This window comes from Lactuca sativa, chromosome 6, assembly GCF_002870075.4.
Source record: "Lactuca sativa cultivar Salinas chromosome 6, Lsat_Salinas_v11, whole genome shotgun sequence".
Taxonomy (NCBI): Eukaryota; Viridiplantae; Streptophyta; class Magnoliopsida; order Asterales; family Asteraceae; genus Lactuca; species Lactuca sativa.
Genome location: NC_056628.2, coordinates 119157588 through 119229676, shown reverse-complemented (window position 1 = coordinate 119229676; position 72089 = coordinate 119157588). Strand labels below are relative to the sequence as shown.

The 72089-nt window shown below is 38.5% G+C and overlaps 5 protein-coding genes across 7 annotated transcripts; 3 read left to right on the top strand and 2 right to left on the bottom strand.

The window, feature by feature from the left end:
* Positions 1-25921: 25921 nt before the first annotated feature.
* LOC111897447 (protein PEROXIN-4) lies at positions 25922-27949 on the bottom strand. Of its 2 annotated transcripts, XM_023893412.3 has the most exons (7): positions 27737-27949; positions 27394-27517; positions 27146-27182; positions 26797-26916; positions 26460-26588; positions 26245-26374; positions 25922-26163 (listed from the first exon to the last, which is right to left on the bottom strand). In XM_023893412.3, exons 3-7 carry the CDS (start codon positions 27149-27151, stop codon positions 26075-26077), a joined length of 474 nt encoding a protein of 157 aa, XP_023749180.1. In that variant the 5' UTR covers positions 27152-27182; positions 27394-27517; positions 27737-27949; the 3' UTR covers positions 25922-26074. The 2 variants fall into 2 exon arrangements, with proteins under 2 accessions (XP_023749180.1, XP_023749178.1); XM_023893410.3 differs by lacking the exon at positions 27394-27517 and having other exon boundaries at positions 27737-27948.
* Positions 27950-41268: 13319 nt separating this feature from the next.
* On the top strand, positions 41269-43007 carry LOC111897446 (uncharacterized). Its single transcript, XM_042896122.1, has 2 exons — positions 41269-42924; positions 42981-43007. Exons 1-2 carry the CDS (start codon positions 41269-41271, stop codon positions 43005-43007), a joined length of 1683 nt encoding a protein of 560 aa, XP_042752056.1.
* A 2956-nt stretch (positions 43008-45963) lies between these two features.
* LOC122194600 (autonomous transposable element EN-1 mosaic protein) lies at positions 45964-47759 on the top strand. The gene is made up of 7 exons (XM_042895582.2): positions 45964-46109; positions 46184-46291; positions 46399-46582; positions 46698-46829; positions 46908-47045; positions 47118-47339; positions 47577-47759. Exons 1-7 carry the CDS (start codon positions 45964-45966, stop codon positions 47721-47723), a joined length of 1077 nt encoding a protein of 358 aa, XP_042751516.2. The 3' UTR covers positions 47724-47759.
* Positions 47760-48244: 485 nt separating this feature from the next.
* On the top strand, positions 48245-53848 carry LOC111897445 (subtilisin-like protease SBT4.15). The gene is made up of 11 exons (XM_023893408.2): positions 48245-48352; positions 48421-48564; positions 49612-49706; positions 49777-49874; positions 49960-50106; positions 50180-50285; positions 51375-51879; positions 51988-52085; positions 52397-52618; positions 52720-52831; positions 52899-53848. The coding sequence occupies exons 1-11, from the start codon at positions 48245-48247 to the stop codon at positions 53685-53687; spliced, it is 2424 nt and encodes an 807-aa protein (XP_023749176.2). The 3' UTR covers positions 53688-53848.
* Positions 53849-55834: 1986 nt separating this feature from the next.
* LOC111897448 (uncharacterized) lies at positions 55835-61115 on the bottom strand. Of its 2 annotated transcripts, none has more exons than XM_023893413.3 (6): positions 60415-61085; positions 59742-59876; positions 58809-58886; positions 58620-58685; positions 56601-56666; positions 55835-56380 (listed from the first exon to the last, which is right to left on the bottom strand). In XM_023893413.3, the coding sequence occupies exons 1-6, from the start codon at positions 60607-60609 to the stop codon at positions 55994-55996; spliced, it is 927 nt and encodes a 308-aa protein (XP_023749181.1). In that variant the 5' UTR covers positions 60610-61085; the 3' UTR covers positions 55835-55993. The 2 variants fall into 2 exon arrangements, with proteins under 2 accessions (XP_023749181.1, XP_023749182.1); XM_023893414.3 differs by lacking the exons at positions 55835-56380; positions 56601-56666 and adding exons at positions 57139-57376; positions 57486-57580 and having other exon boundaries at positions 60415-61115.
* Positions 61116-72089: the final 10974 nt, after the last annotated feature.

The following is a 72089-nucleotide window of genomic DNA, read 5'->3' as shown; positions in this document are numbered from 1 at the left end:
GGAAGATACTAATACGTTTACTAGAATGCGGAATCATACCACGAGTCAGTTCATTCATGAGTCTATACATGCTAGATAGAGAGAGAACACACATTACAGCTAGCACACACAGTACATTACTATACATGCTAGATAGAGAGAGAACATATGTTACAGCTGGCACACGAAGAACATTACAGTACACTACTATACTATTACATGATTATGCTTACATGAGTACGTTTACATAGATACGTTTACATGAGTGCATTTACATATACGATAATAGGACAGACATAACTAGGTGCTATAGCATGGAACAATTTCAGTATCTAACTATACCAATGAATCGCAACGCATTGTGATAGTTATATTGGGTATACGTGATCATAGTAATGTGGATGTTCACGGCTTGAAAATATGTAGGGGTCGTGTATGGGTCCCAAAATCTCTTTGACAGGGGAGCGTCTAGCCTGGGATCTAGCCATCACATTATGCCTTATCCCTCAAATAAGGCAATATTAGTACAAAAGTAGTCACTTATTACAAATACTACAGTACTTACGAGATTACAATAGGTTCAAGGTAGTTAGTACGGTTGTAGTTATTTGATACTACACCATAGTACTATTTCATTTTCCCATTACATTCACTTTGTGAACATTCACACGATGCACGGTAATGTTGAAGCTATATTTTGAATAATGATAGTCGGATTTGGGAAAATACACACTCTTACAGTTGACACACACACATATACTAGATGCCTTGGTAGAAGGATACTTTTAGTAGGAAACATATGGTTTTCTTGGATGTTCAAAACGTTTTCATACTTACAGTTCATATATATACAAATACTTACAGTTCATATACATACAAATACTTACATTTCATATACATACAAATACTTACATACAAATTAAGACACTAAAATACTTATGATCTCACCAGCTTTAAAGTTGATACTCTCTTTCAAAATAACTTGTATCCTCAGGTCAACAGTAGACAGGTACTGATGCAAGGTTTAGAGAAGATGGTGCTCGTTCAAGACTCGTCTTTCATTTTGATTTATACTTTTGTGTTTATCATAATTTGACAGAACACACTTGTATTAAAATTATATTATTAATGCAATGGATGATGTTGTTGCTTGTTTACTACTTTTCATTGTTGTGATACTGTACATGATGTCCTCCGCCCCAAAACGTTTCCGCCGTTCATGGTATTGGGGTGTGACAGATTGGTATCAGAGCATTGTTTATAGTGAATTAAGTATATCAACCCATAAAAGATATACAGACTATAAATACAATTAGATTAAAATACTCTGGACAAGAGTTTATACTTTAAGTAGTAAAATATTTAATTAAGTATACGTGCCTGCATTCATACTAAAATCAGTATCACTAGGACAGTACAAAAGAATTACGATTGTTGGGCAACACAGGTGGACTTAGAGACATATAGTCAAAACTGGGAAGATATAGCCTGATCAACTATATTATCCAAGGGTTGACTAGCATGTGCCTAAGTGTAGTTGTGTGGTTGCAACAAGTCCAAAATCTTACCAACAATACCACAATGAGAACAATAGAACATAAACCTAAAATACTATAGGGGTATTTGGTGTTACTATAAGTACTTCATACTTGAGAACTAAACGGGATCTTCATTACTAAGTTGATAGTTGCTAAGTGGATACACTAAGGCTATATGTAACTAGGATGTTATAAACTTAGAATCTGTGAAAATTTTGCTTTACCCCTATTCTTCGTAAATTTGGAGTTAAGGTCACTTATTCGAAGGCCTATCCTGTTTCGATTACATATAACTGGTATGCACTTCACAAATAGTGATGTAACTAATGAAGATTTTCTAAATAATTATCTAGATAGTTCGTCTAATAAATATTTTCTTACCCCAATTCTCGCGTAGATAACATGGTTGGACTCCATCCCCACGGCAATCCGTACCTTCCGAACGAAGTCATTGCTGGATGGTTTGGAGAAGAACCAGAGAATGATCATCCGATCCCTTTGAATGATCACCATGGTGAAGACCTTTCGGATGATGCTAACTCCGAACCCGAGGTTTAGAACCTACCCCAGGCAGCTCCCGTTCCAAATCCTAACCCTCGTCCGCCTTTTCATGGCCCGACGCCTCAGTGGGTGGAATGCTTGGAAACATGGAGCCAAGGACAAGATCAGCCCATGCCATTTAATGGTGACCAAAGCTTTTATGACCTGAGCAATGGGGGCTCAGCAGCCAGAATCTTGCCAATCCTGGTCCGTAGAGTGGCTCGAAATGAGATTCAAGGCAGGACAGACCTACATCATATCACAAAAGTCGTCGCCAATGCGAGAATGCATACCCTCCGCACCATTCGTCTGGAAGATGCTCGTGAGAGATCTGAGAGAGACCATGAAACCCTGCTGCAAGCACTGGCTGAATCATGAGCCGAAGTCGTAGAACTCCGAGTACGCCAGAGGGTGTACGAAAGACACCTGGTTGATGTGGAACGCCAACTGGATGAACTGAGAGTTCACCAGAGGGATGACCGTCGCCAATAGTAGATGCCTTACTTTATTTTCCTAGTTAAAAGGAATCGTTTTCTGTCTATGCCCGATGTGGCATTTTCTATGAAACTATCTTGTACTGTAAGTCCTTTAGTTAGGCCTCTATGCTGTCAAGGATTATCTACTCAGGATATGATGTAAGACCTGTTACAAGGTCATTTTTCCCGAACTTTTACGTCATGAATATCAAAGATATTGACAGTCGGCTAACTTCTGTGTCATTCTTTACTCAAATATTCTCATCATACTTTCATTGGAGTCTATCTGAAACATGCTTTAGCCAAGATATTGGACTATAGTAATTTAACTCCGGAGACATTTCCAAGTCTCTTTTAGTGGTTGGATCATGTTATTCACCAACCAACGATACCTCGGCTTGAACGACAAACGTCTTGAGACCATTCTACGAACTTATTTCCACTCATTACGAGGACTGGATCATAGGGATGTAGGTCAAACCTTCGCGAACATACTTCCAATCCGTACTAGGACTGCATCATAGGGATGTAGGTCAAACTTTCGAGAACATACTCTTACTCTTTGCTTGAGCAATCAAAGTGAATCTAGGATTGACCATAATCGCTCACAAAATCCTTATCTTTCGTGTTAACAGAATCATGTCGTCATCCGGAAACAATCAGCCGAACAACGAAACCCCTGCCTTTCCTATGGACGCCGCTACCTTCCAAGCCGCAGTTACAGCTGCCGTGGTGGCTGCCTTGACAGCTGTCCTTGCAAACCGTAACGCTATCAACGCAAGCAATGCCGACGATGGGGTTGAAAATCCCGATCGTAGTATCAATCCAGTAAGCCAACAAACGATAACAGTCGCAGACTCACGAAGCCATAACTCAGAATTCAAGAAACGGAAGCGCCAAGCTCAAAAAGGGACACAAGCAATATAAGGGAACGCTTCTGAAGTGTAGCAGGTGTAACTATCATCATAATGGAGCCTGCCGGGTATTGCAATGTATCAATTGCAACAGACTGGGACACATTGCCCGTTTCTGTGGAACCACCGCCACTAGAGCCAGCCAGGGTTGCTATTATTGTGGTGAGTTTGGGCACTATAAAAGAAATTTCCTGAAATGGGAGATCAAGGAAAGAACCCGCGTCCCCATAACTCCTACTCGACGCTTCACTTCCACCACCAATATTGGTGCTGTCCAGATATGTCACCAATGTAGTGAAATTGGACACCCCGAGAAGGATTGCCCGATAGCGAAGAACTCTGGCGCAGACGGGAAGATTCTCAGGATCACAGCTACAGGAGAACCTACTCCGGACCCACATAAAAGTAATTAAGGCGTTTTGTTGTAACAGACTTATAAACCATCCAAAACTAGTGCAACTATAGTCTTATCTTTTGCGAGATCTCGTCGGTATAGGGATGCTCGTGTTGCGTATACTTGTCTTTTGTAGTATACCTTGTTCGCAGCAATAGTCTTGTAGTAAGTCTAAAGTATTGTAACTCTGTTGATGGTTGCACGGTTGTGTTTTATCTATAACGCCTTATGTTCAAATCTAATGTCTTTAAGTTTCCTAGTGATTCCGACATTTCCATACGATTAGATTCAATTTGATCCGCACTATACCAGCTTCATACGTACATCTCTTTCTTCGAGGTCGCCTTTCCAACGAAGCCGTCATATCAGAACACCAAAGTACTCATGCATGGAGTACCTCATAGTTCTTTTCCTTTTCGAAGAAATCCCCGAAGTACCACTCGTACAGTATGTCAAGTTCAATCCAAAGATCCATACATTTGATCTATCATTGAAGAATGTATACATAGGGGTGATATATAATCAAGGTTCTACAGGTTTAGAATTGATGATTCCACTTTAACTTCTTTTCCTCATAGGGATAAGAGCTTAAAGAAGAATCAGTTATTCGACTACCTTTTCAATCTTAATTATATACGACTCGTATACACGATAATTTGATTGGTGAACCATGTATGACTTATAAATGTGAACTTCAGGACGGAGACATCCCAAGACTACGAGTAATCACATCGTCATGCGAACAAACTTAGAACCCAGCATGACTTCTGTAAACAGATCGCTCTACGGTCTAACGCCCATGGAGATACAAGAACCGTCCGGACAGTTTAAAGGCTACTCAGCACTAGAATAAAAAGACCAAGCTTCTCATCCTAGAAAACTTTGGTCTTATTCGTCAAGAAGATAGACGAATTGCTTCGTAAGTCCCCCATCTTCAGAGAACTCGTCAAGATTTCCATTAGAAATTGTTATCTCTTCCTCGCATAGGTGAATTGGTTGAGCAAACGCAAGGAACGAAATACCTTTCAGAAATGGACCGAGATCCGAATACCAGCAGTTTCGAGTGTTAGGGAAGGATGTCCCGAAGACTACCTTCCAAACACGATGCGGCCACTTCGAGTCCATGGTAATACCCCTCGGATAGGACCAATACGCCCGTAGTATTCATAAGTTTAATGAATAGGGTACGCCATTCTTACTTGGATCAGCTCGTCATTCTCTTGGTAATGACTTACTTATCTACCCTCGTAGTAAGAAGGAACTCATGGAAACATTACCCTCAGAGAAACTTTTCGTGAAGTTCTCTAAACACGAGTTTTGGAATTGGAGAGTCAAATTCCTAAGACACACTATTAGTGATGTGGAAATTCTTGAGTACTCTGTTAATTTATCAAAACCGTTGAGAAATTGTCGGCACCGAAGACGCCGACAGAAATTCGCCAAATTCTAGGGCTTGCAGACCTAATATTGTGGTCCATTCAGAACTCCTCGCGAATTATGGAAACCCTTACGACTTTGACCCAGCAGAGGGTGGCCCTTGACTAGGAAGATAAGCAAGAAACCTTGAAATTCAATGTGAGAGACCAATTTCTTTAGGAAACCTCACTCTGGGAATGGCTTAATACGCTTCGTAACGTGTGGAAAGCTAAATCCAAGATAGTCAGGACCTCCTAGATTCTTACCGGAATCGGTCCTGTACCTCATAGACTAGACCTAGTCCGCGGGCTTAGTAACGTACATTCTACCCTTCACGTCTCGCACTTGTAAAAAGTATCGATCTGACGAGACTCTTGAAATCCCACTCGAAGAGATCGAGTCCCACAAGAGCCTCACCTACGTTGTGACACCGTGAATTTTCAAAATAATTTTTCGCAATTATAAAAACATTTCTCACTTCATTTCATAAAACATTAAGTTTAAAATTCCAATTCGTATCATACAAATCCCAAGATCACAAAAACATATATATCAAAAGTCCCCTGCGTGTGTACAGATCAAGCCGGCGCCTTCCCACGGTCATCGCTAGTACCTGAAACAACAACACTAACACTGTAAGCGCGAAGCTTAGTGAGTTCCCCAAAATACCACACATAGAACACATATTAGCCACTCGAGGCTATAACTCTATGGGTCCGTGCACCCAAACTTCGTGAACCCTCAGGTTCTAACTCTAGGAACCTTCCGGTTCCAACTCTGTAAACATGCACAGCATAATCACATAGAAATAATGCAGTATAACATATAGCTTACATAACATACAAATACTCTGTCACATAACTCATGTTACCTACTCAAGGAAAAGTATAGTGAGAAGACTCACCTCGCGTATCTCGGTATCTCACGAATCCTGGAAATCCCTCTGCTCGATCCTCCGAGCTCTAATCCTCCTACACCATCATATGTCTCTAATTAACACTTTTTATCTCTAAGGTTGACTATCCCTAAGAAGTCAATATAGGTCAACTCTGGTCAACGGTCAACTGTCAACTTTGACCGGACTCGGCGAGTGCACAAGGGCAACTCGGCGAGTCTAGACGTTTTCACCAACTCTCTAGGATTCCCTTCTTACACGTCGAGTACTCCCCCTGACTCGACGAGTTCCACCTGGAAGAATCGCGGGGCCACCCCGACTCAACTCGCCGAGTCTCAAGAACGACTCGGCGAGTCCCAGCTCGACTCAGTCCACCTGTCAACCCTCTCTAACTCACCCTGACTCACTGAGTCAACCTATGACTCGACTGGACCACTCACTGAGCGAACTCAAGGCAATCTTCAAGCTACTCGCCGAGTCTGCTCATCGGACTCAGCAAGTCCATGCCATGCAATCACTCAAACTCGCTTCTAAGGTCAGATCTGCTCCAACAATTCATAGATCTGGCCTTCCTAGATTGATTCATCACGTAAAGCCCCTAACTTGGTGTCCATAACACACCCCATGGCTCATAAGCAGCATTTTGACCTAAGGCATAAGGATTCCAATCCAAAACCTCCATTGATTCCCAAAAAGCTTGGGCAAAGGGACACTCTGGACCTCCAAGGGTCCAGATCTATGGTCTAAATCACTTAAGGGACCAAGGGAGCACAAGATCTAGCCACAAAAGGGTTCAATAAACCCCAAATCAATGTAAACATCAACATAGAAGAGGATAGCTCGAAGGTATTACCACAATAGTGATGCTCTGGACTCCAAACCCTCAGAAGATGGCTCCTCTTGCTTTCCCCTTAGCTGATTTTCCCTTTCCTTGCAAAATGACACCTCCAAGATCAATAATGGCCTCCTACTTTGCTCCAAACGCTCACACTCGATTAGGGTTTCACTCAAGGGACTGGTGAGCACAAATGACAGCCATAAGGCCCTTTAAATAGGTCCCAAACCCGAGAAATTAGGGTTTCATTAAACAGCGCGGACTCACCGAGTCCATATCCTGGACTCGCCGAGTCCAGGCGAATCTCGCGTCCAGAATCGCGACCCTACTCGGCGAGTCTGAGCTCCAACTCGCCGAGTCCTCTCTCAAAACACCAAAATCATAAACAATAAAGATACCTGGAAATCCGGGCTGTTACAATTCTCCCCCACTAGAACTAGACTTCGCCCTCGAAGTCTCGCTCTGAAAATAGCTCCGGATGCTGCTCCCGCATCTCGCGCTCCGGCTCCCAGTTCATCTCCGATCCCTTCCGGTGTTGCCACTGAACCAACACCAGAGGTACCTCCTTGTTCCTCAGAACCTTGATCTTCCGATCTCTGATGGCCACTGGTCTCTCGGCATAATTTAGGCTCGCATCCACTTGAATATCCTCTAATGGAACCACTGCCGACTCATCGGCTATACACTTCCTCAATTGCGACACATGAAAAGTGTCGTGATCTGCCCCAACTCTGTTGGCATCTCCAAACGATAGGCTACCCGGCCTACCCTCGCAATCACACGAAATGGACCAATATACCAGGGCCCCAACTTGCCCCTCTTCCTGAATCGAATCACTCCTTTCCAAGGAGAGACCTTCAGGAGAACGAAGTCGCAGACCTGAAACTCAAGCTCGGACCGGCGTCTTTCTGCATAACTCTTCTGTCGGCTCTGGGCGGTCAATAACCTCTGTCTGACCTGCTGAATCTGCTCTGTCGTCTGAAGCACGATCTCTGTACTGCCCATCACTCTCTGCCCAACCTCTCCCCAACAAATGGGGGTCCGACACCTCCTACCATACAACAGCTCAAAGGGTGGCATACCAATGCTCGAATGATGGCTGTTGTTGTAGGAAAACTCTGCCAAGGGTAAATACGCATCCCAGCTACCCCCAAAATCCAACACACATGCACGGAGCATGTCCTCAAGCGTATGAATCGTCCGCTCACTCTGACCGTCTGTCTGGGGATGATATGCGGTACTAAAATGCAATCTAGTACCCAACTCCTCATGAAATTTCTTCCAGAATCTGGAAGTGAAACGCACATCACGGTCCGAAACAATCGAGATCGGCACCCCATGCCGAGATACCACTTCTCTCACATATATCTCCGCCAACTTCTCCGCTGAAGAACTCTCACTGATGGCAAGGAAGTGAGCGCTCTTCGTCAACCTGTCCACAATCACCCAAATTGCATCAACTCCTCTGGCAGTCCTCGGCAATTTGGTGATGAAATCCATGGTGATCTGTTCCCACTTCCACTCGGGAACCTCCAATGGCTGCAACTTGCCATGCGGTCTCTGGTGCTCGGCCTTAACCCTGCGGCAGGTCAAGCACCTCTCAACAAACCATGCGACGTCCCTCTTCATACAGGGCCACCAATACTCTTTCCTCAAATCCAAATACATCTTCGTAGCCCCCGGATGGATCAAAATTTTCGACCGATGAGCCTCTTCCATCAAAGTAGTATGCGTACCGCCCACAAACGGTACCCAAATCCGACCCTGAAAAGTCATAAGCCCTCGACCATCCGTAACAAACTCTGAAACCAAACCAACGACCCGTTCCCTCTTCTGCATCCCCGATTGCATAGCCTCGGCCTGTGCCCCACGAATGGCATCCAGTACCGGAGCTATCACGGTCAATCTCAAACATACATCTCGCAGTGGAGTGCTCTCCGCCCTGCGGCTCAACGCATCGGCTACCACATTAGCCTTGCCTGGGTGGTACAGGATCTCATAATCATAATCCTTGACCACATCCAACCACCTCCTCTGTCGCATATTTAGGTTGGGCTGATCCATCAAGTACTTCAAACTCTTATGGTCCGTGTATATCGTACACCGAACCCCATACAAGTAGTGACGCCAAATCTTGAGGGCGAACACTACTGCCCCAGCTCTAGATCATGCGTGGGATATCTCGTCTCATGAGGCTTCAGCTGCCTCGATGCATATGCTATCACATGACCCCTCTGCATCAACACCGTACCCAGCCCCAAAATCGATGCATCACAATATACTAAAAAATCCTCCATCCCTTCCGGGAGAGCTAATATCAGGGCTTCGCACAACCTTTGGCGAAGTGTCTCAAAGGAGGTTTGCTGCTCGGGACCCCATGAGAATGCAACACCCTTCCGGGTCAATCTGGTGAGTGGCACTGCGATCTTGGAGAAATCCTTGATAAATCTCCGATAATACCCTGTCAACCCAAGGAAACTCCTGATCTCAGATGGTGACTTCGGCACCTCCCAACTCATCACCGCCTCAACCTTGGCCGGATCGACCAAAATCCCTTCCTGGTTAACAAGATGTCCTAGCACCTGGACCTCCCGCAACCAGAAATCACACTTGGAGAACTTTGCATAAAGCTTCTCTGATCTCAAAACCCCGAGGACCTCCCTCAAATGCTCCTCATGTTGTTCTCTAGATCTCGAATATACTAGAATGTCATCGATAAATACAATCACCGACCGATCCAACATCGGCCTGCATACCTTGTTCATGAGATCCATGAACACCGTCGGGGCATTGGTGAGCCCAAAAGGCATCACCACAAACTCATAATGCCCATATCGCGTCCTGAACGCTGTCTTCTGGACGTCCTCATCCCGCACTCTCACCTGATGATATCCCGACCTCAAATCGATCTTGGAGAACCAAGATGCTCCCTGAAACTGATCGAATAAATCGTCGATCCTCGGTAATGGGTAACGGTTCTTAACCGTCAGCTTGTTCAACTCCCGGTAGTCAATGCACATCCGGTGTGAACCATCCTTCTTCTTAACGAACAGGATAGGCGCTCCCCACGGTGAGCTGCTCGGCCGAATAAACCCCTTCCCCAGCAGCTCCTGAAGCTGCGAGGATAATTCTTGCATCTCTTGAGGTGCAAGACGATAAGGCACCTTAGCGATAGGTGCGGCCCCCGGAACCAAATCAATACTGAACTCCACTTGCCTCACAGGAGGCACACCCGGTAACTCCTCGGGAAAAACATCTGGAAACTCACGCACCACCGGAACCTCCTCAACTGAACTCGGTCTCTCGGAAGCCACCCGCGTATCCATCACATACGCCACAAAACCCTTACAGCCCTGCTGTAGACACTGCCTCGCCCTAACGGCCGAACAAAAAGTTGATCTTGAACGAGTACCCTCACCGTATACTGAAAGAACTCCCCCACTAGGGTCTCGTATGGTCACCAGCTGATGCTCACAGTCGATAACTGCGCCGAATCGGCTCAACCAGTCCATGCCCACAATGACACAGACATCACCCATCGCAATAGGAATCAGATCAATCAGAAACTCAACCCCGAAAATCTCTAATACACATCCCCGGAGAACCTCCGTGGCACAAATCACTCTATTGTCAGCTATGGAAACTCTCAGAGGCCGACTCAATGCCTCACGACTAACACTGATATGCTGACTAAAGGCCAAAGATACAAAAGACCGACTCGCACCCGAGTCAAATAACACTAAAGCAGGTACAGAGTTCACAAGGAAAGTACCTACGCATAACATAATATAAGCATAATATCTCAACATCAAAATAAATACATGAAAGGAAACATACCAGCCACAACATCGGGCGCAGCGCGGACCTCCTCCGCAGTCAGCTGGAAACCTCTCCCTCGAGCTCTCGGCGCCTCGGCCTTCACAGGCCGACTCTCTGTAGCTCTGATGGCGGCAGGAGCAAATCCCTGAGATGCTCCACGTAACTGCGGACACTCGGCCTTCCGGTGTCCGGTCTGGTTGTAGTGAAAATACACTGCAAACCCCTTGGGGCAGTCCTTGGCCATATGCCCCTCCTTGCCACATTTGTAGCAAGATCCCGCTCGGCAGACTCCATCATGACCCTTGCCGCACTTCCCGCAAGTGCGGCTCTTCTTGCTCACTGGTTTGGGATCAGCGGGCTTGGCCCGCTTGGCTGCCGGCTGAGACTGTGCCGGTCGCCGATCCATCCCCTGAGACTCCGCCTCCTCCCTGGCCTGAGTCTCAAGCTCAATCTCCCTCTTCCGGGTATTTGCCTGAAGCTCAGCAAATGTCCGGTACGAGGAGTTCGCAGCGAACTCCCGAATATCCCGCCTCAAAATGCTTAAGTAGCGGCTCATACGTGCCTGCTCAGTGGACACGTGCTCAGGGTAGAACATCGCCCTCTCATGGAACATCCTCGTGATCGCTGTAACTGACTCAGTACCCTGCTTGAGGGTCAGAAACTCCTGTGCCAAACGCTCCCTCTCCACCTGGGGAACGTACTCATCCCGGAACATGGTAGTGAACCTCTACCAGGTCACTGCAGAAAGCTCAGCAGGCGTATAATGCACCGTCACAAACTTCCACCAGTCCTTCGCTCCCAAGTGAAGCTGGTTCAGCGCGAACCGAACCTTCAAATGCTCAGGAGAAGAGCAAGTGAAGAAACACCCCTCAATATCAGATATCCACCTCATAGCTGCCACCGGATCCTGAGTCCCATCAAACTCTGGTGGTTTGGTGTTGCTGAACTCCCGAAACAGCAACGCATCACCACCCTGCGGCCTCGCAGCAGCAATCGCTGCGGTAGCCACTACAAAAGCAGCCTCAGAAAGAGCGACATAACGCTCATCAAATGTCTCAATCAGTGTGGTCTTTATAGACCCAAACATCTCCGGTATCTCTGCCCTGATGGCCGCAACCACCTCCTCCTGGATGATCCGGCGGATCTCCTCCTCACTGGTACCACTGTTCTCGGGCATCAAACGTGTCCTCACCATGATCTACCTCTGAAATACAACGTACGATAAATTAGAATCCACATAGCATACTCACACTCGCCAACTCCTCCCTCCTTGATTCTTGGTATTCCAAAGATTCTTACTTGGGCTGCACACCGCTCCGGTGCTTCCAGTAGTACGGGCCCAATACTACTGTCCGCACCGCACCAGAATACACTCCAAGTCCTCCTCTTCGGATCCCAAGTCTCAAGTACTCTATCATGCGTAGACCACTCTCTAATAGATCTCTCATAAGCCCCTCGCTGCTACCTACTCACTCTCAAGCATCTCATAACAGCTCACCTCTCCCTAGGCTAAGGCATCACAAATCAGGTCATTCTAGTCATAATAGCAATACCTAGCCTACTCTAGCATGCAGATACATCATATGAATATCAATATCACATAATATAAAGGTATTTTGGGAAATCACCGTTCGGGCGCTGACTGATCGTACACACATCTCTTGCTCTGCGTTTTTTCAAAAATCTTTTACTCTTTTTGAAAATACATCACAAATCCTCAGTTTGAGTTCAAATACGCCCGAAGGTGTACTCGAATCCCTCAAACCAAGGCTCTGATACCAACTTGTAACACCGTGAATTTTCAAAATAATTATTAGCAATTATAAAAACATTTCTCACTTCATTTCATAAAACATTAAGTTTAAAATTCCAATTCGTATCATACAAATCCCAAGATCACATAAATATATATCAAAAGTCCCCTACGTGTGTACAGATCAAGCCGGCGCCTTCCCACGGTCATCGCTAGTACCTGAAACAACAACACTAACACTGTAAGCGCGAAGCTTAGTGAGTTCCCCAAAATACCACACATAGAACACATATTAGCCACTCGAGGCTATAACTCTATGGGTCCGTGCACCCAAACTCCGTGAACCCTCAGGTTCTAACTCTAGGAACCTTCCGGTTCCAGCTCTGTAAACATGCACAGCATAATCACATAGAAATAATGCAGTACAACATATAGCATACATAACATACAAATACTCTGTCACATAACTCTGGTTACCTACTCAAGGTAAAGTATAGTGAGAAGACTCACCTCGCGTATCTCGGTATCTCACGAATCCTAGAAATCCCTCGTGCTCGATCCTCCGAGCTCTAATCCTCCTATAACATCATATGTCTCTAATTAAAACTTTTTATCTCTAAGGTTGACTATCCCTAAGAAGTCAACACAGGTCAACTCTGGTCAACGGTCAACTGTCAACTTTGACCGGACTCGGCGAGTGCACAAGAGCAACTCGGCGAGTCTAGACGTTTTCACCAACTCTCTAGGATTCCCTTCTTACACGTCGAGTACTCCCCCTGACTCGACGAGTTCCACCTGGAAGAATTGCGGGGCCACCCCGACTCAACTCGCCGAGTCTCAAGAACGACTCGGCGAGTCCCAGCTCGACTCAGTCCACCTGTCAACCCTCTCTAACTCACCCTGACTCACTGAGTCAACCTATGACTCGACTGGACCACTCACTGAGCGAACTCAAGGCAATCTTCAAGCTACTCGCCGAGTCTGCTCATCGGACTCAGCAAGTCCATGCCATGCAATCACTCAAACTCGCTTCTAAGGTCAGATCTGCTCCAACAATTCATAGATCTGGCCTTCCTAGATTGATTCATCACGTAAAGCCCCTAACTTGGTGTCCATAACACACCCTATGGCTCATAAGCAGCATTTTGACCTAAGGCATAAGGATTTCAATCCAAAACCTCCATTGATTCCCAAAAAGCTTGGGCAAAGGGACACTCTGGACCTCCAAGGGTCCAGATCTATGGTCTAAATCGCTTAAGGGACCAAGGGAGCACAAGATCTAGCCACAAAAGGGTTCAATAAACCCCAAATCAATGTAAACATCAACATAGAAGAGGATAGCTCGAAGGTATTACCACAATAGTGATGCTCTGGACTCCAAACCCTCAGAAGATGGCTCCTCTTGCTTTCCCCTTAGCTGATTTTCCCTTTCCTTGCAAAATGACACCTCCAAGATCAATAATGGCCTCCTACTTTGCTCCAAACGCTCACACTCGATTAGGGTTTCACTCAAGGGACTGGTGAGCACAAATGACGGCCATAAGGCCCTTTAAATAGGTCCCAAACCCGAGAAATTAGGGTTTCATTAAACAACGCGGACTCGCCGAGTCCATATCCTGGACTCGCCGAGTCCAGGCGAATCCCGCGTCCAGAATCGCGACCCTACTCGGCGAGTATGAGCTCCAACTCGCCGAGTACCCTCTCAAAACACCAAAATCATAAACAACAAAGATACCTGGAAATCCGGGTTGTTACATATGTGGAAGAACTGTAGTGACCTTGGACCGAGAGGTCATGCAAACGATTCATAGTTGTTTTCCCTTTAAGTGAAGGTTCGCTGTGATGCCAACCAGGGACCCGAATTCACTTGGGAGGGCGAGAATTGATCGATTAGGAAGTATCCCCACTTCTTGGCTTGATAATTCATGCCTACTTCCTTACCTAAATTCTAATTTCGGGACGAAATTCCTTCTAACGGGGGGATGATGTGACAACCCGAAATCTTCATTCAGTAAAACCCTAGAGTCAATCATTTCAAATTATAAGTCAAGTTCACTTTTATTTGTTTTTAGAAAATTTAAAGTTCGTTTGATTATTTTAATAATTAATCTTTAAACGAACGGGTGAAAGGAAATGTCGTCTTAGGTCTTGAAATTTCAAAACCGCAAGTATCACATAGTTAATAAATTCACGGCCAAACTTTTATGTTTGGGCCAAAAATTTCTCCAAAACCTAAAACTTATGCCTTAAGCATGAGTTTACTCCCCAAAGTGCCTCATTTCTTTCTTGCAATCTCAAGAGCAAACTCCAAAACTCTCTCAAGTATCATCCAAGTTTTTATTCAACATCTTCAATCTAGTAAGTGTTTCTAGCCCTTTCAAGTTAGTATACCACTTAATCTAGTGATTGTACATCTTTTCATCCATCCATTTATGTGTTTTGACTAGATTTCCAAAACACCAAGAACACACACTAGTGTTCTTGGGCCCTTAGCACCTTTTCGAGCTTCTAACTTGTAAGTGCTTCTATCCTAGAGTCTTACAAGCTTTGTTACACATTATTACATCAAGTAAATGTCCCAAGAACACCAAGAACAAGGTGTTCACGGTTTTGGGAGGCTCCCAAAACCGTAAACACCAAGTAAGGTGCCCAAAGGGTGCCTTAGGGTGCCTAGATGCTTCACAATGCCTTAGAGACTTGTCTAGATCCTTCCTTGATGAGTTTAGCACACAAAAAGCACAAGAATCACTCATTTATATGTGTTTACGGTTTGGGGATCTCCCAAAACCGTAAACACCCAAAAGAGTGTATAAATGTCCCATACTCCTTCCTTTTGCCTAGAATCTAACCTAGGTTATTACCTTGAAGTGTTTAGGACTTGAAAACATCATAAAACCATGTTCCATAAGATTTTATGGTAGTAAACGCATGGAGAAATGGTCCATGGACCGTAAACTCCATTTAAAAGTGTATTGATGCCACAAAACACTTCCTAAGGCTTAAACATGAAGTAGGAATGCTTGGATTGACTTAGAAGGATTCAAACAACAAATAGTCACAGAGAGGGTGAGCTTACGACTGTAAACCCAAGGGTTTACGACCATAAACCCTCTTGGTTATGACCACAAAACCGTAAACTCCCTCATGGGTTTTCCTTGAACCCCAAACACATTAGCCTTTCCCTACAACACTTAGATGCAATCCTTGAGACTTATAACACTTATGCAAAGTGTTTATCATGCCTTAGGATGTCTTACCTTTGTTTATTAGTTGTTTAGAGACTAATTGGGTACACATATGTGATATTATATGTTATCTAGGATCATAGAGTGTGTACAAGTCTTCACTTGACACCTAGCATCCTATTTCAGTCTGTTCATCCCAACCACTTGCTACAGTTGAGTTCATACCCCTTAATCAATGTTTTAAATGTTTTTTATGGGGGGAGATACAAGTAGAATCATGCTAGTTATTATATCAATCACATGTGATTAATAAGCATCATTCAAATGATTTACTACTCATTAGCTGTTTTACCAAACAGTTCTCTTTAAATGATTTTCATAAATGTTTTATCTGTTTAAAACTCCTTATTAAATTGTTCATTATACATGGTATGTTTCATTTCAAACTCATTTACAATTGTGTTTCAAACAAATCTTTCTTTATACTTAAACTGTTTTATCAAACAAATACTTTCAACCCGTTTTATAGGCTGACATCAAGTCGACCTTTTCTTAGATAGTAATCATGTTCAAAGGTGTTAGGAAACTTATTTTATGCTTTTATATTGTCAATTGCATGCCTATGTATGTATAGTTATATAAGAAATGTTTAAAGGACTTAGGAAGGCTAGCCGCTTTATTTCCTTTTCCCCGTTGGGATGTGGTCTGGTAAGGTACCGGATATCCGTCCGAAGGTCGTTTAAATATTAGTTATGTATCATGTGTACATATATAGTCATAAAGGTTCTTCCAGTCAGTTCAATACCCTTGGGTAGCAAGGGTATACTTCCATGTTCATACGTACCAGTTATATTACTAGTAAGCTACCATATGGGTAGTTTAGGAAGATACTAATACGTTTACTAGAATGCGGAATCATACCACGAGTCAGTTCATTCATGAGTCTATACATGCTAGATAGAGAGAGAACACACATTACAGCTAGCACACAAAGTACGTTACTATACATGCTAGATAGAGAGAGAACACACGTTACAGCTGGCACACGCAGAACATTACAGTACACTACTATACTATTACATGAGTACGTTTACATAGATACGTTTACATGAGTGCGTTTACATATACGATAATAGGACAGACATAACTAGGTGTTATAGCATGGAACGATTTCAGGATCTAACTATACCAATGAATCGCAACGCATTGTGATAGTTATATTGGGTATACGTGATCATAGTAATGTGGATGTTCACGGCTTGAAAATATGCAGGGGTCGTGTATGGGTCCCAAAATCTCTTTGACAGGGGAGCGTCTAGCCTGGGATCTAGCCATCACATTATGCCTTATCCCTCAAATAAGGCAATATTAGTACAAATACTACAATACTTACGAGATTACAATAGGTTCAAGGTAGTTAGTACGGTTGTGGTTATTTGATACTACACCATAGTACTATTTCATTTTCCCATTACATTCACTTCGTGAACATTCACACGATGCACGGTAATGTTGAAGCTATATTTTGAATAATGATAGTCGGATTTGGGAAAATACACACTCTTACAAGAGACACAGACACAGATACTAGATGCCTTGGTAGAAGGATACTTTTAGTAGGAAACATATGGTTTTCTAGAATGTTCAAAACGTTTTCATACTTACAGTTCATATACATACAAATACTTGCAGTTCATATACATACAAATACTTACATCCAAATTAAGACATTAAAATACTTATGATCTCACCAGCTTTAAAGTTGATACTCTCTTTTAAAATACCTTGTATCCTTAGGTCAACAGTAGACAGGTACTGATGCAAGGTTTAGAGAAGATGGTGCTCGTTCAAGACTCATCTTTCATTTTGATTTATACTTTAGTGTTTATCATAATTTGACAGAACACACTTGTATTAAAATTATATTATTAATGCAATGGATGATGTTGTTGCTTGTTTACTACTTTTCATTGTTGTGATACTGTACATGATATCCTCCGCCCCAGAACGTTTCCGCCGTTCATGGTTTTGGGGTGTGACAATCTTCTCCATGTTTTAGTCTTCTTACTTCATTTTAGCAACTGCACATTCTTGCAAATGTCAGTTCTTAATCCTTAGTAAAATACTCAAGGTTTAAAAGTAATGTTTTGATGGCATTATAAATCCATATATTTGATTGAATACCAAACATGGAATAACTAGTTATCTTTTGATCCAATGGAAAGTAGCACGGTTTCGTGATCCATGATCGACTTTAACTTCTCCATGTTTCAGTCCTTTCACCTCAAATATACATTTGGGCAATTTTGCTTTCGTAGTCCTTTTCTTGTTATGGAAACGGGCAGCTATCAGAACATGTCTTAGAATAAGCCTTTCTTTGTCCTAGGTATTAGGGCCTAGACTAGGTATACTAATCGCCTTTTAAACCATGGGCAATTAGCTTTCTTCTCCTTGACACTTCTATTCATGATAGTAAAAGTATGAGTTTCTAGGATTGGCCATGCTAGTTCCAAAAGGAAACCTCAACATGCTAAACAACTCCTTAATGGAAATTCCAACTTGTTCATATCAAAATAAGAATGAACTGATCATATGTACATGTTAGCTAGTCGACTAACCATAGTCAACTCCTAACTCGAGGAAATTCCATTTTTACTTCAATGTGTCAATTTACAACGTACATTTGATAATTGCTCTTTCTAATAATGTTTGAAGTAACCTAGGAAGAGCTTTAACAAAGGCATGATCTTTCCTTTCATTTAAGAGAAATATTCCCAAACTACAAAATTGACAGGATTGATCATCCTCATAGCTAATCCTTTCAAAGGTTTTATAGCAGTAGATTTTAGTGGATAAGGTTTTCGACATCATTCAATAAAATTCCATTATAGTTTGTTTTACTTATCCTTAGAAAATAATCACCCTAAATTATTTTAGAAGGCTAGGATCCATATTTGGCTCCATGATGTGTAAAGGGATGTCGTAAACACACCATAAAGTTATTTAGGTAGTCAAAGCCCTTTGCCAATTTCGATCACCACGATATTCCTAGATCATTGAGATTCATTGACTATCAATGGCATGTTAATCTCGGATTATGTTCATCTTAAATTCAATGACAGGGTCACCGCGGATCACTGAACATATAGTGAATCGACCATAAAAAATCGCGTGGTCCCCAGCTCAATTTACGCTTGAGATTCGCGATTTCCACATCATTCTCTACATATACTCTCAAATTGACGTGTCGGTTGACCACGCGAGCTCCATCAACAAGTTATAAAGAGAATGTGCAACTTTTATGGATAACATAAGATTCACATTAAATAGATTGAGAATTAACCTTGTAAAATCGCATGGTCCCCGGCTCAAGTTACGCTTGAGATTCGCAAGTTCCATATCATTCTCGACTATATTCTAGATTGATGTGTTGGTTAACCATACGAGCTCCACCAACAAAATATAAAGAGAATGTGCAATTTTCATGGATAATATAAACTCACATTCTATTAATAAAACAGGATTTTGTTTTAAACTTGTATTTAGAATACTTTTAGATTGACCATTATCACTATCAAACTCTTTCGGTAACTCCATTCTCAAAATGCAATAGGGCGGTGACGGTGGTAAGCGCGAAGCATATTAAAAACCGACCTCATTAGGAATCGAAGAGACCTCCGTAAACCCCTACATTAGAATGGGTGAGCCTTGTCACGGTAAGATTGACCATGTCAATATTTAAACATGCGAGGGTGCATGTTGTAACTTTCTTATACATATAATAATCACAATTCTAATATATAAGGGGTAAATTTAAAACTCTTTAAATTTAGTTGTCTATTATTAATTCTAATTAATTGCGAGGACGCAAGCTAACAATTAATAAATCACGAGGGGGCAATATTCAAATTTATAAATCTCTATTACAAATAATATTAAAATATTTAAAACGATTAAATAATAATAAATATTCAAATTTAAAATATGATTAAATAATATTTATCCATAAATATTCAAATTTAAATAAACACATTTAAATAATATTTAATTTTTCCAGATTTAATCCAATTAGGTATTTATCCATGCAAGATAAAGCTTGAATTCGAAAAATAAGCAAGATTAAAAATTGTATAATCCTGATCTACTGAGTTCACGTCGTGAGCTACTGGTTCACGTCGTGAACCCAGATTAGGGTTTCATCACATTACGAATTTTCCAATTAAACTTTCATCATTCATTTCCAAAACAATATTTTCAGAAAACATGGATGTAGGGTGAAGGTAACCATAAACCAATGGCTCTGATACCACTGTTGGGTTTTCTACGCATCAAATACACTCTAAAACTAGGCAGCGGAAAAATCGAAACAACGATATACCTAAGTGTACATGCATCCTATGGATCTATGGCTTCATGCTAATTACATTAACCCTAGAAAACTAAAACATAAGTAAGAAAACATACCTCTTATGTAGCCCTTGATATCCATGCTTAAGATCTTGAACCTCCATAAGTTGCTTGGATGAAAGGACCCAAACCAGAATCCCTCTAATGGTATCACACCCAATGACACCAAAGAGTGGAATAAAAATAACTAGGAGAAGGGTCAATTTCACAAACCCAAAGGGGTTAGAAATCGCCCCTAAAAGGGGGAGGAAGAAAGGTTGGCAAAACTTCAAGCCAAGGTGCAAGGAGGAATGAAATCCCTAAGGCCCTATTTATAGCCTTGGATGCCTCCTAGGGTTTAGTACTCCTTCCCATATGGGATGGAGGCCTAACCACGAAATTTCACTCCTTTCCCATGTGGGATGGATTGATTTTCATCCAACCCTAATTCCATAAGGGTTCTGGAACATTCCTGATTAACCAACTATCGATTAATGAACATTCAACCCTTTAATTAATTAAACTGTTAATTAATTCCCAAAATATATTTCCAGTTAGTTTCTAATTAGTTATTAACCATAATAATTAATAAACTAATTTCTTCTTTATTTATTCTACTCAATTTGGGTCTTGAGGGCAACCCAAAAGGACCCTGCTATTATTAAAAATATTACCAATAATTAATGACCTTTGACATTATTCCAGCATGAGCAACATGAGGAGCACTTGCGAGAGGTGTTGGACACCGTGAGGAGGGAGAGGCTTTACACGAAGTTCTCGTAGTGCGAGTTCTGGTTGTGCGAAGTGTACTTTCCGGGGCACCTTGTCAACCAGAATGGTATTTTGGTCGATCCTGCCAAAGTGGAGGCTGTGATGAGCTGTGAGGTTTAGAGGTCTCCATCTGAGATTCGGAACTTCCTTAGACTAGCTGGATACTATCGGAGATTTATTCAGGATTTCTCCAAGATAGCAGTACCCCTGACCCGATTGACGAAGAAGACTGTTGTTTTCCATTTGGGGCCTGAGTAGCAGGCGGCGTTTGAGACTTTGAGGCAGAAGTTATGCGTGGCGCCGATTTTTACTCTACAAGAGGGTGTCTAGGATTTCATAGTTTATTGTGACGCGTCTATTTTGGGCTTGGGCGGCCTTGATGCAGAGGGGGCGCTTCATCGCTTATGCCTCGAGGAAGCTAAAGCCTCACGAGGTGAATAACCCGACACATGATTTAGAGTTGGGGGTAGTGGTTTTTTCCCTCAAGATTCGGCAACACTACTTCTATGGGGTCCATTTTACTATTTACACGGATCACAAGAGTCTGAGGTATTTGATGGATCAGCCAAATCTTAACATGAGGTTGCGTCGGTGGCAGGACGTGGTGAAGGACTATGATTTCGAGATCCTTTTCCACCCAGGGAAGGCCAATGTAGTGGCCGATGCTCTTAGCTGCAAGGCAGTCGCGACTCCGGTCAGGGATATCTATCTGAGGATAACAGTGGTGACTCCGCATCTAGAGCGGATTCGGGAGGCCCGGTTAGAGGCTATGAAGGAAGAGCACCAGAAGAGTGAGCGCATCGTGGGTCAAATTTTCTCCTTCGATTATGATAGTCGAGATTTATTGACATTTCAGCAGAGAGTGTGGGTCCCATACTCATGCGGCGTGTGCCAAATCCTGATGGAGGAGGGGCACAAATACAGATTTTTCATCCATCCCGGGGCAACGAATATGTATAGAGATATTCATCCTGATTATTGGTGGCCCTGCATGAAGCGGGATGTATCTTGGTATGTCGAGAGGTGCTTGACCTACAGGAAGGTCAAGGCTGAGCACCAAAGGCCTCGCGGCAAGATGCAGCCGTTAAACATCCCAATGTGGAAATGAGAGGAGATTACCATGGACTTCATCACAAATTTGCCACGGACAACACGAGGATTCGATGCGATATGGCTCATCGTGGATCGATTGACCAAGAGTGCCCATTTCATTTCGATCTAGGAGAGTAATTATGCTGAGAAGCTGGCAGATATCTATATTAGGGAGGTTGTGTCTCGGCACGGGGTGCCGGTTTCTATGATTTCTGACAGAGATGTGCGGTTCACTTCCAGATTCTAGAAGAAATTTCATGACGAGTTGGGTACTCGTATGCGCTTCAACACGGCCTTTCACCCGCAAATGGATGGTCAAAGCGAGCAGACCATCCAGACACTGGAGGATATGCTGCGGGCATGCGTTCTGGATTTTGGTGGTAGTTGGGATACATACCTCCCATTGGGCGAGTTTTCATATAACAATAGCTACCACGCCAGCATCGACTAGCCTCCCTTTGAGATGCTTTATAGGAGGAAGTGCATAACCCCGATATGTTGGGGTGATGTCGGTCAACGAGTCATGGGGAGTACCAAGGTGGTATTCAAGACGATTGAGATGATTTAGCAGGTCTGTAGTAGACTCTAGACGACTCAAAGTCGGCAGAAGAGCTACGCCAATAGACATCGATCTGACCTAGAGTTCCAAGTCAGGGATATGGTCCTCCTGAAGGTGTCACCTTGGAAAGGTGTCACCTTGGAAAGGTGTCATTCTTTTCCGGAAGCGGGGCAAGTTGGGCCCCCAGATATATCGAACCCTTTAGGTTTATAGCCCGGGTGGGCAAGGTGGCGTACCGACTAGATCTTCCAGAGGAGCTCAAGCAAATCCATAATACTTTCCATGTCTCGCAACTGCGGAAGTGCTTAGTTGATGATTCCGCGGTGATTCCTTTGGGGGTACATTCAGGTGGATGACCGCCTAAACTACATCGAGAGGCCAGTAGTAGTTCTTGACAGGAAGACGAAGGATCTGAGGAACAAAAGGGTCGAGCTGATGAAGGTGCAGTGGCAGCACCGTAAGGGCTCAGAATGGGTGTGGGAGGCAGATGACGAGATTAGGGAGAATTACCCGGAGCTTTTTACAGCAGCAGCAGAAGACTTTAAGGACGAAGTCTAATTCAAGTGGGGGAGATTTGTAATGCTCGAGTTGCCAGGTATCTTCTTTTGTTGCTTTCAAAAAAAATGAATGAATAATATTAATATATGGAAAGGGTCGTACATTGGGCATATATAGTGTACGCACGGCGTACATGGTTGCGGCGCGAATCGGGGGAAGCCCCTACGTACGCTGGGCGTACCCATGCATACGTTGGCGTAGTCTGGCCAGAAGCAAACCCTAAATTTTAGGGTTTGCACCCTATATAAAGGCCTTATGTCCCTCCTAACCCTCATTCTCTCAGCCTCCATCACCCTTGGAGTTTAGAATTGAACCCTAGACCTCTTGCATGTATTTTGAGCTTATTTCGTGGATTTTTGGTGTTATTTGGTGGTGTTAAAGAAGAAGGAGTTTGGAGAAGAAGCAAGGACGTGAAGAGGGCTTGTAGATCTAGAAGTTTGGCATCATTTCTAACCTATTTTAGGTATAAAGCTTAAACCTTGACCATTGCATGCTTAGATCCAGTTTTTGGGTCTTTATGTTACATTTTGATCCCATATTTGAGGTTCTTTGAGTAAATGAGTTTTCAGTCCATATGAGGCTCTTGGAGGTGTTTGGAGCCATAAAAATCGGACCTTGATGGTTTAGCCTCAACCATTCAAGTGCTAGATAGAAACTAAGTGAGCTTATGGACTTAATTTGTGTCTTAATCCCCATCCATGCATACAAAAGCATAAAGTTTATAACTTTATGGTTTAGGACGTTTTTAGGGTCGTGGATCTATGTTTTGGACGTTAAGACTTAATGGAATAAGTCACAAGAAAGTTCTTAGGATGGCTAGCCAGTACGTTGGGCGTACTCCTTGGTGCATTGTGCATACTGGGTCAACCTCCCGTATCTGGTCAAGGCCAGCGTACATGCTGAGCATGTCGCACGTATGCATACAGTGGATCAAAAGTGGTTTTTGGGCTATAGGATATTGGGCCTGGAATTGTTGGTCCTCAAGCCCACCTATAGACTAAGGCCTCTTGGCCTAGGCCTAGGATTTTTTATGGTATTAGGCCTTATTGGGCCTTAAAGCTTAGTTGGTTTGACTTGGACTTTTTATTTTGAAAATTGGGCCTTAGGAGGAAGAGGCCCAATAGGGCAAAGATTAGGAAACCTTTGCCTTATGATATGAATCAGGGTTTGGACCTTGGGGCCAGGTTTAGATCCAACGACTAATTAGGAAGTTTGTTGTGCTATAGAGAGAGGAGTCTCGATTCATCACAAAGTATGATTTGACATTTACCGTTGAGGTGAATCTCCCTTTGTGAATGTTACGGGTCGAAGGCACCAAGGTCAGCCCTTTATTTATTGCAGAGTATGATGGTTGTATGTGTGTTAATTATCATTGTTCACGTATTGCTTAATGGTCATGTGATATATGTATGTTATTATGTGGTAGTGGTAGGGGTGAAATAGACCCCGTAACCGGTTGAAATAGACCGGAGGGTAGGTCGGGCACCCAGATATGCCTGGCAAGGTAGGTCGAGCACCCAGATATGCCTGGCAGGGTAGGTCGAGCACCCAGATATGCTCGACAGGGTAGGTCGGGCACCCATATATGGTGTTGTATGTGGTATGGTGTGGGAAACTCACTAAGCTTTGTGCTTACATTTTCCGTTTGTGTTTCAAGTACTTCCAGCTCGAAGGGGAAGGGGTCGGCTTGATCACGTCACATCGCACTATGATTTTCCACAGTAGAGATTTTGGGATTTATGCTCTGATAATGTTTTTCTACGAATTTCCTTGATTATACACTATAAATATTTTGTGTTCTCATGGTTTTGGAATCAATGATGTTTTGTGTTTGGTAAACTTAAAAATGAAATTTTTAGACATATTTTCATTTTTAGACGTATTTTCAGGATGTTACAGATGACAAAGGTTGAGGTTGTGGAGGTTGTTGATCTTGTGAAGATTGAAATTATTACAATTGTTGGAATTGTGGAATTAATTTGGTGTTTGGTAAGGGTTGGTTGGTGGAAGTAATCTTATTTGAATGGTTGTTAGAATATGTTAGGATTGTAGCATGTTAATGAACTATCTGGTTGGTGATTCGTAATGTGGGTATTGAGGAGGAGTTGTGCAAAAGACGTATGAGCCAATGGGGTGAATCGAAAGTGGATGTGTTTGGGGGTATGTGAAGTGTTTAGGATGTTGATCTATTTTTTGAGGTTCGGCGAATAAGAAATAGTTAGTAGTTTATAAAAACGAATTTTTAGTTGTAATGTGAAAAGGTGTATAATATAGGTCAGTAAAATTGGTTATTTAAAAAATGTTTAAAAAGGTCAATCAGTCCTATGTCCGTCAATCTCTCTCCGTTGTGGTCCATAGCCAAGGCCAGTTTTCATGTATTTCACCTCATCTAAGGATGAGTATACCCAACAGCCTTACATGCGAAACGGGTTAAAAAAATATTCCAATACCTTTTTTTAATAGGCCATTTTAATGTTTAGAGATTTAAAATACCAAAAAAAAAAATTAACGCCCAAATAAAATCAAAACAAATAGTTTGTTGGTCTACAATAATATAAGATCACTATTTTGCAAATGATTATGTTATAAGTTTTGTGAAAGCGATCAAATGCCTACACCACTCGACATTTGGTCATTTTTGTGACTAGTCCTAGTCCAATTTTTCACCACATGCAGTTTTTGTTGCAAAAATTCAACGTCTTGAATAAAATTTTGTGATTCTCGATTAGTTTTACATTTCTTCTTTTCTTTTTGATTCGTTATTGCTTGGTTTTTCATACCTCATGTAGAGAAAATTTGACCTACAAGAAATACTACAATTATTGTATTACATTCATTCATACAAAGCTCAAGTAATATGAGAGTCCACACACACACAAACATACATATATGGTGAAAATGAAATAGAAGGATTATTTATTTGTTTGTTGACATATGCATGATGAATAATGACGATAATATTCTTCAACCTTTCTTGGGCATGGCTGCAAGCCTAGTATACATCTTAGCCATCGACTGGAATCCTCTAACATCACCCGATCGAAGAAGATTCCCTGAAATAAAAAAATCAAATATGATAGATATTGTTAGGGGTATAAAGGTAAATCCAATAAAATCAAAGAAAGAAAGTAAACCTGAATCACAATTGAGTGGGCTATCGGGTTCTGGATGGGCCATTAAAGCAATTATTGCCCTGCATACAGATTGGAGTGTCCATGCTGGACTCCAAGCATTCTTCAGAATATCCAGGCAAATCTCTCCTGTCTAATACAATACAATCATAATAAGTAAATCATTGCATTTTAAAAAAAAAAAAAAAAAAAAAACATATGAAAGAGAAAATCCATACCTTAAAATGAACATTTGGGTGAAATATTTTAGTTAAAAACCTCACTTGGGGAGGCTGCAAAGGATATTGCTCAGGAACAGAAAACGCAAGCTGAAAAACTCCACCCTCATAAGGAGTTTCTGATGGTCCCTGCATAAAAAATAAAAAATAATAAAAATTATTTATTAGCGTATAAATTTTCTTCTTTTTATCATTAAAACCAAATGAAGCATTACATTTACATTCTTTTAACCATAACAGCAACATACATGTCATTCTAATGTAAGTATGTTGGTATTATGGCTAATAAATATATAGGTGTGTGTGTGTGTGTGTTTTCCATGAATGTTAAACATACCTTGATAAGTGCAGTCCATTTAAATATATTGGAATCATCGCAAACAAGTTGGATATCTGGATCAGCTACTTTCTCCCTTTGCACCTCCTTGTATTCCTTAAAAAGTCTTGCTCTTGATGCCTGAATATATAAAAAGGTTACATTACTTGTTACTTTTCAAAAAATAAAACTGGCTTTGAAATTTAAATAGAGCAAAACTAAATTAAATATCTCTATAACTATGTTATCAAAGTATACTATGAATTTTAGCACAAAAATAACTGATAAGAGCAGTAGAGCACCAAAACAGGAATTGAAATTATTCAGAAATAGAAATATAACTTATCCGCTTAACTACAAAAAAGCTAACCTGCATTTTCTTGTATTGTATTATTTATTCCAAACCTCTGCAAATTTACAAGGAGACACCATTAATTGCTAAAACAAAAAAGCCATCTAGAAATTCAATGAACACAAGCAAAGCATTCAATAAGATATACATTAAGTCGAAAAACTTATAAGGTCATGAAAATTTGGGAATTTTTTGGGGCAATTTAGAACCCTAGAAGAAAACCCCAAAACGGATTGCTAGAATCCAAATACCTTTTTCTTGTGTACCTGAGAGAAACGAAAGCGGGGAAAATAGGTTATTGATACGATGTGCAATGTGATCTACGTTGAAAGCCCCCCTTTTTTTTAACGAATTTGAGGTAAGACCTTTGAGATTTCACCTTTACAACATCTATACGTTCCCACCATTCAATACAGGCAAAATCATTTCACAGAAAATAGGTTTCCACCATTAAAACACGATATTAAACAACAAAATCGTTCAACAAACCTAATCCAGCAAAAATCGAAAGAAGCACACCATTTGGCAAAAAATAAGAAAACAGAGAAGAGAGATCGTGATCGTGTTCGTGTTCGAGATCAAGATTATTAGAACAGAGACGATGAGTACCTGAGATTGTCCGAGGATATGAGACGGCGAGAAGGTGATGTAACGACCTAGGACGACGGCGCCGATACGATGGGACGGTGATCTAAGATGGAGGAGATGACACGATGAAGAATATGAGACGATCAATCCATCAAGTGAAAAACAGAAGAGAGGGTTAAAGAAGAGTTATGGCAGTAAAAAGGAGTCCGAATACATAAACCTTCGAGAACATCATAGGCCAAAATGAAAAACAAACATTTTTATTTTGTGTTTTTTATATATATAAAAGTTCGTAATGGACCCACTATAAAAAATTTCTTCATGCGAGTATGTAAAAAAGATAAAATAATTTAGAAAAGCATGAAAACATATATAAAACAATAAAGATGTAAAAAAATTGTAAGCTTTATAAAAAACAAAGTAAAGTAAAGATTTGGCTAAAATAGTTAAAATAAAATAAAAATAAATAAAAACATAACCGGTGTTAGAAGGATCTTCATAGTCATAGCAATTATGTAAATGGCAAGGTTGTTTTAGGTTACATGTAAAATATGTTTTAAGTATAATCTTTCTATCTCTTCTAATAAAATAGTCGAATTTTTTTTTGCTTTTCATTTTCTAATAAATTTTTTTCTACTATCTCTTTTAATAAAATAGCCCAAATTTTTTTGCTTGTCATTTTCTAATAATTTTTTTCTACTCTCAAAAAATACACATGTAATTTTTTTTATTAGTTTATTAGATTTAAATAAAATTATGTTTACTAGTATCATGGAAACAAATATATAAGTTTCTTTAAATCAATATTATTAGTTCAATACACATAAATTATATCTTAAAAAGCTAGCAAGAAATTCAGAAATCTTCTATATGTTTATTTGTTCCTTCTTTAGTCAGGACTATATATTCTCCAATTTCTACTATGGCTTTTGGAAACCAAATCAAAGATTCATTTTGATACTGCTTATTGATCAATTTTTCCTCTTTTATCAGTGGGGAAGAAGATGTTGGTGATTTAATATCATCAATATTGTTTAAGTGTAATAGGATTAAATGTGTTGACCAAAAATGATCTGTTGAATATTGGACAAGTTAGGATGGTGTAGGAGTACACACTTGTTCAAATTTTTTAAAATTCAAAGTACACTGTTATTTAGGGGCGAAGCCCCTCAACAAACCGTAACATCCAAAAATACGACCCAAAAATTTTTGTTTAAATAATACTAAAAATCATATGTTGGCTAATATATCATAAAACCATACGTCCAATATCTCAAAACATAATATAAAATGTCGTGAATAAACTGAATCAAAACTGCGTCATATCCAAACTAAGAATCTGAACAAACTCCCAGGACAAAAACTAAAGTTGTGGTGTGTGCGATGTCATCATCCCGAGCTCTTCCCTTTACTTGCGGAAGTACCTGAAACCAAAACTGAAACTGTAAGCACAAAGCTTAGTGAGCTCCCCCAAACTGCCACATACCATACAAACATATAAACAACTACTGGGCCCCGCCCACTGCATCGGACCGAAGTCCGGAACTAACCAGGGCCCCGCCCTCTGCATCGGACTGAAGTCCGGAACTAACTGCATCGGACCGAAGCCCAGAACTAACTGTATCGGACCGAAGTCCGGAACTAACTGCATCGGACCGAAGTTCGAAACTACTAAACACAACATAGCATACACATATCAACTAGCATAACAACATAGACTGCATACTGAGTCGGGTCGTACCCGAAACACATAACACACAAAACCTGTCTAGGCCACGAAGGCATCAGACCGAAGTCCGGAAACTGCATCAGACCGAAGTCCGGAACTAACCAGGGCCCTGCCCTCTGCATCGGACCGAAGTCCGGAACTAACTGCATAGGACCAAAGCCCGGAACTAACTGCATCGTACCGAAGTCCGGAACTAACTGCATCGAACCGAAGTCTGGAACTACTGAACACAGCATAGCATACACATATCAACTAGCATAACAACATAGACTGCATACTGAGTCGGGCCGTACCCGAAACACATAACACGCAAAACTTGTCTGAGCCACGAAGGCATCAAACATACTAACTACTGCATCAGACCGAAGTCCGGAAACTATTGTTAACTAAACAGGCCGACATTGTGGCCTAGACCCGTTCCTACTGGAAGGAAACTCACCTCTTACGTTGGCTGGTAAATGAACTGCTTTGAAAACTGTCTGATGCTGCTCTGGTAAATGAATTGTTTCCCTTCTTCTCCTTTGGATCTAGCCTTCCTCTTCTCTTCCAATCTTCACTCAGAATTGAGGACGTTACAACTCTCCCCCACTTGTCTCAGACTTCGTCCTCGAAGTCTGATGCTGCTGCTAGATCTGCGAACAACTTTGGGTAGTGTTCCCTCATTTCCTCCTCTGCCTCCCACGTCCACTCAGACCTTTTCCGATGTTGCCACTGCACCTTCACCAACTGAACCACCTTGTTCCTCAAGGTGTTCGTCTTCCGATCCATGATCATTATGGGTCTCTCAATATAATTCAGGCTATTATCAACCTGAATGTCCTCCAAGGGTACTACTGCTGTCTCATCCACCAAGCACTTCCTCAACTGAGAAACATGGAAAGTGTTGTGGATCTGGCTGAGCTCTGCCGGAAGATCCAACCGATAAGCAACCCGACCCACCCGGGCCAAAACCCTAAAAGGACCGATGAACCTGGGGCCTAACTTGCCCCTCTTCCGAAACCTGATAACACCCCTCCAGGGTGATGCCTTCAGGAGGACCATATCGCCCACCTGGAACTCCAAGTCTGAACGCCTCCTATTGGCGTAACTCTTTTGTCGACTCTGCGTAGTCTACAGTCTGCTACGAACCTGCTGGATCAACTCTGTCGTCTTGAGCACCACTTCGGTGCTCCTAATGACTCACTGACCGACCTCGCCCCAACAAATCGGGGTCCTGCACTTCCTCCCATAGAGCATCTCAAAAGGAGGTCGATCAATATTCGCATAGTAACTGTTGTTATACGAAAATTCCGCTAACGGAAGATATGTATCCCAACTGCCACCAAAGTCTAGAACACATGCCCGCAGCATGTACTCGAGAGTCTGAATCGTTCTCTCGCTCTACCCGTCCGTCTGAGGATGGAAAGCGGTGCTAAAATGGAGACGAGTACCCATCTCGTCCTGAAACCACTTCTAGAATCTGGAAGTAAAACGGACATCTCGGTCTGACACCACTGAAACAGGCACTCCATGCCATGCCACCACCTCTCTCACATAAATATCGGCTAGCTTCTCGGCCCATATACTCTCCTAGATTGGTATAAAATGAGCACTCTTCATCAACCGATCCACTATAATCCATATAGAATCCACTCCATGCGTAGTCCTGGGAAGCTTAGTGATGAAATCCATGGTGATATCCTCCCATTTCCACATTGGAATGTCTAGCGGTTGCATCTTGCCGTGGGGCCTCTGGTGCTCTACCTTGACCTTCCTGCAGATCAGGCATCTTTCTACGTACCAGACGACATCCCGCTTCATGCAAGGCCACCAATAGTCGGGTCGAAGATCTCTATACATCTTCGTTGCCCCTGGATAGATGGAAAATCGAGACTTATGAGCCTCATCCATCAACACTTGCCATACTCCGCCCTAGTACGACACCCAAACTCTCCCATTAAGGGTCAACAATCATCTACTATCATAGTCAAAAGAAGCTACTCGGCCCACGATCCTCTCACACTTTTGCCTCTCCTCCTTGAGGCCCTCTACCTGCGCCTCCTTGATTTGCTCCAATAATGGAGTAATCACCGTCATCCTCAAACAAATGTCTCTGATCGGGGCTGCTACTGCCTTGTGGCTCAGGGCGTCGGCCACTACATTGGCCTTCCCTGGGTGATAAAGGATCTCACAGTCATAATCCTTCAACACATCTAACCATCGCCTCTGCCTCATGTTTGGATTCGGCTGATCCATGAGGCACCTCAAGCTCTTGTGATCTGTGTAAATGGTACACCGGACCCCATAAAGGTAATGTCTCCAAATCTTGAGGGCAAAAACCACTGCCCCAGCTCTAAATCATGCATAGGATAGTTAGCCTCGTGAGGCTTCAACTGTCTCGAGGCGTAAGCTATCACACGACCTCGCTGCATCAACACTGCTCCCATACCTGTGATCGAGGCATCACAGTAGACTACGAAATCCTCTACTACCTTTGGCAGGGTAAGGATCGGTGCCTCGCAAAATCTCTTCCTGAGGGTCTCAAACGCTACCTGCTACTCAGGCCCCCAACAAAACGCCACCGACTTCTTGGTCAGTCGGGTGAGCGGTACTGCTATCTTGGAGAAATCCTGGATGAATCTCCTGTAATAGCCAAACCTAGGAAGATCCGAATCTCGGATGGAGACTTCGGGACTTCCCACTGCATCACGACCTTTATCTTTGCCCGAACCCCCTGTACCCGAAGCCGCCTCCGGCTTCCTCTTCCTCTCCATCTCAAGGTCAATCTCTCGCTCTCGAGCCCTAGCAATCATGTCATCCAGCGTTTTACAGCTGGATCGGCTCACAAACTGGCGGATATCACTCTGCAGCATCTCATGATAACGGGCCTTCTTCATTTCCTCATCAGTTGCGTACTGAGGAACGAGAAATGCCCTCTCTCTGAACTTGGAGGTAATTTCCGCCACTGTCTCTGTAGTCTGGGTCAAATCCTAAAACTCCCGTGCCAACTGTTGCACCTCAATAACTGGTGCGAACTCAGAACTGAACCTGGTAGAAAAGTTTGCCCAGGTCATGGCATCCAAAGTTGCGTCATCCCCGATGGCATGACCAACCTCCTCCCACCAATCTCGTTCCCTATCCTTCATAAGATAGGATGCCAATCTGACCTTGTCCCCCTCGGGACACCTGCTCGTGCGGAATGCGTTGGCCACATCCACCAACCATCTAGTACTCGCTATGGGGTCCCGCGCCCCATGGTAATCTGGAGCTCCACATGCCCTAAACTCCCTGAACGTAAGCGTGCGCGACCCCATCATGGCCACCACCTCGGAACGGAAGGTGCCCAACCTCTCATCCATCAGCTCTAGGATACCCTCCTTGATCGAACCGAAAATCACAGGAGTCTGCTCAAATATGATATGAGTAATCTCTGAAGAGAGAAACTCCCTGGTCTGCTCATCTAGTTGCTCACCTCCCGAGCCCGATCCCTCTCCGACACCTGAACCGCCGGCTGCTGGCCTAGGTCGTAAAACCACCATTCTGAAAACACATCAACACAAACATCAGAAACACTGATATATCTCGAGGGATCACTACTACTACAGGCCTTCCGGCCTCATCTTGGCCTTCCTTGATTCAAGTACGGATCTTCTGCTTCCAATAGTATGGTCCCCTACTACCTTCCATATCTATCCGTACTTTCCTCAAGGACTGCTTCGACTCCACCAAACCACTACTACTGCTGCTGATCTCTACTACTCTCATCCTAGGCTTGCCCTAGGGAAGCCTTTGACTCAACCCTACCAGTCCTCAGCTGCTGAAGGCCTCCTTGTGATGCTAATTAGTCATTACCTGGATACCATCACATGTGGCGAGGCTCAGATAATCCTTCGAGTAAAGAACTCGTCCCCGAAACGGTTAGACTCAAAAAAGAGCTGCACAGCAGGGCCAAATCCAACACTCTGAGATTATTCAACCCTGTTCACATGTGATGTGGCGTATTCACCTAATGACTAACTCCCGTCACTCAGAGTCCCACAAAGCACAAAGCAAGTAGCATTCGGACACGGAAACTACTCAAGCAATTCTGTCCTCATAATGAGAAACTGTAATAGTATACAATGCTAAGCTTATGCTATCAGGCATAACCTAAACAGGCTATCCTACTGCTGACTACTCAATGCTAGCATGCAATTCTTACAAAGCTGAAACACATAAAGCAGGCACATAAGGCATCCTCCTAGATCCTTAGTCCTATACTAGCATGTTGTTCTACTGAAACTGGAATTCAAACATAAACTGAAACATACTGTTATATGGGTAATTTGGGAGTACTTACTTGTCACACCCCAAAACCAAGAACGGCAGAAACGTTCCGGGGTGGAGGACGTCATGTGAAGTATCATAACAGTGTGAAGTAGTAAACAAGCAACAACATCATCCATTGCATTAAAAGTAAAGTTTTAATACATGTGTGTTCTTTCATAATATACAACAATAAAATGAATAATCAAAATAAAACGAGTCTTGTCTGTACTCCGTCTTCTCAAAACCTGGCCATCGTACCTGTCTAACCGGTGACCTGAGAATACAAGTTATTTTGAAAGCGAGTATCAGCCTAAAGCTGGTGAATTCATAAGTATTTAAGTGTCATTGTCTTGTTTTTTAAAGCTGTTATGAATGCCATGTAAATCTTTAAATGAAACAGTTGATATAAGTATGAAAAACCCTAGAAAATCCCATGTTTCCTACTAGTATGAAATGTAGTCTTCTACCAAGACCCAAATGTTTTGTTATGACAATGTAGTCTTCTACCAAGACCCGAATGTTTTGCTATGATAATGATAGTTTTTCCTTCTTTCTGACTATTACAAACAGTACTTAGTCTAACTCATCGTTTATGTGAATGTATCACAAAATAAAGTAAATAGGAAAAGAATATAATAGTCTTCTACCAAGACCCGAATGTTTTGCTATGATAATGATAGTTTTTCCTTCTTTTTGACTATTACAAACAGTACTTAGTCTAACTCATCGTTTATGTGAATGTGTCACAAAATAAAGTAATAGGAAAAATATAATCATGTAAGCGTTATCCTTTTGTATTAGGATAACACGACATCGCGATTTGCGAAATGTATAACCTTTGAACATCCGTAGATTGTTCAATTGTCCTCTGTAGCTACAGCAGGGGGAGGAAGGGTTAGTCCCGTAATCGATGTTCCTAATATAAGTATTAACCGTAGGCATCTGTAGATGTTCATCGACCTCTATAGCGAACAGTAGGCCCAAGGAATGGTTAGTCCCGTAAAAGTATTCTAATAAGAATCAACAGTAGGCATCCGTAGATGTTCATCAACCACTGGTGCTAACAGTTGGGCTTCGGAATGGTAAGTCCCGTCTAGATATCCCGTTGAACTGGGATAGGCAGGATAATTTACACAGAAGGTACTAATAAATCATCCTAATGAATCGAGGTACACGTATCCATGTAAATGTATACAGGAAAATGTATCTACGTAAAAGTACTCATGTAATGTATTCATGTAAGGTGCTCATGTAATGTATTCATGTAAGGTACTCATGTAATGTATTCATGTAAGGTACTCATGTAATGTATTCATGTAAGGTACTCATGTAATGTATTCATGTAAGGTACTCATGTAATGTATAGTGTAGACTCATGAATGAACTGACTCTAATGTAATTCCTTGTAATAGGAATAATGTTATGTATCTCCTAACTATCCCTATAATAGTTAACTGGAAGGTAATTGATTGTCCAAACAGGTTTATACACCCTTGCTACACAAAAGTGTGGGAAACCAAATGAAGGATGAAAACTATAACATCAATACATATAAAAGAACATAAGTGTATAGATATAGTTTTGTTCAAGAAGGTAAAAATGGTTTTGTAAGATATCTATGAGTTTTGAACAATAATTAACAATGACTTGATGTCATTTTAATAAAAATTTCAAATGTAATACTTTTGATAACAAGGTATTTTTAATACAGAAAACCATTTCATGCATCACATTTTGAAGTATGTGAAATCTACTGGATGAAAACACAGTTATAAAAACATATGAGTGATTTAATAACATAATGTTTTCTACTTGTATTCCCCCCCCCCCATTATAGCATTTAAAATCATTTAAAACATTGATTAAGGGGTATGAACTCACCTGTAGATGGTGGTTTGGATGTACTGAATGATGTAGGGTAGCTAGGTGACAAGTGAAGACTTGTTCACACTCAATGATCCTAGTTAACATATAATCACACATATATGTATCCAATTAGACTTTAAACCACTAATTGACAAAGTTAAGACATCCTAAGGCATGTAAAACACATTATTTAGGTGCTACAAGTCATAAGGATTGCATCTAAGTGCTAAAGGACCTTGCTATAGTGTTTGGGGTTCAAGGGTAAACTCCCTTGGAGTTTACGGTTTTCATGACTTTTACCTAATGAGTTTACGGTCGTAAACTCCTATTTTTTTTACCATAAGTTGTTTTGAGGTTTTGCAAGTCCTTTGAAGCATTTCTACTTGGTGGTTTGGCCTTTGGAAGAGATTAGGGCATCATTACACTCCTTTGAGGAGTTTACGGCCTCATGGTCATTTCTCTTTGGGTTTACTACCTTAAACTCATGAGTTTACTACCTTAAACTCATAAGTTTGGTATTTGGGGGTTTTCAAGTCCTTAGCTCAATCATGGCAATAGCCTAGGTTTGATTTAGACATAAGCAATTACCATTGGACTTTTATGGGACTTTTATGCACTTTTTGGGGTGTTTACGGTTTTGGGAGATCCCCAAACCGTAAACACATAAAAATGGAAGTATTTGGTGCTTTTTGTGTGATAAACTCATCAAGGATGAAGCTAGACAAGTCCCTAAGGCATGGTGAAGCATCTAGGCACCACTTTGCACCATAAATGGTGTTTACGGTTTTGGGAGCCTCCCAAAATCGTGAACACCTTTAACTTGGTGTTCTTGGGACATTTCTTTGATGTTAATGTGTAATACAAGCTTAAGAAGACTCAAGGATGGAAGTACTTACTATAAGGAAGCTTGGATTTAGCTAAAAGTCCAAGAACACTTAGTGTGTGTTCTTGGTGTTCTTGGTGTTTTTGAAAATCTAATCAAAACACAAAAATGAATGGATGAATAGATGCACAAACACTAGATTAAGTGTTTAATCAACTTGAAATGGATAGAACACTTACAACTTGGAAGATCTTGAATTATTTCTAGTTTGCTACTTGAGAGGTTTTCTTGAGTTTAATCTTTTGGAGTTTACTCTTTTGGGGAGTAAACACATTATAACTAGACTTAGGGAGTAAACTCATGGATAAGCATGAGTTTACAGATTTTGGGATGATTTTTCGACCCAAACGAAATAGTTTGGCCGGGAACTTCTAAGACGCGAGGTGTTTGCGGTTTTTAAATTTCAAAACCCGAGACGACACTTTTTTACACCCGTTCGTTTAAAGAATAATATTAAAATAATCAAACGAACTCTAAATTTGTTAAACTAAGCAATAATGACATTAACTTATAATAAGAAGTGATTGACTTCTATGGTTTGACCGAATGAAAATTTCGGGTTGTCACATTACTTGAGCTCGGCTGATCGCATGCACCACACCCTTTTCTCTTTTCAAAGTTCTTTTCTTTCTAAAATTCTTTTTACTTTTCTAAAACTCTTTTCTTTTGAAAAACATTTTACCACTTCCTTAGTTTGAGTTCAGACATACCCGAGAGTGTGCCCGAATCCCTCAAACCAAGGCTCTGATACCAACTTGTAACATCCAAAAATACGACCCAAAATTTTTTGTTTAAATAATACTAAAAATCATATGCTGGCTGATATATCATAAAACCATACGTCCAATAATTCAAAACATAATATAAAATGTCATGAATAAACTGTATCAAAACTGCGTCATATCCAAACTAAGAATCTGAACAAACTCCCAGGACAAAAACTGAAGTTGTGGTGTGTGCGATGCCATCATCCCGAACTCTTCCCTTTACTTGCGGAAGTACCTGAAACCAAAATTGAAACTGTAAGCACAAAGCTTAGTGAGCTCCCCCAAACTACCACACACCATACAAACCTATAAACAACTACTGGGCCCCGCCCACTGCATCGGACCGAAGTCCGGAAACTGCATCAGACCGAAGTCCGGAACTAACCAGGGCCCTGCCCTCTGCATCGGACCGAAGTCCGGAACTAACTGCATAGGACCAAAGCCCGGAACTAACTGCATCGTACCGAAGTCCGGAACTAACTGCATCGAACCGAAGTCTGGAACTACTGAACACAGCATAGCATACACATATCAACTAGCATAACAACATAGACTGCATACTGAGTCGGGCCGTACCCGAAACACATAACACGCAAAACTTGTCTGAGCCACGAAGGCATCAAACATACTAACTACTGCATCAGACCGAAGTCCGGAAACTATTTTTAACTAAACAGACTGGTATTGTGGCCTTAGACCTGTTCCTACTGGAAGGAAACTCACCTCGTACGCTGGCTGGTAAATGAACTGCTCTGAAAACTGTCTGCTGCTGCTCCGGTATCTCCCCGGCTCAAATGACTCTGAAATGGATGCAAGATCTTGTTTCCCTTCTTCTCCTTTGGATCTAGCCTTCCTCTTCTCTTCCAATCTTCACTCAGAATTGAGGACGTTATACACACGGGGGTCCGGGGGCAGCGCCCCTAGGAGCGGGGTCCAAGGGGCAGCAGCCCCTGACTGGCGGGGTCCAAGGGGTAGTTTTGATGACAGTTTGTAATTGTTTTGTGATAGTTTTCAGACAGGAATCATATGATCGTTTTTTTGTCATTTTCTGATACATCTTCTTGAAGAACATTTTCACATACATTCTCTGATTTCGTTCTCTGAATTTCATCCAATTGAGTGTTCGATCTGTACCATCGAAATACTTTAATTTGATAGCGAGTCACGACTTTCAGAGAATCCAAGCAATCTGTTCATCCCCTATTTCTAACAGAAGAAACATGTGTGAAGATGTATCTGGACAAATTTCTATTCACTTTCCTCTTCGTAGCAGACAATAAGAAATCAATTAAAGTTGGCAACATTTGGATTCTTTTGTTTGTGACCTATGAAGGTTTCATCCTACCATGTTCATTCAATTAAAGTTAAAATAGCTTCATAAAATTACAAAATTACCACTATGATAAGAGGGGTTTTGGGTCGAAGATGATGAATCCGTTTAGTCAAACATCTACATATAGTAGGAATGTCAATTTGTGTTGCAACAGGGTTAGACAAAACCCTTGTGTCATCCTTTTTATTACTTTTAAAATACAAAAAAGCGTAATTCTACTTAAAAGTTTCAAGAATGTTTCATTACTCATATCTTACCATAGAATAAAGGATTAAACCCTAAAACATATTATCACAATTCAAAATACTTTTTTCGTGTGTACCCAATAAAAATGAAATCGGGGGAAATAGGTTCTAGCTCATATGTGCAGTATGATCTATGGAAGCCCCTTATTTTTAAAGAATTTAAGGCAAGACCTTTGAGATTTCACTTTTACCACATTTATATGTTCCCACCATTCACTGTAGTGACATAAGAACATGGTTTGGCATGCAGAATTAAAGATTGCTCAATGAACATGGTGATTTGGGTGTTCAAGAGATGTATTTAATATGTATGGTGTTACAAAAAGGGACATAGATCTACATCTACATAAATAACACACACTTACACACTCACTTTTACACCTCTCAAGCACACCTCTACAAGTGGACTAAACCCACCTTATATAGAGGTGTTTACATGTCTCTCTCTCACTCTCTCTAACTAATGGGTCAAAAGGCTAATGCACCACATGCAAGTGGGTTTTACAAAAGTCAACACATTACAAAGTCAAACATGAATAACTTTGCACCCAACATTCTCCCCCTCAAAGTTAGGAATTGATGACCCACGAGCAACTATGCGAGATCCGAGCCTCAAAGGTGACACGTGTCAAAACAAACTTTATTCTTCAATTCTTCCATGATTCTTCAATTTGGGCTCTAGGATGTGAGACCATACAACCCGAGCATCAACGAATGATCACGAGCTTCTCAAACTCCAAATTGATCACCAAAAGTTGAGCATAAAAATACACCCCAAAAATCTTCAATAAAACCAACCCCATTTCGAAAATAAATCACTTCCGAACTTCCAATTGCATCATTTTGTAAGCTTCAAAAATTCAAGATCACTTCGGTCTTCAAATCTGCGTAATATGAGAAATTCAAGTTCGAATTTCCATATAAATTTCTCCACCTTTGTATAATCGAAATTTGATTATAAAACCTTCAAGGAAAGAGAATGTGCTCTATTCAGAATTTTTCGTGTCAAAACTCCCCCTTAACATGTGGCATAAATTTTGTGCTTTAATCCGGAAAACCCAAAAAGTATTCAATTTTAGCTTCGTTTATGGACCGCCTTTGACAAAATTTCTCAAAAATGGGTAGAAATTGTCAATTTCAAAATTCTACAGTGACCCGGTGCGCCCAAAACAGCCAAAAATGCAAAACTCTCCCCCTTTTCCAAAGCTGGGTAAAAAGTGTCAATTTGCATAAACTGCAGGGGCTTAAAATGCATATTCTTCAAATTCTCAACAAAAACAGTCCATTTTCGAATTTGGGCAAAGACTGCTAAACATTCGAAATTATAGGGACTACATACGAAACTTTTCCATTTGTCTTCAAAACTAACGAAGCTTTTATCCCTTCGTACGAAAATTTGGAAAAAGTGTTAACTTCAATGCATCTATTTTAATCCCCCAAAATATTTCATGCATTTGTAACCATCGTCAAGAACATCAGCATCACTCCTTGTTCGAAAGCAGAATCTTGGTTCTCTCAGTTTTCTTCTCATTTTCATTCTCCCCTTTTCAGGGTTTAATGAACTCCTCCACCTTCCAATTATATATCAATGGAAAAAGTTAAATTTTTATTTTTCTTATAAGAGTGTACACTAGTATGGATGTATAGGTGGTCTATAATGGATGGTTTGGTGGGCATGATTCATGAATGCATATATGGATTTATGTGAACTCCTCCAGACTCCTATAATTCCTATTAGAAAGAGCAAGTAAAATAAGGTTTCTTTTTCTTCATTTTTAGTTGGAGTTTCCATTGTGAATGGACAACAAAGATGTACTGTTGTGTTTGTATTTACAACTGCTAATCCGATCTTAAACAATAGTGTCACTTATAGTGTTTAAAACCTCAAAGGTTTAGGGGCCTGCTCCATAGGAATTGCAATTACATTGAATAACATTTTTGTGGTTGTGGATATTTTTCAATATATTCAATGAATTATTTGATTTTTTTTATTAGATCCCTAAACGAACCGAACATAAACGAACAAAGACATTTTTTTTATTATAAGACTAAAATTGTTGATTGTTTCGATTTTAGATTATATGTTAGATTAAATGGCATGTTATATTTCTATCATGTTTAGTTTGGAGTTCTAACAATTGTATATTAGTAGTTGTAGATTGAAATGTTGTCTAACAGAGAATGGATGTACACGAAGAGACTTGATAGTAATCGTTTGTTTAATACCCAATGGCCACATTATGTCAATTTTTTTTTGGATTTTGCTTACTCGAACGCAACAAACATCCAACGTATTATTAGGGATGGGGTGGAAGTTTTAGAAATTAGATGTCCATGTGCGAACTGCAAAAATATTTATTACCTCTCTCGAGAATTGGTATTTAACCATCTTATTAGCCGAGGATTCATGAATAGTTATTCACTATGGTATTTACATGGAGAAATGTATTCATTACAAGAGGTTGGTCAATGTTCAAACCTAATACCACTTCAACACATGGGTCAAAGTTCAAATCCTGAAACGACTCAACACATCAATGGCGGTTTTGATGATTATCGTAGATACGAGGAGATGGTTATCGAAAGCATGCACCAACCCGAAGCTTCTTATTATCAACAAACACCACAACACCCAAATCTTGAAGCCCAAAATTTTTATAAAATTTTGAAACAAGCGAGTGAGCCTTTATGGGACGGGTGTACAAAATCTTCCACACTCTCTGCCACCACTAGATTATTGGACTGGAAATCACAATCTAATATTTCAGACACGTCATTTGATAGATTACTTTCGGTAGTTAAAGACATTCTACCAATTGGCGAGAAGCTTCCTAATAGCTTCTACGAGACCAAGAAAATGTTGAAGCCACTAAAATTGCCTTCACAACGAATTCATGTATGTATAAACCATTGCATGCAATTCAGGGGTCTGTTTGTTGAGCTGGATCATTGTGTAGTATGTGGCGAAAATAGATACAAAGACAAAGGGAGGAAGGTTCCTAATTTGGTCTTGACTTACATGCCGATTGGACCGAGACTTCAAAGGCTGTTCTATTCAAGGAAGACAGCCAAACATTTAACTTGGCATTCAGATCATCCAGTAGATCCAGAAAAGATGATACATCCCAGTGAAGGTAAAGCATGGAATCATTTTGATAGAACCTTTCCTGATTTTGCAAAAGAGACGCGCAACATTCGTCTCGGGTTGTGCACCGATGGGTTTAGTCCTAATAATTCAAACACAACTCCCTATTCATGTTGGTCGGTGTTTATCACTGTTTACAACCTACCCCCTTGGTTGGCTTTTAAACATCAGTACATACAACTTCCGTTGATCATTCCCGGGAAGAAGAGCCCCAGACAGAATTTGGGTGTTTTTTTACAACCTTTGATCGACGAGTTGAAGATGTTGTTCACAGATGGCATTGAAACATATGATGCCTATCGAATGACCAATTTTCAGATGAAGGTGTTACTTTTATGGACAATTAGTGACTTTCCTGCTTATGCAATGCTATCCGGATGGAGCACGCATGGTACTTTAGCTTACCCTTATTGCATGCACCAAACAGAATCATTCCGACTTTCCAATGGACAAAAACTGTGTTGGTTTGACTGTCATAGAAAACATCTACCCGAAAGACACATATTCCGAAATGATACAATTAATTTTTTAAAAGGCAAGAAAGTGAAGGGTCATGAAGTGCCTGTTCCGTACCCAACCGGAGAATATATTTGGGAGAAAATCCAACATTTCCCTACTGTATACAACGGTACTCCTTATGGTCTAAATTATATAAAACCTCATGGTTTTGGTATTACACACAACTGGGTAAAAAAGAGCATCTTTTGGGAGCTTCCATATTGGCGTCACCTGTTGATCCGACACAACCTCGATTTGATGCATATCGAGAAGAATTTTTTTGAAAATATGTTTCAGACTTCAATGGGCACCCCAAAGTCCAAAGACAATATAAAGGCAAGAGAGGATATTGAGATGCTTTGTGACCGACCTATACTAAACCCCATCAAGGAAAACAATAGGAAGACTTGGAAGAAGCCTGGAGATTACACATTGAAAAAGGAAGATGTTAAAAAAGTATGTGTTTGGTTGAAAAATCTCAAATTTCCTGACGGGTATGCATCTAATATCAGGAACTGCGTAAACATCAAAGATTATAGTTTTTATGGTTTCAAAAGCCACGACTGTCACGTCTTTATGCAACGGTTGCTTCCCCTAACCGTAAGAGGGTTTGTTTCAACAAAAATATACGAGGTCATATCGGAGATATCTATGTACTTTCGAGTATTATGCTCGAAAACGTTGCATGTTTGCGACTTGTTCGATATGAAACGTAGTATTATTCAAACCATGTGCAAGTTTGAGCAAATATTCCCTCCTGGCTTCTTTGATTCCATGGAACACTTGGTCATACATTTAGGTGCTGTTTGATTTTCTGAAGCAAAAATTCATGAAGTCTGCGGACCACCTCTGCAACCCTCTGCAGTAGAAGAGGTGAACCAAACGGCTGCAGACTATAATTAAAAGCGTGTTTGTTTTTTTAACAGCTGCATACTGCTGCAGATATTAAAAAATTAAAATAAACTAATTTTATAAACCGAAAATAGCTTTTTAATACGTAAAATTTAATAATGTATAACATTTCGGTAAAAATTAATGATATTTCAGTAAAAAAGAATGATATTTCAACAAAAAATAAAGATATTTTCAGTAAAAAATAATGATATTTCATCAAGAAATTATTATTATTGAATATAAAAAAAATGAAAAATAAATTCAATAAGAATAAATGAAAAAAAAGGGAAAAAAAATATGAAATAAAATTTTAATAACATATAATCAAAATTTCAGCAATAAAATAAGAAGAAGAAGAGGTTGGAAGAGGTTGGAAGAGGCAGTACAAGTGCTGCGCCAAACAGAGCACGCGCAGAGGTTTTTGACTCAGAAGGCTTCTAAAAAACAAACAGCTGCGAGATTAAAAGTGCTGCGCGTGTGCTGCGCCGCGCAGCAGTAAGAGGTTTGAAGAGGTTTTTTGCAAAAAACAAACAGCACCTTAGCAGATGAAGCTATTGTTGGTGGTCCGGTACAATACAGATGGATGTATCAATACGAGAGGTAATCACCCTATTTTAGTATTATATATCCAACATTTTTAAAGTTATTTGTGGTATTCCTAAAATATCATTCATACTTTTTAAATATAGGAAACTGGGCATAATTAGAAGAAGAATCAGGAACAAGGTAAGGGTTGAGGTTTCAATCGTCAATGAACATCTAGTGAATGAACTTGCTACCTATTGTTCTTTATATTTTTACCCGACGATTGAGACATGCCATAATCGAGAGGCATGAAATTTCACACCGCAAAGTCATAGGTTTTCGAGTGGAGAAGCTCCACTTAGCATCTTTGTCGTTCCATCAAGAAGATTATATGAAAAAAGTGGAAAACGAAAACCCTTGAGTGATAAAGACCTTCACAAGGCGCACACCTACATATTACTTAATTGTAAAGAAGTTAACCCTTAAATCCTCGAGTTTGATGAGCTGGTCATGACAACGAATCCAAATGAATCCGTTTCAGATTTAAGAGATAAATTCTTTGCTGAATGGTTTGAAGACAGAGTAAGTAGAACCAATTCTTTAGTACTAATTATTATTTACGCATCATCAACCAACACAATGTGTGTATTTTTTTCATTTTAGGTAATGAATAAGACACCCGATGGAAGTGCTAAACACTTAGAAGTTATAGCTGAGAAACCATCGAGACATGCTCATTTTCATAATGGGTATTTTGTAAATGGTTATAAGTTCCACACTCAACAATACGGTGAGGGTCGTGTGACGGATAACTTTGGAGTATGTGTGAGAGGGGAGACTTATAATGATGAACATGAGTCAGACTACTACAGCATATTGCAAGAGATCTTAGAGGTTAAGTATTATAGTAGCGGGCTCTTGACTATTGTTCTGTTTAATTGTATTTGGTTTGATAATAAAGATGGTGTAATAGTCAACAAAAACAAGTTGATTGATGTCAAAACCAACTCTCGACTTCAAACTGACGACCCATTTTGTTTGGCATCAGAAGCAGAACAAGTCTTTTATACACCATACCCTTCAATGGCAAATGAGACGAAAGATAAGTGGGCGGTTATCAAAACAAAACCAAGAGGGGTATTTGAAGTCACCGAAGCTGAAATGGAAGCAGAAGAAATCTTTCAGGGTGAAGAACAGTTTGAGTCACCTGTTACTGTAACTCGTGCAGAACGATTGTGCCTAGCCTCAACTATAAATACATATAAGCAAATATCTGATGAAGAGAATGAGGGATCTAGGGAGGAAGACGAAGAAGAGGAAGGTTCTGAAGACGAAGATTATGGAAACGAGTTGTTTATTCAGAAGAAGAATTTGAAGATGAAGATAATGGGGACGTATATTAGGAGCATTATCTTTTGTTTATGTTAGGAGCATTGTATTTGTTGATGTTAGGAGCATTGTCCTTTTTAAACCTTATAATGAAACATTGTTTTTGTAATGAGTTTGGTATGGACATCTCGTTGTTTTAAACACTTGTTTTGTCTTGACTTATGAATCTTATATTATATATCTGACCATTCTTGTTCTATTAAATGCAACATGTCGGGTAATGGATAGAATGATAAAGGCCGGAAGAACAACCCTTCTTCTGGCAGTACGGGGAGTAGGGGGAGGGCATCCCCTAATTCTACTGACGAGCCACGTCATACGACGTTGCTCACACCGATCGACATGCCTATGATCACTGGAGTCGCAGGCTCCAATAGTCAAGGTGCCATTGCTCCGCAAACCAACATGGTTGATCCTCTAGCAGACTTATCTAGGGTTATGCGCCAGGCTCAACAGATGGGCTATGTGTCCCAGCCCTAACCCCAACCCCAACAGATGAGTCATCGATTACATCCCTCACAGATAGGCTATAGGCCCTGACCTCCACTTATACAGACAGACTATGGGTTCCAGCCCTCACCCCCACCCCTCCACCCACAAAGGGGTTGTCAGACCTCACCTACAGTATTGAGAACCCATGGTGGTGATGGGTTTCAGGATTATTTTTTTGAGGGTGGAGGCATAGAGATGTCGACGCCAGATACACCGGTCATGCCACACACACCACTGACGCCACATGGCTCCGCCTCCAGAGATATTTCAGGCGATCATGGCTCTAATGATGGTGATTTTGATGACTCATCGTTGCCCATTATCCACAAAGAAGGGGATAAGTTAGTGTTTTCATCTTTTAAATATTTAATTTTTAATGTTGTAATTACACTTATATATATGTTTTTTTTTGTAGGTTTGGTGACCATTCTATCCACAACGCGGTTATAGATCTCTTTTGGCAGAGTATGGATGATGCGTGGCCTACATATAAGAGCATCACGGAAAAGACTCGTAAACAGATGTTTGCGCGTTTTAGGGTAGTATATTAAATATTTATTATTGTATCTTAAACTCATTTCTTTTTACTTTCTATTTTTAAGTATACTTTTTTTTATAGACAAAATATAGGTGGTACACAACGGAGAATGAGGCGATATATACAACATTCAATAATGTCCTCAAGGAAAGATACAAGGACCGGATGAGGGATTTGAGGAAGTTATCTGCTAGAATGGCACGACGTGATGGGTTACCATTTAAAAAAGATTTTTCTAAATACTTTCCAGAGATATATCAATACCGTCCCCAGATGGTACCAGAGTCTGTGTGGCCACGCTTGTGTGATGTAAGAGATACAATATATTATTGTTTTATTTTGTTGATTTTTATTACTTATTATATTATTAAATATATATTTCTTTTAACAGCGTTGGAGCACAGAGAAATGGAAAAAGTTGTCAGATGCTGCTCAGACGAACCGGAACACCCCTGATTCCACTGGGAAGACATCAAGGCATACGGCTGGTAGCATAGCACATGCCAAGCACCGTCGTAGATTGGTTGGTATCATAATTGTAAAATTTATTATTCTTGTTTTTAACACTGACTGCATCAATTATACTTTGTCTTTTATGTAGAAAGCACAGCTGGGTAAAGATCCCGAATTTTGTGATCTATACGTGAAGACACATGGCACCAGTGAGTCGAAGAAAAGATATTTCAAGGGAGAAAGTGAAAATATAGAATATTGCTCTAAAACAGCCAAAGATGCAAAAGTACATTATTTTTTTATATTGACTATCTCAATTTTTTGTATATGACAAGGGTGTTGTTTTGGTAAATTGTAGGATGCATATCTAGAGGGGTTAGTGATGAAATATGGAGAAGACCCAGCAAACCATAGGCACGATGCGCAGGTATGGGTTGAAAGCCAAATTCGGAGAACAGGAGGAAAAAAGAAGGGTCATATCTATGGTATAGGGGCATTGGATGCCAATGTTGTGGTTTCTAGGATAACATCTTCCGAATCTACTCGGTCCACCCAATCCAACAACAACACACAAGAAGAGGTATGTTGTTATTATAGATAAAATTGATTAAAAACAAAAGTACATTGTTATTATGGTTTAAAAGTTAGGTGGTTTGTTGTGCTTATGGATTACATTGATAATAAACAAAAGTTCATTGTTATTATGGTTTACAAGTTAAGTAGTATTTTGTTATTATGGATACAATTGATTAAAAACAAAAGTACATTGCTATTTTGTTATAATAAATTAAAGTACATTGTTATTATCATTTTTTAGGTTGATAGGTTACGTGAAGAAGTTTCTAACATGCGACAATTGCAAGAACAAATGGTACAACAAATGGAAAGGATGGTGAGGATGATGAATGGTACAACAAATCAAGCCAATGATCCCCCTCATACTCCACCCGAGGATGGTGTATAAGTTATGCATGTTGGTATTTGGAATGAATGTTTGTTAATTTTTAGTTGGTACGAATGTTGTGACAATGGAACAAATGAATGTGTCCACTTATTTTGCAAACTTGGTGTATTTGGAACACTTTTTGTGTACTTTGAAACCTTAATTGTAGTGTTATTATGTTTGTGTTTACTTATCTTGCATGTTTGACAAAAAAAAAAAAAAACTGGAAATATTTTATATTTAAATTTAATAATTAAATAAAATGACTATTACCGACGGAAATGTCGTCGGTAAGCACGCCCGTCGGTAAATAAGTCCATACCAGTCAAAAGGGAATTCCGTAGGTAACCCGTTACAATTCTGTCGGTATTTTTTTCCGTAGGTATTCCGTCGGTACTATATTCCGTAGGTATTCCGTTGCAATGTCGTCGCAAATGACTTCCGTCGGTAATCTGTAGGTAAGTGTCCGTCATCGATATTTCGTCGCAATTCGGTCGCAATTTCTCGCCGTAGGTATTCCGTCGGTAATTTACCTACGGAATATGGCCGTCGGAATTCCATCGGAAATCTGTTGCAATTCCGTCGCTAAAAATTACCCACGAGCAATTATGCTACGACACCCATTTCGTCACAATTCCGTAGGTAAACCGGTATACCTACGGATCTTGCTGTAGGTATTTTCGTTTTTTCTAGTAGTGTTTGGATATGGATTTGTTAGCGGGATTCAACATGCATGGCAACCACCGATGGGGTATATGTAATTTCAGAGTTGATCGGTGGTTCTCCTATGATATTCTTCCAGGATTCAATGACAATTTGGGTTTTTCACGCAATGAAGAAGGGGATCACACTGCTTGCTCTTGTGGGAACGACTGTCATATCAGCTCACAATACAAAGCATCATTCTCTCTCTCTCTCTCTCTCTCTCTCTCTCACACACACACACACACACACACACACGCACAGAAACTCTACAGAAATGCTGTTGCTTATAATAACCATCAGAAATGGTGTTCATAGGGAATTGGCGTAAATACATTTTCATTGAGGAAGAACATGTATCTACCATAATAAATGAAAATGATTTTGCCACATGTCCTCTTCTCATTCATTTAGACACATGGCATTTTCTAGAAATTTTAAAATTTTTTATTTTCCACTTGTCATTTTATTGTATTTTTGATTTTATTAAATTAAAATCTACATTTAATATATAAGGTAATATATATGTAATGTATCTAATGCATTAAAGTCTCATTAATTTTAATAATTCAAAAAATTTCTTATTTTTCTTATAAATTTAAAGTTTTCAAATTGTTAAAATTTTATATTTAATTTTTTTTAAATAAACCCATGTAATACATGGGTCTCACACCTAGTCCGCTAATAAGTGGTAGTAGCCACTCTAAAGATCCACATTTAAAGCCTTGTAATACTCAGTCTTCTCCTAATTGGAGTTAAACATGGAGGCATTTCAGTTGTATGAAAGGCAACACATACTCGATATTTGTGCATATATATACGCTACCCAAACTAAAGTTCAAATTTCATCAAGTTAGAGAACTAAAGACAGAGAGAACAACAAATCAATGGGAAGATCCAAAATATTTCATATCTTAATCTTCTTCTATATATGTCTTGTCGCCATAGCCCTTCCTCATCCATCTGATCAAAATGAAAGAAAGGTATACTAAATTTCAACACCCTAAAGCCCTTTCCGTTTCTTTATTCAGACATATCCATCCGACTGCATGCACTGATTCTTAAGTTTTTAAGCAAGTCACAGCGACTCAAGAAACATTCTTCATTACATCGTGCTTTTGATTTTTTTTTGTTATCTATATTGGAAAAATGCATGAACTTGATGCGTTGTGTTGTCATAATTCATAATTCATAAATGTTGTTGTAGCCATACATAGTATACATGGGAGCTTCTCCTGTAACGAGGACAATGACATCTATCGTTGATCATCACCATAGTCTTCTTTCAGAGACCATTGGAGAGTAAGTTCCTAGTTATTATTATTTAATACAAGTATTTTTGTTACAATGAAATTCCCGTTTTAATTTGCAGTGAAATATTAGCAAGAGATTCCAAGTTGCATAGTTATGGAAGGAGCTTTAATGGATTTGTGGCAAATCTACTACCTCATGAAGCAAATCTACTCTCACGTAAATCACTCATCACAATCAAAATATGCCTCTTAGAGAAGATTATAAATATGGTGTTTTTCTAAGGGTTTTGATTGTGTTGCAGAGAAAGAAGGAGTCTTATCAGTGTTCCCAAACACCATACGACCGCTTCACACAACCAGATCATGGGATTTTATCGGATTGCCACTAAGGAGTACACAAAGAAACATAACAGCCGAAAGCGATCTAATTATTGGCGTTCTTGATACAGGTGATGATTCTTTGTAATAAAAAGAATCCTTTTATATAAAAGGAATCTTGATTGAGTGACTTATTTTATTCAGGGATTTGGCCGGAATCCCCTAGCTTCAATGACAAAGGCTACGGTCCTCCTCCTACAAAATGGAGGGGTAAATGCTTCTTGGGTGGCAATTTTACTGGTTGCAACAAGTATAACTTCTTTCACTGGTTCTATTATAATTAACACCTATACTTTGTTTTCTCTCTTGCCATATTATACTTATTTTTTTTCTTACTTATTAGGTATTATAATTTTAAATAAATTTACTATCCTTTCATTTTTTTTTTCTAATTATACTTGCTAATAAATTTACCAAATGATATTATGGGGGTTTTGAGATTGCTTATTTATTAATTTATTATCAATCATCATTTGTATCGTTAATAGATAGTTTTTAAGATTTTGGACGGAGTGAACTAAAAAAAGTAACTTATTAATTTGAGTAAATTAGACGAATGGTCCCTATGTTTTGGGATAATTTGTACGTTTGGTTCCTAACTTAACATTTTAATTCGAAATATCCTTATAATTTGTTTTTGTTGCACGCTTGATCCCTGTTTACTTAAAAAGACTAATTTTTCATTAATTTTTTAATTTATCTAAATAAGATGAGGTAGTTAATGTAATGTAAAGTGAGGCGAAAATGACATTGAGGTTGTGTTTATTTAAATAAATTAAAAATCAATGGTAAAATAGTCTTTTTAGGTAAGATATGGACCAAACGAGTAAAAAAAACAAATAATAAAAAATTTTGGGAGTTAAAAAAAAAAAATTAGAAATCAAACATTCAAATTACTCAAAACCATAAGCCCCATTCTACTAATTTACTCTATTAATTTAAATAAGCGTATTGTGATAATTTAATTGTTTTCTTTTAACTTAATTGAAAATGTTAATAAATTATTTGAAAGTGATTGTTATAAAACTGCAAACCAATTAACCATTTTATTATTATTTTAACAATAAAAAAGAATATGGATCTTACATCGTTTATATCTATAAACAAATTTTGCTAAACTATGGAATCTTTTTACCATTGTTACGATATTAATTAATCAAAACAATTTTTTTCTAAACCCCATTTTGCTTTTGATTTCATAAATTATAATACTATAATAAAAATTTTGAAATAAAATTCTGTAAAGAAAAATAAACAAAAATAAATTGTTATTTTTAAGTTTTAACATATAACCTTCATTTTAACTTGGATGTATATTTTTTTTTTGAAAATTCAACAGTAAATTGATAGGCGCACAATATTCCTACATCGCAAGTAAGCACGACCCGAAACTATCACCGGTGGATAACGAAGGCCATGGAACGCACACAGCTTCCACGGCGGCGGGTGTTCCGGTGAGGGGTGCAAGCGTGTACGGTATTGCGAGAGGCACAGCTCGAGGTGGGGTGCCCTCGGCTCGCATAGCAGCTTACAAAGTATGTTGGGGCGGTGGTTGTTCGGATATGGATCTGTTAGCCGGATTCGACATGGCAATCGCCGATGGGGTGGATGTAATTTCAGTGTCCATTGGTGGATCACCTAAGAAATTCTTCCAGGATTCAATGGCGATTGGGGCTTTTCACGCAATGAAGAAGGGGATTTTCACCGCTTGCTCCGGTGGTAACGACGGTCCATATCAGCTCACAGTACAAAACACAGCGCCGTGGATAACAACCGTAGCTGCTTCAAGTACCGATCGGCAGTTTGTGGCTGATGTTAAGTTGGGAAACGGTGAAAACATCATGGTTACTCTCTCTCTCTCTCTCTCTCTCTCTCACACACACACACACACACATAAATTCAACAGAAATGCTACTATTGCTTATAATAACATTCGGAAATGGTGTTTATAGGGAATTTCTGTAAATACATTTTCATTGAGGAAGAAGATGTATCCGTTAATAAGTGGTGCCCTTGCAGCCAACACCACCGAATCATACAGAAACGCAAGGTATCTGCATTTTGTTTTGGGCTAAATGCTTGAAATAACAACCTACTTTCCTATATTTATGTACTTAAATTTCTTTCTATTATAATACTGTTATTTCAAAAAAAAAAAAAAAAAAAAAAAAAAAAACTTATTGAGCCCTTGTGATTTGAAAAAATATACTTAATTATAGCATTATAGTTTCAACTTTTCCTTATTACCACATTATACATTGAGTACAATGCTATTATAGAAAAAAAAAATCTAAGTAGAATGTTTGTGGATTGCATGAATGATTATGTATACTTATGTTTAAAATATGGGATCATTTGTAGTGCTTGCGACTATGGATCTTTATCAGATGAAATGATAAAGGGTAAAATCGTCTTTTGTTTGGGGAAAGGCGAGCAAGATCACACACTTTATGACAAACATGTGGCGGGTTTAATTGTGTCCCGAGAGACACATTACGATACACCTTCTTCTTTTGTGATCCCTGGAACTTCAGTAAATCTCATGGAGGGAAAAAACATTGATTCCTACATCAACTCCACCACGTAAAAAATATTAACATACTTTCATTTCATTATGTTATAGCATCATACATTCATTTTTTTACAATTTCACAATATACTTTTTAAAATTTTATATATCACAGAATGTCGGTTGCAATAATACAAAAATCAAGAGCCATTAAGATTGCTAATGCACCATTCATTGCATCTTTCTCTTCAAGAGGACCACAAGTGATAACTCCCAACATTCTTAAGGTCTCTTTCTCTCTCTCTCTAAAACTACAATGTTGTAATCACAAATAATAAAAATTGATGTACACAGCCTGATATTGCTGCACCTGGATTGGGGATATTGGCTGCATATTCAAGACTAGCAAGCATGACAGGTGATAGAAATTATGACAGACGATATGTGGATTTCAAGATAGCTTCCGGAACATCAATGGCGGCTCCTCATGTGGCGGCAGCAGCCGCCTATGTCAAATCATTTCACCCGACTTGGTCCCCTGCTGCAATCAAATCAGCTCTCATGACAACAGCAACACCAATGAAGATGAACAAAGAAGACATGGAATTGGCATATGGATCGGGTCTAATAAACCTTAAAAAAGCAAGAGACCCGGGTCTTGTATACGACATCAACACAAGTGGCTACATTCGATACTTATGTACTACTGGCTACAACACCACAACTCTTGGCATACTCATTGGTGGAAACCAACAATATGATTGCAAGAATTTTAAACCAACCAAAGGTGCAGATGGACTAAACTACCCCTCCATCCATTTGCAACTTGAAACGAATGTCACCACGTTTTCAGGAGTCTTTAAGCGGATTGTGAAGAATGTAGGGACACAGGAATCGACGTATAAAGCGGAAGTGGTGAGTCAACCGGGACTCACGGTTAGGGTTGACCCGAGTACTTTGACTTTTCAAAAATTGAATGAGAAAAAGTCGTTTACGGTTTATGTGGAAGGGTTGTTTCTTCAACCGAAAGTGCATTTGGTGTCGGGAGCGATTGAATGGAAGGATGCTAAGCATTCGGTAGTGAGTCCGGTAGTTGTATATAGGTATTCGCCTCCACTATGGATGGATGAAAAGAAGGTGTAGGGGCTAATTTCACTTTGTTTTTTCTAATTTGGAACAATTTTGAGTGATGAATTTGGGATGTGGTACTTAGTTTTTAGTGTTTAATTTCAGAATGGGTTAAATGCTAGAGATAGCAATGTACTTTTATTCATCTGTTTCCGTTAAAGCACTTGACTTGACTACTTTCATTTGTTTCTATTGTTGAATTGTGTTTTGTAAAATCTACTCGGTTATAGCAATGTCATCTGAATACAAAGTCAATCTCATTGCTATAATTGTAATGATTTTATAAAGTACTAATGTCCTTCTAAGAAAAAGATTGAAACTATAAGTACAAAGTTTTAATTGAGAGAGATTTTTACACATGAAAACGTAAACAACTAGTTAAACCCATAATAACCTTTTTAATCCTTCCTTGCAATATTTCTATCTATTGGTCCATAAAAGTTTATATTATTAAGTCTTAATTCACATTTTGACCAAATTCATTATTTAATCTTATTAAATTATGGTTTCTGCCATAATAATAATAATAATAATATTATTATTATTATTATTATTATTATTATTTTTTATTTAATTAAATAATTAATTTATTTTAACAAAATTTTAATTTATTCCTAATGAAGTTGTTACACAAGTACACACGGGGTGACCGCTTGTTTTTCTTTTTCCTTTTGTTTTTTTAAAAAAATCCAGTAATATGTGGATAAATTGCTGCTCCATGGAATAAATGATGTCAAATGTTTTTTATTCAGTAAACTATTGGAGAAAAGCAATTGATTCATATTAGGATTCATCTACTTTTAATAGCTGAAAATTTTCGGTGGAAGTTTTTACGGTCTAAAAATTATCGGTCGCTAAAATTGTTATATACAGATTTAACATATTTTCATTTAATTATTTTATATATATAAACTAAGAAATCTCAAATGAACACTCGGATATGTGCCTGTGAGGGAATGAGGGTATGTATGGGTCCACACATACATCCCTACGTCTCCCCATTAAATTTTTTTAGCAACACCCTAAAATTACACGATGTAGTACAAAATAAGCACTACCCCTTGAAAGGAAAAGTGTGTGCAATAATCACGTCTCATGATCATATCATAACTAGATCTAATTCATACTTCATACTCAATTCCAAAATAAAATTAATACATATGAAAATATGTCATGTCCACTTAACCAAACAGAAGAAAAGAAAAAAAAAAAAAAAAAAAAAAAAAAAAAAAAACAACAACAAACAAAATAGTGTTCTTACTTCTGCATCTACTTGGATCTTCACTTCGGCTTTAGCAATCATTCACTGTTACAAAAAAAAAGTATTATAACTTTTGTCTGAAAAATAAATGATCTATGAGCTTACTACATTACAAACCCACCATAAAGTAGAAAGCTATAACCATAATGATTTGTTTAATATCGCATCCTACTTTCATTCTTCCTATTAGAGCATAAAATTTTGAAAAATCTACAGATATCCATTGCTATGATTGGGTAGATTTTTAAAAGCATAATGTCCTAGTTAATATGAAAAATTGAAAGTATGATGTTGTAATTGGTATATTTTCATCGTTTTAATAAGCACAATGCTGTAATCGAATTAAATAAAAGTAGGATGTTATGCTTAACAAATATATGAAAGTACATTACTATTTCTTGCATTTATCCCTAAACCAATAAGAAATTCAAATCTTGCAACTATTGAAATTGGTCAACTCTAAAATCAACTTTATAACACCCGATATCATAAAAAGAAATTTTCAAACGACAAACTGTCATATGTATGTTTATATGTGGAATTTTGGAATTCTAAATGACTAAATCAAGATCACAATTAGGTCCATCTTTAGGCAGGTCTATTACCCAAACATCAAAACCACAATTAAAAAGGATGAAAAAAATTCTGTTAATACCTATCATGGTTGGAAAAGAGCTTTGGAACACTCCAGCTTTAACTGCACACATCAGCATATCTTAAACCTTTAAGCTTTTTCTAGAGGCAAAAACAAAGAGAAACAGGCACCATAATCCAACAACTAGTAAGTAACACAATCAAAAAATTTAATAAAAAGAAAGAATAATAAAAAAAAAACCCGAAACCTAACAAATTACCAAAATCAACAAAACCATCATTTTTCGATTCACCGTCTAAGACTTACCAAAAAAGTATCTTTGCAGACGGTCTATACACAAACTGGGAGTTTCGATTCCAATGTGGATCGACACTGGGCTTTATGTCACATGTCAAGAGTTTGTTGGAAGAATAACCCTTTTTACAGAACTATCAGTATTTCATTCAAATTGTTTGTTAACTTCACTTAACGCATCCTTCGTTGTCGGCAAAAAAGAGACTTTTCCATTTTGAGGTTTTTTCTCCTCTTCCTGGCCTCAGCTGCAGCAGCCATGTCACATACTGTTTTAACTGAACAAACACCTGGAACTTGATGATTTTTATGCACAATTTGCTTGCTATCAGAAAGTAGATTGCCCGGGGAAGAAGAAGACTCTACTGGTTTTTCATTTAGATTAAAATGGGGATGGTTTTGATTATTATTTTGGAGAAAAGGAAAAAGCCAAGGGTAAGGGAGTACAATCATTGGAGGCCATGTGAAAGGGGGAAATGATGACTGATTACACATCATAATCGGAGAATTTGTTGATGAAGAACAGTAAGTATGTCCATACATCTTCGTTATCTTGATCATCTACAAGAAGAGACACGTATTAGATGTAGTACTTGGTGTAAATTTTAGGGGTTAATTGCAAGAAATAGCAACATACTTTTGTTTATTTGTTTATTATAAAATTCTACAAAAAAATCATAAGTACAATGTTTTAATTGAAAAAAAGTTTCGATAATAAACATAAATATGAAAGTAGGTTGATGTTTCTTGCATTTAACCGTAATCTTAATCATATTTTTACCTTTGCTTTTAAGCATTCGTTTGTAACCTTCAAAATGTCCAACTCTTTTGAAGCCATCTCCTTTTTCTAATAACAAAAGGGAGGTAAATTTTAGATTTGTACACTCCAAGCTTTTGGGAATACAAATTTACGCTGCTAAAAAAGACATATTTTGTTCGTAAAATATCATCCAAGATATGAAATTGGGAAAATCCAAAACAGTATGAAATACTTTCATTAGGTGATCTAACCACAAAAGTATATACAATTTTGGGGGTGTTTGGGATTGCTTATTAGTAATAAACATCTTTAGTTGTTTGGATGAAATAAAAAAAAAATGTGCCTAAATAATAAGTTTTTGATAATTTGTTTTCTTCTAACTTATTGAAACTGTTATTATAAATGAAAAACATTTTACCATTTTACCCCTATTTGAATCATAAAAAATCCTATATATATTGCAAAAACCTACTTTTCTCTTTTCATCATCAATAATATATATATATATATATATATATATATATATATATATATATATATATATATATATATAGAGAGAGAGAGAGAGAGAGAGAGAGAGAGAGAGTTAGGATCATATATAAACTTCAACTATTGTGTGAATGTATAACCAATTTTGGACCAACCACCACACAAGGGTATTATCGGAAGTTTGCATACAAATGTTTTAATAACCATAAATAAAATTTCATAATTATGTAACTTCCCTTAAATCATGCATCCCTTATAGGTGTCTCATCTCCTTCATGCCTTAACTGTCGTATCACCATTACAAAACCCTACATCATCTCCATCGCCGCCATCATTACACACCTTACAAATTAATTTTGCCTTCTTTGTTGTTTTAAACTAGCTACTGCTTATTAGTTCTATGAAAAAAAAACCCACCATGTTTTCTCATTCAAACATAACCCTTGCACCATCAATTCTTGTTTCTTGACCATGCAAAATAAGAGATCATAATATACCTCTCCTTGTAACTCCTTTTCAGCAAAAAAAAAACCATTGTCTGAATATTTAATCATCTATACACTTTCCCATCACACCAAACTTCCATTAATGTATTAAATTAATTTTATGTCATCAAAAATGGTGTCATGAAAGAAATAGTACTGGAACAATAACATTATTTTATTGGAACAAAACATTATTTTGATCATATCGATTGAGGTTAGTTCATGATTATTTCATTTTTTACTGTTATATTAACATTATCAACGTTATGAATTTGTTGCTTAATAATCATTTGCTTGCGTTTTGTTTTTGAGATGTCAGATAGCAATTATTTTGGGATTTGGTTGATGTTGGGATACAATAATATTCTTTCAGAATTTCAGGAATCACCTTACAAAAACATCAATATTTTTTAAGAATATAGAGAATCGAGAATTTTAGTATTCGCCTTATTTATATATATATATATATATATATATATATATATATATATATATATATATATATATATATATATATATATATATATATATATATATATCCTTTCCGGTCATTTTTCATTTATAAACAATATCTACAAAATACTAAATAACAACTATCACTTATTGTGTTTTGGTACCTAATAAGCTATTCCAAACATTATTTATTAAACAAAATTTGTTACCACATAAACTGATAAATATTTTTACAAGAAACCATAAGCTGTTTAACGATTAACTAGCTTTGAAATAATAAGATGCCCGTTTATTTTTTATATCAATTTTAGAAACAGAAAACAATTTATCAATTAGTGTTATCCATGTTTTTAAACCATTAGATTATTATTATTATTATTATTATATCTTCTCACATTTACTAGGGGACAAGTGTGTGGGGCTATTTTAAGAAAGATTTGTGCAGGAAGTGGGGAAAAATTTAGATTCGTAAGGTCCACGATATTAATGTTAGGAACCAAAGCATACTATAAGGCTATAAATGCAAAACTACGCTACTTAAAGCGACAAATCCTTGTCATAAATCCAAAACATGAAATTTTAAAGAAAATAATGCAGGAAAAAATAGACCAACCCTTTTCAAATTTTTGTTCTCCCATGCTAGATCACCAGCTTTTCTGGCCAGCTCCTCATATATGGCCTTGAAAATTCATCATAAATTAAGAAAAACTTCAGTAATGAAAAAAGAAAAAACTCTTTTATCTAATATACATATTATCTTACATAATAAAAATCTTGAAATAAAAATTCTAAAATACAATACCTGCCTCCTGCGGATTGTTTGTCTAGCTGACTCTCTGTTTGCCAGCACTCTGCGTATCTTACGCGCTTCCTTTTCCGCCTGCATCAAGAAAGTTCTAGGCATAAATATTGATGGATATATTTAGAAAAGCGATCTCAAGATCTATAGCATGTCCGTCGCTTGGACGATAAGGTCGATCGTCCAAAGCCCATATTTTAAAGGGGTCAAAATTTCATGTAGACTTTATTTATATATATATATATATATATATATATATATATATATATATATATATATATATATATATATATATATATTATTTAGGGATCATATATGTATAAATTTTTTGTAATCGAAAATGTTATTTAGATGCTGGTATAAGTAATTTTCTTTCAACTGTTGAGTTATTATAAAAAAATTAATAAAATTTGTGTATTTTAAGGGTCTTTTATTGTCTTTCATCCAAGGCCTAAAATATGTCTGAAACGACTAGAACAACTCTGACATAATATACGAGTTTCAATTTAAGAGTTTAAATTTTAATATACATTGAGCTACTCTCGTAAACAAAAAAGAAAAAAAAATTATAGTCAGGTCCCCACTTAAGTATTTTTTGGGTGAGAGATTCAATATCATCTTACCAAATATTTCTACTTCATTAATATCATCTACTATCTTCCTACTGACACCATAGGACAAAAATTTATTTACCTTTTTGGACCCTCTTTTGGTGAAAGAACCCTAAAGACCCAAAAAAGAGAAACATGTTTATTTATTATTTTTTTTTTAATTTCTATGTTTTTTTTTTATATACAATGACCCATTAATTATGGTTCTTGATTCTTATACTACTCATCTAGCTGTGTAGATGAATTTCATTTTGGAGATAACCCATTTTTGCAAGAAAATAAATAGAGATAGGCATACAACTAAGAAGGAGACAGATCTTGTTACCTCGGTCAAAGTCCTTCTATGTCTCCTGCCACCTAAAGTTGAATATTTTGTGGAATAAGAAACATTTGACGCAAGTTCAGTATTCCATTCATTGTTCACCGGTTTTTCAGCCCAGATGCATGTCTTCTCCGATTGCTGACAAAAATAAATGAGGAAACTTTTTATTAATATAGAAGTCCATCTTTTACTTTTTTTTTTCTTTTGGAAAATTACAACCAAATTAAGTAGAAGCTCCTCGCAATATTTCATAGAGTACCCGGTTTGATCTTTTACTTAATGCAAGTTGCAATTAATAAAATATTGAGAAAAGACAAGGACCTGTTAGTGATTTATATTGACACCATAAAGATTGAAGAAGACAAATGATAGTTAACTATTTGTTGCATTTAAAATACGTGTTGATTGTAGAACATATTTATTGCGTTGAGATTGTGACAACTTGAAAAGAAAAGAACCTTTCATTCATTTATGTGACCCATTAGACTCGATGTTGCATTTTTCAATTGCTATACAGGTTGTCAAAATTGACCATGGATATAAAAAAACAATAAGTAAAGTGAACGATGTGATTTGTGAAGGTGATGGTAAATACGAAGTAACAATTCAAAACACTGATAGTAATTAAAACACCATAATTACATGGCCATCGATGAAAATTAGGTAAATAAGAAACCTTATCGACATTGATGGGACGCTTCGAGGACGATTCTATTGAGTCAAAACACGAGTTACCAGCGTTTGATACGGCCTTGACTCGTTCACTAACCGATTCACCAACATGACTTAACGCCGCCAGCGCCTCCGCCGCTTCCAACATCCGGTGATCTTCCCCGGCATTTTCTGAACTCGATCCATTAATCGCCTCCATGATTAGTCAATACCAGCAATTGAGTGGGGAGGAGCAGAGAGAGTGAAGAAGCCATGTTAGTAGTCGCGAAGAAGGGAGAGGTAGAAGGTGACACGTGTCATGCCACATCATGTTTGGCGTCTTATAAAAAATAGTTAATGTATGAAAAAAGGACACGTATCATTGAAGTATAGGCCATGTTGGCAATGTGAAACTCGCGTGATGTGGAAGAAAGGTAGCGGTTTTGCGGTGTGGGATTGGGTGTCTGTGGAACGGCGCATGCAGTATCATGTGGACGGCTTTCGCCTTATTTTGAAACAAGTGGACATACGACTCACCGCTACTTAATATGTTCTTTAATATAAAAAATTAAATTTTAATATTTAGTTTTTAAATCTTTGGATTTCTAATAACTTATTTATTGGTAGATTACTTTTTCAATTAATTGAATTGTCATGTTATACTTTATATCATTTAGTTGATATTCATTGTATCATACAAGGATTATATAGTACTCGACATTTTGGAATATATGGTTGGCTAGCAATGAGAAACTCTTCAACAAAACAAATGTTTCTCCTACAAAAACGGCAGATTTAATCATACTACAGGTGTTTGAATGGCGCAAATATAGGGACAATTTGGAAAAACTTGGGTGGAATGGAGTTGCTCTCTTTTTTGTTGCTGTAAATAGTTTTGCTCTTTTGTTTTTCTTTTTTCCTGTACTTCTGTAGCTACTTGCTATTGGTTTTGGTTTAATTTATATCATTTATTTGCCTGTTACTCCTTGCGGTTTTGGTTTAATATATATCATTTATTCGCGGTTAAAAAAATGCATATGATATTTTTAATATCATAATGAAATTAGTATTTTTCATTAGTATATGTTTAAAATTGTTGTTTTTGTTTCACAATATATGTTTATGAAGTTCACATTGTGTATGAATGGAAGACTACAATGTTAATTTTATGTTCACGTTATATAAGTTATGTCGCCCCCATGATGTAATTTAATTGTTTTGTAGAACTAACATAGATCCATGTTTTATCGTTGATGGAATATAAGTAACTGTTAATGATTAGGCCGGTAGGTGTGGTACCACGTCTTATCATATTTTCAGTGTGCCGTATTAGTGTTACATCATTTTCTTCTCACCCTCCTCTCACTCCACAGAACTAATAGAAATAGTATTTTTTTGTTTTTTTTTTTTAATTATACTCCATCCGTTTCAAAATTATTGTATATAGACAAAAAAACACACAAATTAAGGAAACATTAATTACCATTAACTTTATTCAATAAAATGATAGTTTTGTCCTTACTTTGCATTTAATGTTCATAAAATTTTTAGTTGGTTAAGTAATAATGAGGGAGTATTTTAGTAAAAAATTTATTTATTTTTAGAAGTTGACTATTATTTTGGGACAAACCAAAAATGAAATATGAACTATAATTTTGGGACGGAAGGAGTATAAAATGTAATTTGATAAAATGTAATTATATGAAATTAATAAAATGAAACTATTTCATTAATTAAAAAATACATACTAAAAAAACATAAATAAAAAAAACATATTAGAATAGTACATCACACCTAATCATCGTCGGTCATAACGTAATCCTCACCCGAATCATCTACAAACATATATAAATCGTCACTTGTATCGTCGTAAAATCGTCGACATCGGGATTTACTTAAGAATTTAATACATTTTCCACCGAATCAACAAGAAGGTTGTTGTGTCCAACTTAGTCGTATACTTCCCTTTCTTTACCATGTATTTGGCCGTACCTTTATTCATTCCTTCAAATGTTGGCAAATTCTCATTTTCATTGTAGTGACAAATCATCTTTTCCTTATCTTTTATAATCATATTATGCAATATGATGTATGTGTACATCAGACTACTTACTCTTTTTTTTGCTTGAATGATCGTGCTGGTACTGAGAGTACCTGCCAACGTCTCTTTAAAACATCAAAGGCTCGCTCAATATCATTCTTAGCTGATTTTTGGGTTGACTTAAACTTTAATCGCTTTTCTTCGTTTGGATATAAGAATAATTTCACAAATGTAGCTACCTCAGGATATATCTCATCAACAAGGTAATACCCATGCTTGTATGATGCCTCATTTGCTTCAAACGACACATTATATAATTTCTCAAGGTAGATGTCTTTGAATATCGACGATTGATCTAGACCATTGATGTCGTTGTTGGCACCTGTTGGACAAAAAATATCGAATGACTATGGATTACACAAGCGCTTGTTTATGTAAAAGAAAATATTGCAATGAAACTTGTTTTAGGGGTTGACTTTTTCCATATGACATGTGTTTCTCATATCTTAAACTTGATTGTTAAAGATGGCCGCAACATAGTTAAAGAACCCATTAATAGTATTCGAGGTAGGAGTGTTGATGTAGGACCCATATGTGACATCACCAATTTCATGACATTTTTAAAACTTTTTATTTATTTTTGTTTAAAACATATGTTATTGCGGAATTTGTCCCAAAATATCTTTGACATGATATAACATCAACATCAAGGCATATTAGAAGATTTTATATTTTAAAAACCTGGAATGTCATAACTGATACAAGAACATAAGCATAAACAGAGACTTACAAAATCTTAATATACTAAAGATCTACATCTCCTTAAATATCTCAACAGATAATTACATTATCTATCAGTACCTTCATATCGCTACCTGTGATACAAAGAAACTAAGTGAGTCAGGCTGGGAAATCTGGTGAGATACATAGGATTTTCAACCCACAATATTATAATTTTAAATTATATATTCTTCAGCATTCAAATAAACCAATTACACCATTCTTGTTATCCTCACTTTCTAGTCTTAGTAAGATCATCTCGAGAGATCTTTCCTAAATGATATTTGTCAGCATGCATAATAACATTTTGGGTTAGCACAACAGTACAAAAGTACTTGGATAGACACGACAATATAATAATACTTGGATAACACAACATGCACAACAGTAAAATAATACTTGGATAAGCACGACAGTAAAATAGTACTTAAATAAGCACGACACACGCGCCAGTACAATAGTACTTGGATTAGCACGGTAGTACAAAAGTACTTTGGACAACACAGCAGGACGACAGTACAATAGTACTTTTGGGTAGGCACGGGAAGTCACAACTTATTATTTTGCACAACTCTCACTAACCTATCACGACCACTAATTCACACAACCCTATCTGTAACACCCTGTTTCGAATCGTTTTGTAATTTGCGGTCGTGGCCCGAAGATCAATTATCATAAGGCTTCGGGTCTTGGGGGTAAGAGATATTTAGACCCCTTTTGGATGTGGGTAATCTATATTAGATGATTCGAGAGTTCGAGTGGTGCTTTGGAGCCCGAGGGTATAACCGTAAAGTGATAGTTGGCCTTTTATGAATTTTGGATTTAAGTTTAGTAAGTTTTAAGGAAAAGAGAGTTGATTGGGTTGTAGAGCTTCTCAACACCTTTCCGTGGGTATAAATATCGTCGGAATCGGAGTTGAAACGAAGAAGTTATGACCGTTGAAGTTAGGGCAATTTTGGGTTGAGCCGCGTATGTTGGGCGTACTCAACGTGTATGCTGGGCGTACTAGGGCATCCCTAGTACGCTGGGCATAAATTGAGTATGCTGAACATACACGATTAGTGTCCAAACCCTATTTTTATGGTTTGAGCCCTGATTAAGCCCCTTAACTCCCCCAAACCCATTCCATTCTCAGCCTCTACCTCTCCAACACCCTCTCTTGAAACCGTAACTCTAGTTTGAGGCTTGTAAGCAAAAATGAAGGTGTTTTTAAGCTCTTTTGAGTGTTCTTTGAGCACCTTAGAGAACAAGGAACTCATTGAAGAAGAGTTTGTTGTATTGGAGCTTATAGATCCAGACTTTATTCACCTTGACCTTTCTTCTAGAGGTATAAAGTTTGAATCTTGAGGATGAAATTGTTAGATCTAGCTAGTTTTGGGTGTTATGAGCTTTTGGTCACTTTAAGGGCATAAAGTTTAAATCTTGAAAGTTTGTGATCTTGTTATGGATAAAGTTGGAAACTTTATCCATCAAAACATCATTTTGATTCAGATCTGAAGGTTGGAGACTTAGACTTAATGGATTAAATTGAAAAAGATGCACTTTTGGGTCCATTTTTTTGTTGGGACTATTCTAATGGATAGATTTGGAAACTTTATCCATTATGGAGCTGTTATGAACCATAAAAATGTGATTTTGGCCATTCTATCCCTTCCGTACAAGAGTTGTGATGTCTTATTGGGTTAAGAACTTAGGGTTTTTGTCACACCCCAAAACCAAGAACGGCGGAAACGTTCTGGGGCGGAGGACGTCATGTACAGTATCACAACAATGAAAAGTAGTAAACAAGCAACAACATCATCCATTGCATTACTAATATAATTATTATACAAGTGTTCTGTCAAATTTTGATAAACACTAAAGCATAAATCAAAATGAAAGATTAGTCTTGAACAAGCTCCATCTTCCTTTCTCCTTGCATCGGTACCCGTCTATGATGATCTGAGGATACAAGTAATTTTGAAAGCGAGTATCAGCTTTAAAGCTGGTGAGATCATAAGTATTTTAGTGGCTTAATTTGTATGTAAGAATTTGTAAGTTTATGAACTGTAAGTATGGAAAATGTAAATGAACTGTAAGTATGGAAAATGTAAATGAACTGTAAGTATAAAAATGTTTGTAAAACAACTGTAAACGTTTGAAAAACTCTAGAAATCCCTATGATTCCTACTATTATATATGGGTGTCTTCTACCAAGACTTAACTGTTCTAAATGTTTGTTTCTTGTAAAAGTGTGTAATTTTCCCAAGTGTAACTATCATTATCAAAATATAGTTTTTACATTAAAGGTTTAAGTGAAAAGATCACTAAATATATGTAAAGGGAAAATAAATGTAGTACTGTAGTGTTGTATTATAGGAACTACTGCTGTACTAACTACCTTAAACCGGATTTATATTAAGGCATCATGTGATTAATTGTACCATACTATTGACTGGTAACAACGACATAAGAATGGTTGTAATAACGGAATGACGTTTGGCACCCGCAGACCTGCAGGTCCAGCTGTAGCTAGTAGCAAGGTGTAGGATAGTCAATCCAGTATAGATCTATACGCAAACTCACGCTCTCCCTCCAAGAGAATTCTGGCTACAACTTGGGCCATGACATTTATGGCATGCTCCGATACAGTGGATCACAATTTTATTAACGTATTAATGTAAGTGTAATGTACGAAAATGTTTTACGTGTGCTAGCTGTAATGTGTGTTCTCTCTCTATCTAGCAAGTATAGTAATGTACTGTAATGTTCTAGAAAGTATTGACTCATGAATGAACTGACTTATTGTATGATATTGCGTTCTAGTAATAGTTCTAGTATCTTCCTAAACTACCCATATGGTAGTTTACTAGTAATCTAACTGGTACGTATGGACATGGATGTATACCCTTGCTACCCAAGGGCATGGGATGAACTGGAAGGGCCTTTATGACTATATATGTACATATGTTACATAACTAATATTTAAACGACCTTCGGACGAGTACCCGATATCCCACCAGACCACATCTCAAGCACGAAAAGGAAATAGGGTGGATAGCCTTCCTAAGTCTTTTAAACATTTCTTATATAACTATACATATAGAGGCATGCAATTTATAATATAAAAGCATAAATAAGTTTTGTAAAACATTTGAACATAATTATTATCTTCAGAAAAGATCGACTTGATGTCAACCTATAAAACAGTTTGAAGGCATAGGTTTGATAAAACAGTTTAAGTATAAGGAAACATTTGTTTGAAACACAATTGTAAATAAGTTTGAAATGTGATATACAGAGTAAAATGTACAGTGTAATAAGGAGTTTAAAACATATAAAATGTTTATAAAAATCATTTGAAGGAAACTGTTTGGTAAAACGGCTAATGTGTAGTAAATCATTTGAATGCTGCATATTAATCACATGTGATTGATATAATAACTAGCATAATTCTACTTATTAATCACATGTGATTGATATAATAACTAGCATGATTCTACTTGTATCCCCCCCCCCCCCCATAAAACATTTAAAAATAGTTTAAAACATTATTTAAGGGGTATGAACTCACCTGCAGTAAGTGACTGGAATTGAACGAACTGTTATCGTAAGGAAAGATCGGACAAGTGCTTGGTGTCAAGTGAAGACTTTAGACACACACAATGATCCTAATTACATATGAAGACATATGTATATAAATAATTAGTGATTAAAACACAAATTATACAAGTATAAACATTTTAACGCGAGGAAAACACTTTTGGTCAAGTGCTAGGAGGCTAATGGGTTGCAACAAAGGAGTGCAAGGCCTCTAATTGGAGTTTAAGGTCTAATGACCATATGTTTTGGAGTTTACGGCCCTGGGGAGTAAACTCCTGGCCGTAAACTCTCCTTAGGGTCACTAAATGAAGCTTACAATTACTACAGCTCTAGTGGTGAATTGTTTCAAGGCTAAATCAAGTGTTTGGGCTTCCTATTAACTCCTTTAAGGAGTTTACGGCCGTGGGACCATACTCCCTTGGAGTTTACGGCTGTAAACTCCCTTGGGATGGTGTTTTCAAGTCTCTAACATTTCAAGGTTATGATCTATGCTGGGTTCTAGGCATAAGGAAGGAGTTAGGGTGTCATTTGACCCCTTTATAGGGGTTTACGGCCCAAGAACTTGTCTTGGCCGTAAACTCCTTAATACTTGTGATTCCTTATGTTTTCTAGGCTTTAACACTTTAGGGTACATGTCTAAAATCAAGTCTAAGCCTTAGGTGCCTTAAAAGCACCATTTTGAGCATGCTTTTTGGAGTTTACGGCCTAAGATACTCTTGGGCCGTGAACTCCCAAACTTGGGTGATTCTTGCTTGATTTCATGTCCCTAATACACTCCTATACAAGTCCAAGGTAGTAGTATATCACGGGGGACAATCTAGGCTTGGTTTCAGGAGTTTACCGCCCAAGAACACCTTGGGGAGTAAACTCCTAAATCGAATGATTTAGCTATGTAATCTATGTTATGAACACATTTAAAGCTTTCTAACACTACTAGAAAGAGTTACTCATAATTTGGGATAAAAACCCGAAGATCCGTGAGAGAGAATTTTGGCTTTTCTCTAATTGGAATTCAACTAATGAACCAATTTGGTTCAGAATTCTATTTATAGTCCTGAGATATTTTGGCAGAAATATTTTTATTCCTGAAACGAATTCTAATGTCCTAGAGTATTGGAATAACAGTGCTGCACAAAACCCTAGTGCATCCACTCTCCTAATATCTCCTTAAGTGTAAAATCCTGAAAACTGCCAAACTTATACTCGAAATCTGAGTTTTCACTGTAAATGTTCTACTTCTATTGGCTTCAAATGGTTTGTTCCGAATGGAAATTTCAGGTTGTCACATCATCCCCCTGTTGAAGGGAATTTCGTCTCGAAATTAGAATTTAGGCAAGGAAGTATGTACGAATGATCGAGTCGTGAGGAGGAAACTTCCTAATCGATTGGTTCTAGCGCACTTAAGTGAAATCGGGTTCTCGGTTGGAATCCCAACGAACCTTCACCATCGGGCGATGGCGTTGCTTCGTCCGCTTGACCTCTCGGTCGAGGGTCACTACGGTTCTAATACGAAGGCGAGGATCTCGACGAGTGGACTTACAAGAGTCCTAACGGAAAGGTATTGTTTCACGATTGAGACGCGAAGAGTATAATGTACTTTACTGAGTTCGCGGAGTAGGTCTAGTTTGTGCGAGGCACAGGCCCGATTCTGATAGGAATCTCGGGGGTCCTGTCTATCTTGGATTTAGCTTTCCACACTTTACGAAGCGTATTAAGCTGTTCCCGAGTGAGACTTCCTAAAGAATTTGGTCACTCACTTGGAATCTCCAAGGTTTCTTTTTCTTGTTTAACTTCCCAAACAAAGGCCACCCCTTGCTGGGTCAAAGTCGTATGGGTTTCTGTAGTTTGCGAGGAGTTCTGAATGAACTATGATAGTAGGTCGGTAAGACCTAGAATTTGGAAAAAGACTGTCGGCGTCTCTGGTGTCGATAAATGCTCAACGGTTTTGACAAATTGAAAGAGTACTCATAATTTCCCACATTACTAACAGTGTGTCATAGAAATTTGACTTTTCAATTTCAAAACTCGTACCTAGAGAACTTCGCTAAAAGTTCCTCTGTAGGAAATGTTTCCATGGGTTTTCTTCTTACTACGAGGGTAGATAAGTAAGTCATTACATGGAGAAATGACGAATTGATCCAAGTAAGAAAGACGTACCCTATTTGTTTAGGTCATGAAAGCTATGGGCATATTGGTCCTATCCGAAGGGTATCACTACGGACTCGAAGTGTCCGTATTGAGTTCGGAAGATAGTCTTACAGACATCCTTCTCTAACACTCGAACTGGTGATATTCGGATCTCAGCTCCATTTCTGAAAGTAATCCTTTCCTTGCGTTTGCTCAACCATTTCATTTATGCGAGGCAGAGATAATGATTCCTAATGAAAAATCTTGACGGAGTCCTCGATAACCGAGGTACATATAATGCGATCCGTCGATCTCTGGAAGAATATGACCGGGGTTCTCTAGGGTGAGAAACCTAGTCTTCTAATTCTATTTCTGTGTAGTTCGCTACGTTGTCCGGACTATTCTTGTATCTTTGTAGGTGTTTAAACTGTAGGCGATCTGTTTACACGAGTCGTACTGGAAACTTTGTGACTTAGGACAACATTTTGGGGTTGGATCTGATTTTTGACGTAAGGGCTTAATAAAATAAGCTCTTAATGGATTTTTGGGATTGCGTTCCATATACTTGGCTTAGCTAGTGGTACGATGCGCATAGGAGGTGAGCGCCCCGCTTTTCATCAACATCGGAGTACGTTGGGCGTACTCTGCTGGAAATAAATATTGACTTTTGGACCTTCACTGTTGACTTTGACTTTGACCAAGTTTGACCTAAGGGCATTTTGGGTAATTTGATTTATAGTTTGAGATTTGGGTTCCTATTAATTGTATAGGTGACCGGTAGAGACAACTTTTAGATCAGTGATCGGTGTAGCTATTCTTTCAAACTGTGAGGTGAGTCTCTTCACTATACTCGTAGGTCGAAGGCACCAATGCCGGCCCACTGGATTATGTTTGTAGGATGATGGTTGGCTTTGTGAGCCTTGTTGATACAATAGCTTATTCTCTTTGTGACTCATGCTTATATCCTTATATAATTTATGTATTGAGCTATATGGGCTCAGAGTTATTGCAGACTTGGGGTTGATATGGACCCGGGGGTTGATACAGACCCAATAAAGCTACAAGCTGTTATATAGTCATTATGGACTTGGGGTTGATACGGACCCTGGGGTTGATATGGACCCGACACATCCACTTGTTGTTATATTTGTATATATATGTGGTATGCGGTATTTTGGGGAACTCACTAAGCTTTATGCTTACGGTTTCATATTTATGGTTTCGGCTACTTTCAGTGCAAAAGGGAAGGGCCCGAAGTGACTACATAGCATGCCCCATAGTTTTCTGCATTGACAATTAATGATATTATTATGATGTTTAAATAATATATTCACTTTGATCGGTTTTGGAACAACTCGTTGTATGCTTATTTGTTTTAAAAATGAAAATTTTACCTTGGATTTTTGGGACGTTACAAGTTGGTATCAGAGCCTTGGTTTGAGGGATTCGGGCACACTCTCGGGTATGTCAGAACTCAAACTGAGGAATTGGTAATCTTTTGAATGAAAATAAGTTTCTAAAAATATTTTTCTATAGAAAATAAGTTTTTGAAAAGATTTTTATAAAGAAAAAGGGGGTATGATGCGTACAATTAGCCGAGCTCAAGTAAATGATTCCCATAATATCCATACATGTTGATATGATATATTATATGAATGCTTGCATGATAGGATGAGGCTAGGGATACTTTCAGGAATTGCATGATAAATTGGCTTGATATGTGATGCCATGCAACCTAGGAGAATTAGACGCTATTCTAGATTTGGAATTTGTATCGGTAGAATTGATTGCTAAGTGTATGATTTAAAAATTGTATACGATTAGGATCATATAGCCCTATAATGACTGATATGGCCTTATTTCATGTTCCTTGTTTGGTTGTGGTCTTAGGGTAGAGTCTTTTATTCGACAGTCTATCTGATCCTCTATTGTGTATAATTTGCATGCATAAGGCAAACAAAAGTGAGATTGGAAACTCCTAGCATAGTTAGTAGTAAGTGAGCTTGGGGATGTCCTTTGTTTTTTCTTTAGCTTGGAGTGTTACTGCACGAATGTTGCTTGCTTTGTGCTTTGCGGAACTCTTAATGATGTGAGTTAACTATTAAGTAAATATGTCAAGTCACATGTTGCAAAGGTTAAATAATCTCAGAGTGATGGATTTAAATCTATTATGCAGCTCTTTGAGTCTAATCGTTGTAGGGTCGAGTCTGTTACTCGAAGAATTATCTAGGCTTTGTGGCATGTGATTGTATTCATGAAGTAGTAACTGACATTATTGAGAGTTCTTCAACAGTTGATGGTAGGGGGAGGTCAGGACCTAGGAGAGCTTAGGAAGTGTGTTAGTGAGCTTGGTTGTGTTGTTTAGTCGGTACTTGGAGTACCTAATTGAGTAGTTAGTTAGATAATCCAAAACGATCCTTCATGAAAGTACAAATAGGTGTGGAAGGTAGTATTGGGCCCGTACTACTGAAAGCATAGGAAATCTACTCGAATCAAGGAAAGATTTCGACGATTCTAAGGATATGATTGAGGGTAGATTGTATGGTTTAGCACCATGGTTCATTACAATGTGTTTCTCGTCTTATTCGGTTTATCGGTTATGATTGTTCAGGCTGAGGATGAGTATGGTGGTTATTTGGGCCTTAGTGGCATTGTCAGTTTGGGATTGAATGGTACAGACCTAGATGAGTCAGTTGATTTCGAGGTCTCGAGGTCCCTTCTTGAGGTAATGCCATTTGAGTCGCAGGACTCAAGAACGAAGCGATTGTGATGATCAACTCAAGGATTACAACTAGAGGTTGAGTGATTGGCAGGCGGATTAGGATGTCACTATCTTCGATGGTAGTTATGTTTTTCTAGCTTTCTATATTCGGAGGAAAGAGAGAGCATACATGAGATTTTCATAGGTGGGATGTAGACCCAACATAGGGTTAGATGGTTGCAGTTTGTTAGCGGTAGGTATGGCAGTGTGGAAATGCACAAGAGGATTGATGTGGTATGGTTGTCTTGAGATGAGATCAAGGGTATGCTTCCTTTGAATTTAGTTTTTTCCAGTGTTAATTGATTGTTCCAGGTGATCAAGGAATGTGAATTGGAACCGATAACTTTTGTTGTCTGTGATGTATCATGACTATGAGAAAGTTGTCCCTTGTATTTATGAGTGATCCTCG

Coding starts and splice junctions, on each gene's coding strand:
- LOC111897447 (XM_023893412.3), bottom strand. Junction 26,589..26,796: donor AATGGACTGCACTTATCAAG/GTATGTTTAACA, acceptor TTTTTTATGCAG/GGACCATCAGAAACTCCTTA. Junction 26,375..26,459: donor ACCCAAATGTTCATTTTAAG/GTATGGATTTTC, acceptor GTATTGTATTAG/ACAGGAGAGATTTGCCTGGA.
- LOC111897446 (XM_042896122.1), top strand. CDS start 41,269: ATGTATTCATTACAAGAGGTTGGTCAATGTTCAAACCTAATACCACTT. Junction 42,925..42,980: donor AAAAGGAAGATGTTAAAAAA/GTATGTGTTTGG, acceptor ATCTAATATCAG/GAACTGCGTAAACATCAAAG.
- LOC122194600 (XM_042895582.2), top strand. CDS start 45,964: ATGTCGACGCCAGATACACCGGTCATGCCACACACACCACTGACGCCA. Junction 46,110..46,183: donor ATCCACAAAGAAGGGGATAA/GTTAGTGTTTTC, acceptor TTTTTTTTGTAG/GTTTGGTGACCATTCTATCC. Junction 46,830..46,907: donor CCAAGCACCGTCGTAGATTG/GTTGGTATCATA, acceptor TCTTTTATGTAG/AAAGCACAGCTGGGTAAAGA.
- LOC111897445 (XM_023893408.2), top strand. CDS start 48,245: ATGGCCGTCGGAATTCCATCGGAAATCTGTTGCAATTCCGTCGCTAAA. Junction 51,880..51,987: donor GAAACGGTGAAAACATCATG/GTTACTCTCTCT, acceptor TGGTGTTTATAG/GGAATTTCTGTAAATACATT. Junction 52,619..52,719: donor TCCTACATCAACTCCACCAC/GTAAAAAATATT, acceptor TATATATCACAG/AATGTCGGTTGCAATAATAC.
- LOC111897448 (XM_023893413.3), bottom strand. CDS start 60,609: ATGGAGGCGATTAATGGATCGAGTTCAGAAAATGCCGGGGAAGATCAC. Junction 56,667..58,619: donor AGAACAAAAATTTGAAAAGG/GTTGGTCTATTT, acceptor TTTTGTTATTAG/AAAAAGGAGATGGCTTCAAA. Junction 56,381..56,600: donor ACGAATGCTTAAAAGCAAAG/GTAAAAATATGA, acceptor CTCTTCTTGTAG/ATGATCAAGATAACGAAGAT.